Source organism: Labrus mixtus, chromosome 22 (genome assembly GCF_963584025.1).
Source record: "Labrus mixtus chromosome 22, fLabMix1.1, whole genome shotgun sequence".
Taxonomy (NCBI): domain Eukaryota; kingdom Metazoa; phylum Chordata; class Actinopteri; order Labriformes; family Labridae; genus Labrus; species Labrus mixtus.
Window position 1 is genome coordinate 12,048,010 of NC_083633.1, and position 72,089 is coordinate 12,120,098.

The following is a 72,089-nucleotide window of genomic DNA, read 5'->3' on the forward strand; positions in this document are numbered from 1 at the left end:
TTTGATGGAAAGGGAAAGATAGAAGGCCCGAAAAAAATCACACTTAGTATCGTATTTGAAAAGAATACGAAAAGAGATAGAGAGCCGTTTATATCTGTTTCACTGCACCTTTTGTGCACACCCTCTCTCTGGTTTCCAAGAGAGAGAAAAGAGACAGAAGTTTGATGGTGCAGAAAATAATCCATCAGAGGACACATAAATGTATCTGTATTAAAATCTTAAACCTGCACTATAAATGTTTGCACACTTATAACAAAAAAATGCACACATCACTGTCACTTTTGATGGACTACATGTAAAAAATACTCTAATAAATTGCACCAAGGACTTTATGTTACCAACTGAGCTGATAGTCAATGTGTGTCTTTTGGTATCAGAGGGGCTCCAGGTTCAAAACTACACAGGTTATGTGTTATTCAGCATTGCATGCCTTGTATAAAAGCTATTATGTCCAGAGGGCTGGTCTGCACTGTAATAACCTGGCTCTGCTTTTGAAACCTAATACTGTATCCACTACAACGCTAATTACAATGGAAAATGCCCTCTGAGTTATTACAGTCATAAAACACTGTGACGCATTCACCACTTCGGAGCTTGTAGATGTTTAGAAGTGCAGGCAGCCTTGTCGGCCTGGCTGTGTGTGCGTTTGTGTGTGTGTGTGTGTGTGTGTGTGTGTGTGTGTGTGTGTGTGTGTGTGTGTGCGTTTGTGTGTGTGTGTGTGTGTGTGTGTGTGTGATTGTGTCCTACTTATTTTTGCAAACATACTTCTATCAAAGTCTGAAATCTGAATGTGAAAAGTATTAGCAAAAACAGTCCCCATTCTTCATGACTACAATGCATTTAATGGGTTTAATCAATAGTGGAATCATTCGGTGCTCCTTCCTGCTAGGTGCAGCTGGTGCTTTTGTGCGTGTGGTTCAAAGTGCTCTCACATCTAATTTGTCCTCGTTTCAGCATTTACACAAAAAAAAAAAAAAAATCACAGTCATTTCATTTCCTTGCCAATCACATTTTTTTGTTGTATTCGGAACAATTAGCTTTCCTCCCATTAGGAACAAAACCTAATTTTCCCCTCCATTGTCAGACATCTAATAACCTCTTTGTTTCTCTACCCCTGGCAGTAGATTCTGGGCCAGACACTGGCCTGAAGGATGTGGATTATTGTTTGGTGAGGCACAATGGTTCACAGCTTTGCCTCTGGTTAACTCGTCACATCAAAGGAGCAATTACAAAAAAAAAAAAAAAAAAAAAAAACAACAAGGGTTGAATGCAAAAAAACACCCCCAAAAAAAAAGACTTTTAAAATGTACAAATGTAGTTCTTTTTGTTCAGGCGTTTGGTCGTGATTGCACCTGAATACAAGAGAGAAGAAAGACAACCCAGAAAATGGGAGAGTTTGAATAAAATGTAGCAAAAAAGAAGTTTAGATGACTTCTAACATGTTTAAATCTAATGGGCCTTTTAGGCAGATCATTAAAAATGGAACATATTCAGTTTAAAATGACAATTTTGGAAGATATAATGCACCGTTCAAGAGTCTTATGGTGCTTTCACACTTGCACAAAACTCCTGAAAACGACATTGTTTTCAAACACACCTAATACCATCCTAGGGAACAGGGTTTGGTTGGGGTTGCTGAAGTGAACTAGCTCAAATAAAGGGAAGGACCTAGCAGCTAGCTGTACGCAGCACATTTGTTAGCACTAAGGCCAACTTGCCGAAAGAAGGCCTCATAGTCAATGTGCTTTTGCAACCAAAGCTTTTTAAACTACTGGTATGCCTTGTTAGTAACATTTAGTTACTGCTAGGTTGCAAGCTAGTTGGATATGCTAACATTTGCAGTTTACATTAGAGCCAACAAACACACTCAAACTTCAACCTTTCTTGACACGTTTGCTATTGTGTTCTTGATTTTTTTCAAAAGCGTTACTCCCATAATGCAGTTGATGTTACAGTAGCTGTAGTTGTGCTAGCAGTTGATTATTAGCACTAAAACAAAAGATTCGACTGAATGACTTTTGGATTGTCTTGGATTAACCTTTATTCCACAGAGGTAGAAAAAAAAAAAGAAGCCAAAAGCCGAAACGACTGCTGTAATGACAACTCGGGAGTCTTTAATTACAGATTAAAAGCTGACACGAAATGAACTCATTATCCACACCGGAGTCCCAGAGAGACATGCCTGTTCTGAGTATCATCAGTGAGTCGAAGTAGAGAGAGAGAAAGAGAGAGAGAAAGGAAGGTTTCGCTTAATTATTGGGTCAAGAAATGAATTCTACTAATATGTTCCTAATAAAGTAATTATGCATTTGCACTGATACACTGCTTTTCTTTACAAGGTTGCAAAAATATATGAATGATTCAGTATTGATGTAGCCTTAAAGGGATGTAGACACACAGAAAACATCCTGACAATGTACTCTAATTATAATCTACACTGGCATACTAATCTTATATTTATCTACTTCATAAGGAATTGGCTCTGTATTTGTTCGTTATTCAAGGTTATATGAATCTTATTGTAAAATACTAACCACACACACTACACACAAAAACTTCCACAACTCCAGAGTGTCATCTTAAAATAGAATTGTGTGATAAAAGGCCGGAAACGGATACAGTGAGGAATAATTTGATCAAGTGATACTTTTTTAAGCTGCTTATTCTTCAGACTTTTTTTTTTTCTCTCTCACTTCAACACAAAAGCACCAAGCTGCTCTGAATTACGTCTTATCATTTTTCTGTGTGAGAGGGGGGAAAAAGCTTTAGTTAAGGTTTTTTATCTGTGATGTAATGACTTTGGGTAGCTGAGTTGGAAAGAGCACATATGATTACTTTTCCATGTGTCATGTAAAATACTGCTAAAAAAGATGTGAGAATATAAAACTAACTTCTGGCCCTTTTTGTTACAGGCGTTTACTCGTGCTTGTGTTTGTCACATTTAACATCTTGAACCGTTACACTGTAGGGAAGGCTTTTGTTTTTGTCCCTGTATCAGGTGGTCTGTGTGGTACGACATGTAAGATACATTTTTTCGGCTTTTTGCTTTATTGATTGGACAGTGGATTAAGTAGAAAATCAGGAGAGAGAGTGGGGAATGACATGTGGGAAAGCAGCCACAGGTCGGACTTGAACCCGGGCTGCCCGCTTGAGGACTGTAGCCTCTGTACATGGGGCGCGACCTAACCACTAAGCAAACCGCGTCCCGTAATGCACCTGTTTTTAAATCGTTAACTAACTATTTATTGATATGGATCGCTTTATGGATTCATTGGTAAACTGTTACCATGGATACAAATCACAAACAGTGATATCATCATTTAATCTGCTGACAGATATAAAGGTTAGGCTCTAACATTTGCTTCCCTCTCAAATTAAATAAGCGGTATATGAATTGTTGGATCTGCAGAAAGATTGATCGACACAGAAAGTGTGCTATGCAGATATCTCCATGATGTGATCAAATACTAATTAAACTCACACACAAGTGAAACAAAGCACTGACTCTTGTGCAAGCATATGTTAAAAAAAAAAAAAAAAAAAATTGGCTTTAAGAAAAACATGAATAATTGTCGATTTTTCTTCAATTAAATACCTGGGGGAGTAAAGTAATTAAATAGTCATATGTTGTTTTAAATCACAGAATTACTTTAGATTAGATTGATGTATTAAATATGCTTCCAAACATCATCGTTCATCCATTTGGATGACCGTGGCATAAATCCAATCAGACTGTAGTGTGGCAGAGATATCTTATTTCTGTCAAACGCTGTCTATAGTGTATGACGTCAATATTAAATGAGATTTGCGTTCACACTGTGGAAGTAACTTGAGCGTTGAATCGTCCACTACGCCTCAATCTGAGATTATTTAACAGCTATTCGAGGTTCACACCACCTACAAATAAATAAATAAAATAAAGATAAATACATTACCGCAGTCATGTATTTGGTGTCACACTTTCATCTCGCTTTGCACTTCATGAACATTTTTCTAATAACTAGCATTCCCATCAAGAGAGATTTGAAGTACAACCAGAAATGTGATGATTAAATCTACCTCATGAGCCATTTCATGCAGTCCTGCACTTTTAGAAGAGTTAATATTCGTGGACTCAGCATGATTCTCAGTATCCTGGGTGTCTTTGAACATCCACAGCGGATCTAATGGGTGTGTGTGTGTGTGCACATGCAAAACTGCAAATGAGACACTTTTACAAGAGCTCAGATGGTAATCCATGTCCCGTGTAGATGCTGAAAAGGCAGCAAAGACAAGCAACACACTCATGTATACCTTGGGAACCGCAGCAGTCTTGAGTTGAGCCACGGTGTGAGGTTGCATCTTCCTGCTTGTTTGCTGCTTCACGGCTTTTAACACGCAATCACACGCCGGCACACTGCTAGTCACAAACAGCACAGTAGTAGACTAATAGCCTGACACAGATGCTGCTGGTAGAAGTTAGCCTACATCATCCTCTTGCACGTGAATAGCAGCTTGTGATCTGAGTGCTGTGATCCTTTTGGATGAATGCTGTCATCCACGTCTAACAGCACGCGATTTAAACAGATAAAAGGTTTGAGAGTGCAGTGCAAGAGGATGCTGTCCGGGGTGGATGTAGTCTGGGTCACAACAGGTGCAAGGCTTGCTCCTGAGTCGATGCTTTTCATTGCTTTGAGACCTTTTTTTTTGAGTGTTTTATTTCAATAAAAGGAGGCGCAAACTGTTTTGTTTATGAACACCTGCAAACATTTAGGCCTCAAAAGGCTGACCACAAAGGATGTGCATTTAAGTGCCACTGTGATGAAATCTGTGACACAACAAAGAGTCGCTTTGACAAACAGCTGAGGTCAGGTTACTCACTCCGCGTATCCGGTGGCCCACGGTAATCTCCTGGTTTCCTTCAAGATGAGGATGGGCCGGGCTATGTGGTCCGCGGAGCACTCGATCTCATCCGGGGATAGTCCAAGGAACTGCGGTCTCGTATATGGGAATTTTAAGGGCAGCTCGGAACCACTGTTGCCCCCTCCGCCGGAGCTGCCCCCGGTCATGATGCCGCCCATGAACCCGGCCACGGCGGACTTGACCCGGGTGAGCATGTTGTTGGCGCGTCGCGGCGGGTTGTCCGTCGGCCGGTGTGCAGCGCCGCGGCTCCCTTTCCCCGGATTCCCCCCCAGGTCGGCCGCGCTGGTCGAAGACAGGCTCGATGGAGAAAAGAGGCGGAGGAGGAGGAGGAGGAGGAGGAGAGCCTCAGATAGTTACAGCTTCATTCATTGAGGATGGAGACAACAGGCGCAGCCGGAGGGGAGGAAGATGGAAACAGCAGAGATGCTTTCGCTAAACCCTTCCACAGCTCCATGGAGAGTCATTGATAACAGCTCGGCCGTCGTGAACGCGGAAATACACAGAAGATTATCTGGTCATGTGACGCAACCATGGGATGCACACTGCAAAAAATGGCAGCCTAATGGCATGCATGGTACCAATTTTCATTACTTAGGCTATTTCTATATTTAGAGCATAAAGTGACTTACAATTTATGTCAAAGTGAGATATTACTTTCATTCCCTGCTTGAGTATGGCAATACTTTAATCTTTAACCAACTATTCAAGGTTGAAACATGATGATCAATGCGTCATCACTTTAAGATATTTAGACCTTTTTCACCACTCAAATGCAATCAAGTTAAACATGATTTGATGAAATAAATGTATTTTCTTGTATATAATACGGTGTCAAGGCTCTTAAGGCTGTATGACTGTCATGTGAAGTGATATTTTTTGCAGCACAGGATGAGCAAAGATTGATCACTGCTCTCACTGTGCAGCTGCAGCATGAGCAGCTTACAGCGGCTGACAGCAGGTTAACGGTAAGCAGCCTACCACTGCATTATATCAAATTACTAAACACCAATAAAACATCTAAAGCAAGAAGTTTACAGTGATTCATTGTTTTTTTCATGCTAATGTATATGGGATTTTTTTTTTAAGTGCCTCATAATGATTTTACTAACATAACAGGAATATCACATCCATGAGGAAAATGTTAAGGGGTGTTTCCATAAAAAACAACAGAAGTTGAGGACGCTGCAAACACAAGTGTGTAGCTACAAACCTGGAGTAAAAGTAACATATTATGCAAAATACGCTTTACCATGTAATACCACTGATATGTGTCTCGAGTCTGTCTACAAACCCCCCAATTATGAGGAAAGTCCATCCTCTCCACCTTTTGCCTGCTCCACTTTCCAGGAAATGTGTGCTCACACAGGCCGTTTGGCGATGTTCCCTTTGTGACATCACAAAGGGCAGTAACCCCTCCCCTAGGTGGGTGACACTCTCAACAGCTTGAGGATTTTCCTGTCCTCTTGAGTCTGACTTCTCACTGTAAACAATTCGGTATGGTGCTAGCCAAACAAGCCCTTCCAGAGAGGGGGCGTGGTCATACACAGCTCACTTACATTTAAAGCTACAGAAACAAGAAAAGCCTGTTCTGAGCACGGCTAATTTGAGCGGTTTATAAGCATGCATGATACATGATCGGAGTGGATTTTTGGTGAGAAACTTCCTACACGTTTTGGGGAGGTCTGGGACTAATTTAAACTGGTTGAAAAGGAGTATTATATGTGAACTTTAAATACATTTGGAAACTGATCTAGTCAAATCTAGTCAGTCTGTTTCGTTGAAAGAATGGCATCCAGAATTATTAACTTTGGCCTTTGGGTATGCCTTACTATTTTGATGCAAGTTTTTTGCCCTTTTCAAAATGTAGCCTTAAAGGGGTCATATTATGCTTTTTCTGGTTTGATATGCTCTTTAGTGTGTTTTCCAAGTGTCCTGTGCATGTTTAGGCACATCTATGTGCAAAAATTCAAAGTCCGCGGAAACGCAGCTTCTCCTACCTCCTCCTGTTAGCTGCAGCATTAGCCGCATGTAACGCTCGGTTCTAGCCCCCCTCGAAAAAAAATTTGCCAGTCTGATGTCTTGTCAGTGTGATATCACTGATCTAAGTCCATTGGCCCAGCATCTCATGTTGCACGCCGTTAACTTCTGTAGCACGCTCACGATATGCCGTAGCCTGCGGTAGCACAGTAGTGCTAAGGTGCTAATGTTTTTGCTCCCCTCGGAGCCAAAGTGGCTGCATTCCCAATATGGTAAAAGGGGCGTGACATTTCCGAGAACCGTGCTGAGCGACTGACCAATTACGGCAGAGCCGACAGGCCGACCAATCAGATCAGACTTGGCCCACGTGGGACTCTGAACGTGGGCACTTCAGAGCCTTAGAGAGAGAGTCAGAAGCGAGCAGGTGCATGGAGCGGCAGTACATGAAAATAGACACTTTTTTCGAACTTTAGCTATTGTGAACATACTTTAGTAGGTACATAGATTAAATATATATATATATATATATATATATATATATATATATATATATACCCCAAAAAGGGCATAATATGGCCTCTTTAAGATATAGCAAAAAATAATTGCCTACTGGTAGGTATTAACTAACTACTACTAGCTGAATGGGTTATATAACTTGATGGAAATGATTGTGTTGCTTTTTAAAAAGACATTTCTAAAATAACATCCACATTTCTCCTAAGAATAACTTAATTTGACAAGTTTCTTTGTCAGACGACCCTTCTGGTGTTCTATCTGACCTCTGAAATATTAAGGAAAGAGCTGCTATTCATCCAAAATCTAGCCTTTATACAGAAACAACATAACATTGAGAAGTGACAAAGATGTGTCAATGACTTATTGTCACAGGGTTATTGTAGGCTATACAGAGAATCCACTCACCTGAGAAGAGAAATGACTGTGGGGAGTAAAATGGCTGTACTGTAATACACACTGTATCCCAGCAGATAGAGCCCTTACACAAAAGCAGGGGAACATGTGTATCCAATGCGAACAGCAACAAAAGGCTAGCTAGGTACCTGACACTGTTGTATCATTGTGTTATAATCATAAAATAGCTCTCTTGCGACATATAGTAGACTAACAAGTTACATGAAGAAATTCCTGTGTCAATAGCTCCTTCATTCATTCGCAGCAGGTCAAATAAATATTAATTTAACCCTCTTTCAACATTTTCAGATAAGGAAAAATTCACAACTAACTTTCTAAGTGCTATAAATCAGTTCATTGTCGATTGTTTCTTCATTTAAGACACACTTCATGTGCCTGTATTGATTTAAGCCAGATATGTGTGAGAGTGTTTGTCTATGTGTGTTTTCCTTTGATCAGAGTTGGGTAATAACTACTCTTCTATAAATAGGCACACCTAGAACTGGGTCACAATAACTATTCAAATTATTATTATTTTTTTAAAGGAAAAATGCTGAAGATGTAGCTGTTTTTCATGTAAACACATGTGCAAATGTGTACATAAGGATATGACCTTTAAGAATCAGTTTTGTTTTCACTTTATTGAGCCTCCATAATGTCGCAACCCTTTTATGATGTTCCACTTTGATGTAATACCGCACCATTTAAGAGAAGTGCTATACCTGATAGGAATACATAAGTGAATCTGTTTCTCTTGAAATTGTCCTATAGGGTCATTGTACCTCTTACACTTTCAGTATTTCCTTCTCTCTACAGTACCTGTGTTGACTCTGACTTGTTTGACCTGTGATTAACTGTCATCAAGACGATCAGATAACCTGAGATTGTAATGGAAGTGCTTGGAAGTTGCGTCTTTCCTGTCTTATTCCCAGAATGAGGGTTTGCAGGGAGTTGCCTCCAGACATTCTTTTAAATAGCTTTGCTGACGATAACTCCACGCTGTAACAGAACACTCTGCTCCAGGCTATACAAGGCATACTACAAGAACAAGAACTGTTGGTGTAAAACGTTGTAAATTACTACGACTATGTCAGAAATGCTGTGAGAATAAATCATTGCTGACGTTCTTTAGTGCTCTGTGTCACTCAGTTAAAGTGGAAAGTTCCAAGAATTTTAACATAAAGAGCGCTGCCAAGAGCTGTTACGTTATTTTTTTCTTTGTTTTACATAATTTGAATTAGGGCCCGACCGATTAATCAGCCGGATGATATTAGCATATCACTACTTTTATTTTGGATATATGCCGATATAACTAGCTTTATTCAATTTAAGTTTATAATTTATTTTCATATAGTTTTTATGATAATTGTTAATTGCTAAGTAACAATTAGGGCTTCAGTGCACTGTTGTGATCCCGACCAATAAAGCCTTTTGTTAAAAAAAAACCTTGTCTTAATTATAAATCTTTTTGACAAGTGTTTGAAAACAGCGTGTGAGGCTTAACCCAATAAATGTGGGTGTACATCGAAACCAATGCATCCCTTAAGATCCAAGATTGATTTAAGAAAGATATCGGCCGATATATATCGGTATCAGAATCATTTATCTCTCTAATATCGGTATCCGTTAGAAAGATCTCCCTAATTTAAATGAGTACTTTAAAGCAGCTATACACACACACACACACACACACACACACACACACACACACACACACACACACACACACACACACACACACACACACACACACACACACACACACACACACACACACACATATATATAAACAGTCAAACTGGGTGACACGGAAGGTGTTTTGTAATGATGAACCATCAGGGAATATCACAGATGCAGCAATTCTGTTCAGCTCTATTTCAATAGTTTCTTTCAGGATATTGTTTTGGTTTTTGGACCTGAAATTAACACATACATTTAAGTTTATTAAGAAAAAGTAGGCCTATATAACACCTCTTCTTTTTTTTAACCTTGAGATAGCCGTACCAGGTACTCTCAACCTGACAGTAGTTGTCCATGTAAGGGCATGCTGTTGCCGGAGAGGAAGTTTTCTGTGTGCCATCATTTGGGAGTTAAATGTCAAGCCCAATTCAGTCAATCATGACTAACCGATGCCCCTGGTTAAATATTCTTGGTTTGTAGAGATATCAGCCAAATGCTGGGTAACCTGATCTGCTTGTGAACATTTTGGACCCAAAACACACTTCCTGAATTTCTGAGTTCATCAGTTCCACTGTTTGTATTTTTGCAAACAGTGGAACTTCTTTGCCCTGGGCCTGTTGTGAACTCAATATAAGGAACATTATGTGTATATCAAGTTACAGCTCAGTTATATCCCCCTTTGACCTGACAGTTTGATTTCCAATAGGAATTTTGTATTACAAGTAAATGTAAAAAGTAATCTGTTGGGAAATAGATAGGAAGTTTATTATGAAACGGAAACTCACAGTATGAGATGTTGTGAAATTTTGCTGTCATCCAAGAAATTTTGATATGGTCTCACACTGCTTGTAGTGTTTGTGTGTGTATGTTGTTGCAGTGTGTCAAAAGTGGCATTTATAAAAAAAAATAACACAGGGAAAGAAAGAGGATGTGCTATCTGACTTGTGTGAAAAATAATAATGAAACAATTTTTTACATACAGTAACAACCAGTTACAACTATATTCAGAATCCATAAGCCCCGCCTCCACAATATATTTAAATCCAATCTTTCCAGCTGCTTGTGTTTCACTCTGTGTGCTTGTCTCTGCCCCACCACACACCACACATCACACTGAATAACAGGACAGTTAAAACTCAAGAGACGCCTCTTCATCCAGCTGGTAACCCATCCTTTCGCAGAGCCTCATCTGGTCCCAGCAGCAGCAGAAGAAAAAGAAGAAGAAGAAGAAGAAGAAGAAGAATAAGAAGAAGAGAAGAGGAATAGAAAGCGTAAGAGAAGAAACTGAATACAGGATCACTAAAAGAAGCCCAGTGCTGGATGACTAAAATGATCCCATGGGTGGCCTTGGTGATTTCTTACTGCTGTTTGGATCTGAGTGGAGCTGTAGGACTTGAGAGGATAGAAAAATGTCACACCAGATGTTCTCAGGTAAAAACTGCACCCTCAAGAGAAGAAATGAGAAATAAGACATATTTAAAATCGCACTCTTAAATATAGCCCTGTCCTTTTTATAACATCTTACTATTTCCTGCTATAGAAGCTGCTAACATCAAAATACACCATTGGGTATTTTTCTTTTTACAATTAGCACGACTGTTCACTTATTGCATTGTTTCAAACAAAAGAAAAAAATGACATCCATGTCCATCATAATACTTTGCCAGCACTACTACTACGACTGCTTCCACCTGTAAAGCTTCAGCTGCTAATACTACTAATCCTTAACCAGTTTAAGGAGTTTAGGGCTTTAGAGGTAAACCCTGAGCCAGCGTAAGGATTTCCTAGAAGGCTGTCCAAAGCATGAGTCAACTGGTTTAATTAGTTGTAAGGCTAATTCCTGACACTGGGTGTTCCACCTGTTGACTCACTGTATAAACATTTATGTAAAGGCTAATCATGACTTGCATTTACAAGCATATTAGAATTATTTTGTTTTCAACTTTTTTTGGGGTCACTATGTCCTCACACCTAAATAAACCAAAATAAGCTACATGTCATGTTTGATGGAGATGGCTAATAATTGCTCTATAAGTGTTATTTGTCTTTAAGCAGAAGAGTAAACTCTGTATCTTGTCTTCTCCACTCTCCAGTAGTACACAATAAAGACACATTTCTTCCTGTTCCTGTATGCCAGAGCACTTCAGGAATACAGAAATGTTCCTCCAGATTTGTGTGTGTTGATTCTGGAATGTGAGGGGTGTTGACTTTCAAAACATTCTTATTACCGATGAGGTATTAAGAATGATCTCATATGCTGTTGCAGAATGTTTGATACTATTTGTTCTTTTGTCAAAATCATGGATAGCTTGGAACAATGTAGCCTGGAGACAGATAAGTTTAAGCATAGAATGACCGCCAATGTTTGCCATAGTTAGGAAAACCCTGAAGCATTTCATGATGAGTGACATGTTCTAGAGTCTAGACTATACTGTTAATCGTCACTAGATGCAACAAAAGCATTTAACACTGTTCACATATATCCTATATTTCCTTACTGATTCATCAACAAGGATGTGCATGTTAAAAAAGTATTGCATGTGTTCATGTGTTTCCTGTTCAGTATTTACCAATGCAAATTTAGTTTAGAACCTTCCTGTAAGTTTCCCATGAAAGCAGAATAACATGACTCATTTGTGGCTACATTTTTTAATTATTGTCTTTTTGAAATGAAATGAAATGCATTATTGTTTGTAGCTTGTCATTGGACCACAACAAACCGAGACATAATTACTAATAGGCTGGGTTGTCCTGCAGGAGCAATGAGGATGTAAAAAGCTCACTGCTGTCTGGGAAATCCCTTCGACCTTTGTTCTCTGTGTTAAGAATGACTTTATTAATGGAGCTGCTCCAAAAGAGTCACAGAAAAGAGTAACACCCTGTTATGTTTAACCCGACTGCATCTTTTTTTCTTCTCTCTTTGCAGGGCCTCCGCTGCAAAACCAAGCCAGATTGTAAGTACATGTGTGGTTGCTACATCACAACTGCACTGATACTGCAAAGATGTAAAATGTTTGCATACCAGTATTTCACTGTTTTGTTGCCAAAGACAATGCTCAGACTTTCAATTCATGCAGGGTTTGACAAAGAAAACCACATTAAGAGCATCACTTCACAAACAAATAATTCCTTTCATTGAAACACATTAATCAATTTCTCCACCCATCACATGAGAAACCTTTGAAAACATAACTTCCTGACATGCAATGAAAATAAAGGATAAATACGTTGATCCAACAGTGCTTTAAAAAGCATTTCTGACAGGTGCGTTGGCATCGAATCGAACTGTACTCATTTGGTAATCAAACTAGGGAAGCTACCATATTTGATCCTTCCTGATACAGATTCCAATACCTAGGCTTAAGTAGGCCACAGTGCCAAACCAGTGCATTAAAATAAATGTAAATATTATTGCTGTAAATTTATTATCTAGTTTATACTTGAACAGATGTGTTTTGGTTAGACACAACTTTAACACTCCGTGAAAGGAGGCGCTAACCTTGAAACAAGACGAGGAACTGCAAGCTCAGCTAACGTTGGAAGCAGCTCGTCTCACTCAAAAAGTGCAAAAGAAATCTTGATTTTTACAATTAACTATGTTCAAATGCAGATTTAATTGTCTCCACACGGAAATAAAACAGAAAATATAGCTATTAGATGTGTAATTGTAAAATACTGGTTGCTGATATTTTGCACTTTATGTGCTAGTATGCTAGTAGCACCAACAACTTACGGTATGTAAGCTAATGTTTTGGGGAAGAAAAAAACAAGTAATTTCTTTATTTTGGTTCTTTGACTGGTTTACTTTTAAATGGATATGACCGTGAAAGTGATTTGTGCTTCCAAATAAATAACAGAGGAAGAAAAAAAAGAATTGCTCATAGAGTACATAAGAAACACATAGTTACTTCTTCTCTTAAGCTGTTCGCATGTGCCTGAATGTGTTTTGTTTCTGGACCTTTCCTGTTTAGATTTCTTTCGTCCTCCATGTCAGAACCCTCCTGATGGTCTCAACACCTCCTCCATCTTCCACAACGTCAGCCTCTCCACAGTCATGAGATGTGAAGGGAGGCAGAAGTGCTCCCTACACCTTAGAGTCAACACTGCTTTACAACTTTCTGGTAAGTGTATTTGAAAACGATATTCACAGTCAGATTTTATTTGAAAAATGCTGCTTAAGCTCTTTTTCATTCTTCCTGACCGCCAGAGGCAGTGGATAAAATCAGTCTTGTGCACGTGCAGGTCGAGTATTTAATGTGACCTGGGATGAAGCATGACGTAGCTTAAATAGCCCACATGAGACGTCCCTACAGAATCTTCTTGCCAAGATCTCGAGTTCCAGAGAAGTATGGCGGTCATCCAGAATTCATAGAACCGTGTAACTCTCGTTTTTCAGTTTTAAATAAAGAAATCCAGCATTTTAATGTGTAGAGTAAATGAAGCAGGTTATCTTTAATGTGGTGCACAGTTAAGGAAAATGAATAAAACATGAACAATTTCCGTTTAATTATTCTCAAGAGGCAGATTTTTAAGGCATTTTTTTCCAACTCTAAAGTTCCTCTTTGCTCTCTAAAACTTTACTTCTGTCAGGCTATTGTTTTCTTTGTTTTATGGCCACTTTTGTGTGGCCGAACAACTGCTGTTGTGTACAGGGATTCATAGTGAGTTTTTCCACCATGAATGCTCGTCACAGGTACAGCAATGATGTAGTGGCAGTCTCTTATCTAGAAGTAAATTCTCCATAACTGACCTTCACATCCACACATGATGTGAGCTCAATGAGGAAGTTTCAGCTGTGACTGCTGTATTTGGGTGTTGTTAGGCCAACGAGTTCATTACCCTTATGACATATTTAGGAAGGAAGTGTCATTTATGAAACCAGACACTTTCCATGATTCAACTTCTGCTTGTGCATAATAAATATATCACTCTATGTTTTTCTGTTCCCAATCAGCACATAGAACGCATGATGAGTAAAGGTTATGGTCAAAGCACACATGCAGGAAGACATCGACAATAGACATTATTCACTGTCCGAGCTAGAGAGAGGAAATCCTTTGATCCTCAATGAGTCATCTGTCTACTCATCTGTCTGACGCATATTCTTTTTCCTGTATGACATGTAATCGAATGCTTACTCATGCTTTGTCATTTTTGTTTGTTTAATGGTAAAAGAGGTTTGGTGTGTTTGATAACTGCTGTGTACCTTGTGCTTTCTGACCGTCCTTTTAGACTGTCCTCTGATTTTAATATGTTTATCTCCCAAAGAGTCCTTCCTTGGTTTGTCCATCTGCATTGCCACAGAAGGGATAATGAGCAACTGCCAAATCCTCAAGCCATGGTCAAAAGTCAAAAGCCATGGAATATCTGGACTTCAGGTACTGTTAAAAACAAAGGCATCATTGGGATATCTGACACTCTGTTTACATATTTTTTTATCGGTTTTATTTTAGGGCTGTCAGCATTAACTGGTTAATCGCGGTACAATTAATGGCGGAATTAATGCATATTTTTTAAATTGATTTAATCGCATGCTATTTTATCCCATCAGGCTTAGCGTAAAGCGTCTCCGTATTGTCACAGCTATGTGAAATAACAACTCCCGCTGTGCCGTAGAATGTCACATCATTTCACTTAAAAAAACTCAGCTGACGAACTAGTTTTCAACATACATCTTACGATGCACTCAGACACATGATCAGTATCTGTATCCCGGGGTCACATGGTGTTTTGGGTTTTGAAACATCAGACACCCTCACCCACGGGCGTTCCTGTACACCCTGTACTGCAGCTGCTCTCTTGCATGGGTGACCATAAACTCCTCCATCACGTTGCTGAGTGGGAGTGGGAGCTTGTTCCTCTGCCCGTACAAAGCACCTGTGAAGGGTACTGGCTGATCTTCGGCTCAAGGCCCCTCCACTCGTTCAAAGTTCATGTTAACACATTAAGTTACTTTGTCAAGATACTGCTTTGTTATATTTATGAATACCTAAAATCCAAACCTGTCCAACAGTCGCCATAAATTAAACTGCTGAAGCCTAACAGACGTGTACTGTAACAGTTTGTGTGTTTTTATTTGCCCTCCTCAAGGTGGAAGTTGAGAATGATTGCACGGAAATTCTGCCCAGCCAACATGTGAAAGTAACAGTGAAAACCCTGGAGAACTACTGTGGCATGAGCTGGACGGGCACCTACATAGCTCCAGGTAAGGGCACGTGCTCCTTATTATGCAAACACACACTCGTGGAACCACGATGAATGGAGTTTTAATATGTAACATAGTCAATAATTAAAGTCAGTAAGTGGTGGTGTGAAGGCTCCAAGTATTTCTGTGTAAGAGATAAACAAGTAGAAGATACGCACACAGGGGTTATGTAACAGTTATCCTTTTTTATATTGCTTTTACAATTTACACTTAATTACTCCGTTGCTTATATTTCTTACAGATTGTAAAAGTGAGGATTTGAAAAGGCATGTCCCAGAATGCATCAGTAAGTACTTTTTTTTTTTTTAAATCACCAAACTGGGCAATGCATTGACATGTTCAGCGTACACTGTTATAGATTCACAGTTGACCTTTTGACCCTTTTGTTGGTACGGCGTGGTTAATTCAATCAAGCAGTCGGTTTTCCTCTACGAATGTTTGAGTACATTTCTGAGGCCAAAGCAGTCAAAATGATTTGATTAAAAAAATGAAAAAAGTGGAAATTGGGATAATCAAGCAAACCCCTCAGTGGGTCCCAATGCTCACCTCCAGAAGGATGTTTGAGAATTTCACACTCACATTGTCCTCCGTCTCTTTCAGCTGGGAGGCTTTCATACAACATAAAGCCGCAAAGGAAGGAGCTGAGTGTTAGTGTGTCAGACATGCTGGAAGACCACAACTACCACCTCCGTCTGTGCCTTAAGGATTTCATCTGCGTCAGCACGGGGGCATATACACTGGTTAGTCTCCATTCATTCTGCAATCATTCTCAAGGCCCTACAGGGTTATGCATTGAGTTGGAACAGATGAGTGCAAGGAAACTGGAACTTCAAACAGGAAGGGCTTTTGTGTAACTGTTGAGGGAAAAAAAAATCTTGAAACAGTACAAGGGCTGTGGGAACTATTGTGTTGCCTAAAAGCAAGAGGGACCTAGGTTCCCCCGGGAGAGGTTCTCTAGGGGCAACCGAGCTTAGTGTGAGTGCGCCCTTTTAATGAAAATCAGGCATTCTGTTAAACATGTGACTGTGGCCATGTCTCCAAATCATTTGTGGATGTCAGAGCATCTCCTCTTGAGACCATTCCCCTCAACAACGCTCAACAGATTTTTCGCCTTGTGTGTCTGAATCTTCTCACTCATTGGCCTTTTTCAAATGGAAGTTATTCCATTTGAATTTTTAAGAGCACAAAGCAAATGCCACAAAAGAAGTATTCTCCATTCCATTGAAGTACAGTCTGTGTACTGTACTGTGGCTTAGTGGTAGAGTCTGTCGTCTCTCAACTGTGAGGTCAGAGGTCCAATCCCCTGCTCCTGCAGCCACATGTCGATGTGTGCTTTGGGCATGACACTTTGACCCCAAATTGCTTGCCCCGCTGATAAATATGGTAAGTCAATACTGATAGACACTTTACAGAGCAGCCTCTGCCATCAGTGTGTGAATGTATGGGTGTGACCTGTGTGTAATTAGCACTTTGAGTAGTGAGAAGACCAGAAAAGCATGATACAAGCTCAAGCCTGTTCACCATTTACCAATAGGATTGCTCAATTTATAATAATTTAAATTTAAAAGAAATCCTTTTACACCCGTTCAAGTATGATTCATAAACTCATGAAGCGTTGTTTAACTTCCAGATAAAGAAGGAGGAACCTGTAAAGAGCATTACCTTCCCATACTTGCGGCCTTTGCCCTGTCTCTGCATAGAGGTAAAGTACTAACAATAAACCTATTGTGCTTTTTGAAGATCTGTTTACGTAGATCACTTTCATTAAAGGGATTGTACTTGAATGAATTGATTTGTCACAGGGATGGTCAGCAGTGACTGATGCCCCTAGGGTGCAAGTTTGCCCTTTCAAAGACCGTGAGTCACTTTAAGTACACCAGAAAAAATCCATAGTAAACTGATTGTGAAATGTGGTACTTCCAGAGTGAGAACATATCACTGAAAATGTTGTGACCTCTCCTGACTGCAGGTGTCGAGGAGCTGTTGTTTGGAATAAACTTTGACCCACTGGAGGAGACGCTCTCATGGGAGCCCGCCTGTCCAGTCACTGCTTCGGTCGGGTTGTGTCAGAGAAGAGAGGACGGTGTCTGCGTTGATCTGCCTCATGCCTCACAGAATGTGAACAGAGCAAAGGTAAAAGTCTCTCACGCTGAAACTGCAAATGTGTTGGCGTTGCTTATGTAAGTCACAAGTCACTTTAAATGGGTGTGAATGTTTACTTAGAACGCCCGAGATAGCACACATTCTACTGTCGGCACTCCAGAAATGCGACACAGGCAATAGCCTGTCAGGAAAGTGTTCACACAAATCTTTTTATAGAACATTGTTATATGTGGTCAGGCTCTTGTACGGCTTACCAAGCAGAATAGTTACAAGAAAAGAAGACAGAGCCGGCACACCTGGCTATCCTTAGCCTGAACTCTGATCAGATTTAATCAGAGATAGTTGCTGGATTAACCTGAGCTGATGTCCCTGAATGAGGGAATTCCCTCTGATAAGTAAAGCATGTGACGCAGAGAGAATCTCCCATCTTAAAGCTACACCAGCTGACCCAGAAAGAAAAAAGAATCCAGTCTGAAGCAAAACAGAAGAGTGGATATTGTTTGGATCGACTATTTTTTATTAAATACTTCATCAAAAATCTGACTTTTAGTAGTTGCACACCAATCTGTGTATGGATAAAGTTATTTTTCTAATAACTATATCATATTTTCTTTTCCAGATTACATTTACGAAAGTGGATCCACATCCTCAACTGTGCATGAAGGTAATAATCAAGCTCTTTGGTTTTTAGAAAAAGTATTTGGATGAAAAGAATGACCTGCCTCTGTTTGGGGATGATGCTAGAAGGGTTTCCACTGAGCCACTTTATTTCTATAAAAGGATACCTAGCAGTCCATCAGTACGCTTGTCGTAATTACAGTAAAGAAAGGGAAGCTGTGTCCAACGTCTCCTATTCCAGCTAATTTTAAAAGTGAGAGTTCTCTGGTAACGTATCCACAAAGCAGAAGTCCTGTTAGTATCATATACTCTGTGTTCTGTACTGTACATCATTATCTGTACTAGTTTACAGCAGGGTTTAACATTTTGCTGGTCGACATAATTGTAAGACTGACGCAGAGCTGGCTAAACACTGAAGCTTCCGTGTCACGGCAACCCGAGTGCCCAGCGACGCTAGGAAGGAAGGGTTGGGGGTCAGAGCCATTTTGGTGCCCTAGGCAAGATTTCAGCAGTTGCCCCTTATATTGCAGACAGTTTGACCACCAAAGACAATATTCATCCACTTAAGAAAACTGGCTTACAGCTTTATATTTAACAGAATGTCTTTATTAAAAAAAAAAAAAAAATACTTATAGACAAACATTTATAAAATGGTAATAACACTAATATGTCAAAATAAAATAAATACAAATAACTAGTGTAACAGAACAAACAATACCAAACAGTTTAGGGAGCGGAAGTGGTCACAGGCGACCCAGGGACAGCAGGGGATGGATTTAAATGTTTCTGATTGCATCTGGAGAAAGAAGATGAGCATTTGTGAAACAATCTGCATTTTATAATATAGTGTTTTATTTAAATATGATTTTCTCTTCTGAGCAGTACAGAAAACTCAACTCAATAGTTTTCCTTTCAACCAGACCTACAACATGCACTCATATCTATTCACAGATAACTTTAACCAGACCTACAACATGCACTCATATCTATTCACAGATGACTTTAACCAGACCTACAACATGCACTCATATCTATTCACAGATAACTTTAACCAGACCTACAACATGCACTCATATCTATTCACAGATAACTTTAACCAGACCTACAACATGCACTCATATCTATTCACAGATGACTTTAACCAGACCTACAACATGCACACATATCTATTCACAGATGACTTTAACCAGACCTACAACATGCACACATATCTATTCACAGATGACTTTAACCAGACCTACAACATGCACACATATCTATTCACAGATAACTTTAACCAGACCTACAACATGCACACATATCTATTCACAGAGGACTTTAACCAGACCTACAACATGCACACATATCTATTCACAGAGGACTTTAACCAGACCTACAACATGCACACATATCTATTCACAGAGGACTTTAACCAGACCTACAACATGCACTCATATCTATTCACAGATGACTTTAACCAGACCTACAGCATGCACACATATCTATTCACAGATGACTTTAACCAGACCTACAACATGCACACATATGTATTCACAGATGACTTTAACCAGACCTACAACATGCACACATATCTATTCACAGAGGACTTTAACCAGACCTACAACATGCACACATATCTATTCACAGATGACTTTAACCAGACCTACAACATGCACACATATCTATTCACAGATGACTTTAACCAGACCTACAACATGCACACATATCTATTCACAGAGGACTTTAACCAGACCTACAACATGCACTCATATCTATTCACAGATGACTTTAACCAGACCTACAGCATGCACACATATCTATTCACAGATGACTTTAACCAGACCTACAACATGCACACATATCTATTCACAGAGGACTTTAACCAGACCTACAACATGCACACATATCTATTCACAGATGACTTTAACCAGACCTACAACATGCACACATATCTATTCACAGATGACTTTAACCAGACCTACAACATGCACTCATATCTATTCACAGAGGACTTATTTCACAAAATGCATTTATGCTCTTAGACATTAATACTCTAAAGGCAAGAGCTTAAAACTATTAATGACAACAGGAGGAGGGAAATAAACATTTTAATCGACGAGGGTGAAAGCTAAATACAGAGATGTCAATAAATATAAAAGTAGGTTTTGTGTCCCAAACAACATAGCCACTATACAAAAGAAGTGTATTACTTACACTGGTTACTTTCTTAACATGAATAATCTTAACCTAATAAAAGTACAGTGGAAATAACTGATGTTAACTCGAGATAGGAAACACTGACGTTACTATCATCGATCATAACAAGGTAGCTTAACTACAACAGGTAAATAATTGATCCGTGCAGCACGTTACCTCTGTGTCTTTTTCACATTTTTCCTCCTCTTCTTCTTTTTCGTCCCTGGGCTCCCGAGGGCTTTGTTGTCGTTTTTTACATTACGGATGTTTATAAACTTCATGTTAATCGGTGTGGTCAGTGTCACTCACTTCTAATAAGTCGCCTGCCCTCCTCCTCCATAACGAGCAGGTAACGAGCAGCGGTGTTGTGATGCGCCGGGCCAAGCAGGAGGCAAGAAAATAGAGCCTTTTTAAATGTGATAGTTCTGTTTTCATGGCTTCTTTTGGATCATAACTAAATAAAAGCATGAAAATGATATTAGATAAATTATAGTTAGTGATATTTAAACGCATTTTTCCTTCTATTTCTTCTTCTTATCTTCAACTTTTCTGCAGCACTCATTAGCCCCTAGCATTTGCCTATACTGCCTATGCCACGGGCCGTGCAGTACCCTTTTTAAACACTACATGTCAGACTTACATGCTGCTCCTTTAAATGTGGTACAAAATGTGGTTTTTCTAACACTTGCATGAAGAGAATGAAAAATGTCTTATCTCTTTCAGTTCACTACAGCCTCTCAGTCCTGGACAAGGTGTCCATTTGCTGATGCAAGATTCCAAGGTAACACTTTTTTGTAAAAAGTTATCTAATTATAGCACAGCTCTGGTAATCAATGACAATTAATCCACATGATAATTACTTTAGATAACCTTCATTATCTTCTGTGGTGCATGAGTGTCCGTCATTTCACTGATAGCGGTGCAATAATTTCCAGCATTGGAGTTCACTGTGACGAGGCATCGGGGTCATGAAGACGTGAAGATGTCTTCACGGATCACTGCAAACTTTTCCATCGGGCTGTGTGTCAAATGGGAAGGTTCTACTGAGTGCAACATCACCAAAACACACACGGTGCATGTGGTAAGTATCACACAATGGGAAATAAGGGGGAATGGAGGCAATGCAGATCCCACATATTTATTTTTGGGTGTTTCTTGACAGCTCTGTGTAACACCGTATTTCAAAATACACATTAAATCTTCAATACATCATTGCATACATTTTCATTCTAATAAGCCTTTGAATGACCTCTAGTGCATCTTCAGTTACGTAATGAGGGAACTGTCAAAACATTCGTGTCATTTTGCACATCAGCTTCTGTGTCTTCTTTGTCACACAAAGGCAATTGAAGATAATTACACCACTTGAGGTAATGTTGATCGGCAACAACATCTGCCACACTCAGTCTCACTCTGTCAACATGTTTTCGTGCATTGTTGCAGGAAGTAGCTCAGTTAGGTTAGGTTTCTTTCTGCTCAGACGGAAAGCTATTATCCTTCATCAATCAATCATGTCGCCGCTGAATTGCTTCTGAGTAATGGCACGGAAATCACATTAAAGAGACAATACATCCAAAACAGAAACCATGTGCGTTCCAAAACACCAGCATGGTTACACTTGTAAGGGGTTTTGTTTCTTTTGTGTCTTTCACAGGAAAAGCTTAAGGCTGTCGACTTGAACCTGACAGGAGAATTACACAACACTTGCGTACAGGTATGTTTGTGAAGTAAACAGGACTTTTGAGATCCACTGCATGTTCTTTCACGACTTTGAATACATGTTTTGTAATTCGATAGGTCAAGAGGTTGGACACAAAGTTTGCTGCCACAGTCACTCACTGTTTTGAGGACTACAGTAAGTAGGACAACTACACTCCTTTAACAAGAGACGAATTCCTCCTTCTCCTATTTAGTCCCATCCTGTGTGGTCTAATCCAAGCTCATTCCTGTCTTAGTCCCCTTACTCTACACAACCTGAGGTGCCTCATTGTTTTGAAATGGAAAAAAGCTTCCCTTACTTTATTTTTTTAAAACGTTCATAACCTTAACGGCCGTCTCATTTCTAAAAGGGTAACAGCAAGCGTTACCTCTGAAGTTTGCCCTAAGTGGTTTCTTGGCATCATTTTGAAAAGATAAAAGGATCTTCTGCACCAGCATCTGTTTACTGCACTTAAACTTGGTGTGCAATGCTGGATGACGCCTTTTGGATGACGTCTTTTTTTGGGATTCTTTATAAACACACAGGCTCCTGAGAAAGATAATACCTTTGATGCATTGATCTTAACATATCTGTTTGCCCTCCAGTTTATTTAGAGCATTCCTGAGAACTGAGTACTGGGTGTATCATCTCGCTAACTGCAGAGCAAAGTTTCTAAAACCTTCAGACACACTTTTATAAGAATACCACTTCGACAGACCTAAACAAACAGTATACAAGCACCATAAAACCTAATAATTAGCATGATAATTTAGATTTGCAATACTTACAAAAGCTGTTTTTCCCCCTGGTTCCACTCTTCCGCTCCATGCTCAGGTTATTTTCTTCCATGTCTAACAGTATTTGTATGACATAAACATATCACAAAACACTTTTTTTTTGGACTACTCAGGCTACAGGTTTCAGAGTTGTGTTTTTCAAAGTAAGAGTGTGAAAAAGAAAAAGATTTATAGGAGCTGGTGTGGCAAAGATAAGTAGGACTGTCAAACGATGACATTTTTAATTGTGATGAATCACTATATTTCAATTGGTAATCGTAATTAATAGAATTTGTAAAAGGCATGCTTAGAATTGAAAGCAAATGTATTCACTTGGGACAAAATGTGCATAAAAAACAGAAAATGACACATGTACTGTTATCAAGTTTAGTCACACTACATGTTTTTCTTTTGTTACAAAGGTCATTCATTGGTCCTCAGACCTGTCATCTCCAGTCGAGCCTCTGGGGACTTGACCTGGGTAATTGTACCTGTCGGCGTGTGTCTCTCTGGCATCATAATTGTCACTCTGATACTCCACATACTTTTAACCGGTAGGTAGAAACTCACCCTGTCATGCTCTGACTGCAGCTTTGGTTCATTTGTTGACGCACAGTTGAATAAGCACTTGTATTGTAAATCGATGAGGCTCGGTTCCAGTTTCCATCCTTCAGACAAACACAGGCTGACGTTTCTGAGCCCTGTTCACACACTCTTTGTTAAGGCTAAGGAGTCACAGACTTTGCTTTAGGGAACAAAACACGATTAATTGTGTTCACTTGGTAAAATGCTACTATGTATGTTTGGTTTTCTCCCTCCTTGGCATCTCATTGAATGTTATGAAAGTACACAGTATGCAACATATTTGCATTAAGATGTTAGAAAAACTACTTTTTAGTTTGTGTATTTTATTGATGTGTGTGCTTACTTGATTACACATGTTTAAACCCTGACAAATCTGTCCTTTTATTAAATGTAACGTTGCTTTTTATTTGGTCTACCTCCTGAATTATTGGAAACAATGTCAGGAAAGAGAAGGGGAAGTCAGCAACCTGTTTACCATAACTAACTTTACATGCAGCATTTGAATCACGAGAGATAATTTGTGAGGTCAATAAAGAAAAATATGCATCAAGTTTGAATATTTTTCTGTCTGAGTCACTTCAGATTTTAATCAACAATGGTGGTTGTTTTGTCGGGGGAGTGCAAATCCTTATCTAATTGTATTTTATTTTAGTGTATCAGAAGAGGAAACAGGAAAGAAGTGCAGGCTGTACCTCTGAAAAGCAAACAGGTGAGATTATCACAATCTTTGTTTTTGGTTGACGGCATGCATTTTTAAAAACATGAAGCCTGAATATATTCTATTGTTTTGGTCAGATCCTGCTAACGAATGTGTGGTCACTGCATTACAAATACATGGTCCTATCCTTGATTCGCCTCCATGTGGGAACACAGAGAAGGCCAACTTAATCGCTCACTGACCAAAGAAAAGAACCCCAGTCAAAAGCATTATTGGAAGTTTAGAACAGTGAAGATGTTACAAAAAGCAAAATAGTTCTGTGTTTAATATTCGTACAAACAATTTAAATGTTTTATATTTTGATTGTATATGTGCTGGATTGTATGTTTTTTAAATTTTTTATAGGTATGGCTATTTATGTATTTTGTGTTACACTGTGTCTGCCTGTGTGGAAGTCCTGCGATAAAGAGAACATTTTGGTTGTTTTCTTGAGATGTCAACTTATTTATCTCGTTTCACAATAACAACAATGGTTTTCCCATGATAACGAGTCAATTTCTTGAGATCTGCCCCCACCCCCCACCCCCAAGACTATAATTAACTTATTATCACACGAAAACAACCAAAATGTATGTTATCACAGGAAAACAGAGTGAATACAAATGTATAGGATGCATGTCCTCTCAGGGCTTCCATATGCCTAGGTCAAACTTAATGTGTGTTTTCTTATTTAGTTACAACATTCACTTTTAAGCAGCTAAACATTTAACTCCACAAACAACTGAATGATATTTTCAATAAAATCTTCAAAACATGGATTAAAATCTGCTGTTGTTTTCTTTTCAACGTTCTGTTTTTTGTCATTAACACAAATCATTCAATCAAGCAATCACACTGATGTATAAAGCACATTTAAAAACAGCAACGACTGACCAAAGTGCTGTGCATGGAACAAAAGAGCAGTACAGCATAGTTACAGAAAAGGAGAAAAAACAACCACACAGAAATCTCACACATACATGTGTGCCCACACACACATGCACACAGACACACACAAATTACTAACAGTAAAATAATAACAATTGAAAAATAAAGAGGGAATAATATTTAATTTGATATGAAATACAAGCAACCTACTGTTATTAGGTTTTAGGTTTTAGTTTTCAGATGGTTCGTAGCCAAAATAAACTTGTTTTCTCTACTGATTTACCTGATGTTCAAATGTGAAGTTGGAATCAAATACTACTTTGAGGTTCTTAACATGTGGCTTGATGAGTGAGGAAAGATGACCTAAGCTGCTTGAGGTCCATTTTATGGCTTCAGGGGGGCCAAAAAGAACCACTTCAGTTTTACCTTAATTTAGTTGTAAGACCATTTTGGGCCATCTGACATCTTATAGGCACTGTCTAAGATAATTGGAGTCTGATTGATTTGTTATGGGTTTATAGGTGGATAGAGGTGAGCATCATCTGCATAACATAGGTGAGAAATGTGATTTTCCATGAAGTGGGAGCATGCAAATGGAGAAAAGAAAGGGGCCTAGGATGGAGCCTTGAGGGACCCCGCAGGATAGATTAGGAGTGGAATTGCCTATGTTCACTGTGAAAGCTCAGATGTTTGAATTGGAGATGAACCAATTCAAGGCGGTATCTCTAACACCAACAGCGTCTGGAGGCAATCAACTAGAGTGGTATAATCGACAGTGTTGAATGCTGCACTCGGGTCAAATACAATTAGGACAGCACAGTACCTGAATCGACTGTGAGGAGGAGATCATTATGGACTTTTAAAGTTAAGCATACTCAGTACTGTGAGCTACCCTAAAACCTAACTGAAATGCATCTAGTATTTTATTTTGATGACGGCAAGGCAAAGGTTTGTGCAGAACAACCTTTTCTAGTGAGTCAGAATGAAAAGGAAGTTTTGAAATGTGTCTGTAATTACCAAGTGGTAGAGGGTCCAGGTTCTTTTAATGTTTTACAGAGGTTGCACCACTACATGTTTAATTCAGGATGGGACTATGCCAAAAGCCAAGGAGCCCTTAACAATTGAAAGAATACTGGGGCCAATGAAGTCCAAGGCCTCCCTAAGGAGATGAATATGAACTATGTCATGAGGGCAGGTTGTAGATGTCATGTTCAAAGCAATTTCTTTAATTAAGGCTAGGGAGATGGGTTCAAACTAGTTCAACTGGGCAGAGCAGATGAGAGAGACAGAGAGACCTCTGGTTGGTTCTAAAATGTTATTACTAAAGCTTTCAACTTTACATATGACAGACTTCAATGTGTAGCGCAGTAATGATTTACCCTTTCTTAGTTAGCACTGCAAACGATGTTGAAACCTGTTTGTTTTAGAATTGTAATCTTTGAAAACAAATCAGTTGAAACATGGCATAATATGATAACTGGAAACGTAAAAATATGACTGACCAGAACCTCTGACACATTGCCATACTGTGTACTCTACAGTATACCTCTGGCCTTTTCCACTGTAGCACCTTATATTAAGAGAACTGATAAGAAATCATTTTTCTCTGAAGTCCTGCTGCATGCAAAGGACTGACAGGAAAGCAATTTTACATCCTGGTTGCATGCAATGAAAGATAGTTTCAACTCCAGACAAAGGAGCTTATGTCACTCCCTTCCATCTTACAAACTATTCCCATACCATTCTGATGTGATGTGCACATCTTCCTCTGTGTGGGAATGAGTTCCACTTGGTGTACGTAGGCAAATGATGTTGCTCAAACAGGGCACTGAAACTGAAAAGGAAAACAGAGAACTCTCTGTGCAGATACTTACCTAGAGGCCTTCCATGCATGCACAAGTACGCAGTCCTGCCTAGAAGCAGACAGTCACGCATGAGGAACTTGTTACTGTAAAAAATAAAAATAGGGGTCAGTCCTTCGGTGCGGGTGTACTGGAACAAGTTTCCTTGTTAGATTAGTTGTGAATGCACAGTAAACATGACTGTTCTCTGTCTTTCTTACTAATTTCTTTATGCAAAAAATCAAGCAGATGGCTATCCAACCAGCGTCTGGTTACAATTAAGGTTTTTATTGTCAGTTACAATGGAGTTCTTCCTCGTCACTGTTATCAAAATGCTTGCCCATGATGACATGACATTAAAAACATGCTGAATCACATCTAAACCAGAAGAAGAAAATCATTTCCTCTTAAATTACGGACCTATACATTTACACAATTGTAAATTGTTTTTACAGGAAGCAGGAAACTAAAGTGTCTTTTTTTTTATCTTTAAGCACAAGACTGATAATACGTGACAAAGCAATGAATACTGAAGAGTATTTTTCCCCAAATCTGCACACACAGTTTACGCTTCCTCATAAAAGGAATTTAATCTTCTCCCATAAGTCATAAAACGTGCCCTTGTGTGTGTTTTTGAAAAGAGAAAAGTTTGACCTTTACCTGGCTATTGCTGACTCATGATGAAGACACATGGAAGAGGAGGAATTAGTTTAAAATAGCAAACTGTAATTTAAAATCTTCATGACAAAGCAAAAATATAAAGAAACACACAGCAGGCTGCGATCAAAACAAGAATATAATAATATTAGAATTTTGTTTGCAGCTTCTTTACTTTCCTAAAGGGTAAGTTCACCCATTTCCCCCACCTATCATATACAGTATACTGTCACATGCATGTCATTTTTTATTTGCCAACAATTTATGTTTTTTAAAATCTTTTTCTTCTTCTTCTACTTACTTTCTTTTACCTTGATTGTTTGAATATTAATTTTTAATGGATTCTAATCAGAATTTGTATTCCTTTTGATCGCTATACAAATAAAGATTGATTGATTGATTGATCGTGAAGGGTATATCACTTTGGAGAATGTCAACAAAGAAACTTCTGGTCTGCATGCTGTGAATTATGCAACAGGTAACAGGAATTATAGGTTAAAGACATCACCACTCCTAAAAGATATTGTATGATGTGTGATCTGAGACAGGAAAGGTGGGGAAGAGAGCGTTTGGCAGACATCTTTCAAAGGGCCGAGACTTGAAGTTGAACTTGTGCCTGTTGCAACACGGACTGTTTTCATTTTGTACATGGTGTAACTGATCAACCGCCCAAATGAGCTCAACCAGCACCCAAAAACATAGACATGATATCTTTCACCCAACCACCCACCCACACACACACACACACACACACACACACACACACACCAAGTCACGTAAGCATATTGCAGAACACACAAATTCTAAGGGTGCTGGTGTATGGAATGAAATCAAAAGGCGCATGTGTTCTTTCCAGTTCAAGTGAGGGACCTGTGGGTGGTTCTGGCCTGAACTATGAGAAAGCGGTTTCAGATGAAAAGGTTGATTCATGGTGCTGGTAGGATAGTGGTTAGTGCACGCACCCCATGTACAACACATAGTACTCAAAGCAGGCGGCACAGGTTTGAATCCGTCCTGTCCCGCATGTCATTCCAGAATCTCTCTCTTTGTCCCCGATATCAGACTCCACCCACTGTCCTATCTCTAAATAAAGGCATAAAAAGCCCCAAAACAAACCTTTAAAAAAAGACAAGGTTGGGCTGATAAAATCAGAACAACAATGTTTTTTTTATCAGTTATTCTGGAAGAACAACATGATTTCCCCCCCTCATTCAGCTCCACTTTCAGTCTTCTCTAGGAGACCCAGTAAATGAAGCCTGAACTTGAACTAACCGTAAGTTCGTGGCATTACAAAAACCAAACTGATAGGCTGACTGCCATCCCTGATCTCATTCAAAAAGATAGATAACTGCTATTGGCACCTGTTGGCAAAGGTGAAGTCACTGACTTGCTGCATTACACTGTAAAAAGTTAGATTGGAAATACAGATGGATTTTTATTATTAAGGAAATATTTGAATTTTATGCACTTTGTAAAACAAAGCGAACTGTATCGTAAACATTTAAAAATGTCAAGAATGTTTAAAGCCAGGAAGTTATAAAATGAATCCCCATGTTACGATTTTTTTTTCTAAATGTAAGATAAAATGGTATAAATCATTTGACATTTTCTTACAATGATTGATTTACAGTTTTATGGTTTGAAGACACCTCACAGTAATCTGTTGTATACCTGGTGAACAGTGACACCTTCAGGGCAGTTTTATGTTTCAAGAGGGGAAGATTTGTTTAAATTAAGGACTGTATGTTGTAGTTTGAATATTAATTGAGGTTAGGGCCAAGGGGTCATCAGCTATGAAGTACCGACCATTATTATTATTATTATAATAAGAAAATCACACCACCAAGTACAACATTATCATAACATCAACACTTAAGTGGGTGGATTTCACCACCACAGCACTCCTGGGTGGGGTTTCCAAAGCACCTTAGGGGTGTGATGGTTCAAACTGACCAACAGGTGAATCTGTGTCAGGAACAAAAGACTGATGTCAGGGGACTTCAGAGCATTATAACATTGAAAGTCACGTGAGGTTATTTATATATTTTGTATTTTAATGTATTTTTTCCCGCTTAACCCTCCTATTATCTTTGGGGTCAATTTGATCCCATTCAATGTTTAGCATCTCTAAATAAATGATTGACATCATTTTTATCAGGGGGTTGTTTTGTCTAAAGGTAAATTTAGGTAGTCAACAAAAAAGACGTAAAGTACATGATAGATAAACTTGGGTAACAATTGTATTTATAATAATTTTCTGGAGGTTTAAAATTCTGGGGTCAAATTGACCCAAAGTATAAAAGATGTTAGTAAATTTGTAGGTAACAGGCATCTCCTAAACTTGATCTTTCATGCTCTCTTTTTTTTTAGCAGACGCACCTGATTTTCTTCCCTTTTCTTCATTGCTTTCCCTACGTGTTGTTCAATAATGTCCACCAGATGGCGCTGTTCACCATGACTTGAGTTGGAGGGAAACATCAACGTGTAAGAAGACGGATGGATTCAGTTCATCGCTGCGAATCACAACACAGAGACACTTCTGACTACAGAGGAAATGAAGACAGCTAAATGAGAGAATACAAATGACACGATCAGACATGAGGCTGATGGTTATGATAACAGCTATGAGCAAAGCATCAAACCTCAAAGGAAAACTTGAAGGTTCGTAAAGAGGCTCAAAATGAGATTAAGGATTCAAAATCTAATCTGACAGACCATCAATTATATATATTAAAGGGTTCTTTATGTAATGAAGGTTTAACTCATTTGCTGTATCTACTTCCCTAAAATCATAATGGTCTAGTTTAACTTAAATTGTGTACATCCTATATTTCCAAGAATCCCTTTGTAAATCTTAAAGGAACTGAATTCATTTACATGCATAAGTACAGAGAAACTGTAATACTGTCTCCAAAGGTATGTAAGAATTTCAGAATAAAAGAAGTGCTCTATATCTCACAGCTGCGTTGTATCTATGTCTATATTTGGGGTTTTCAAAGTGAAACTCTACAAAGAACTCAGTCTGAGTGAGTGCTACTCTTTGATATTTTCAATTGCTTAAACAATCCCTAAAATAAAACACCATTGCAGCTCTGTTTGAATCATCCAAACATGATGTCATGCTGTCTCGGCATGGCCTCTTTTTCACAGGGATAGAAAAATGCACAAAAGGCCAGGTTGTGTGCCAGCAGCCGTCTTAATTTGACTTTTCCTTCAAAACAGTTAGAAATGAAGTAAGAATGAAAACAAATCCAAGCATTTTTGAGACATTGCACATGATTTGATGGTTAAGGCCTGAAGGTACGACACTAACACCAACCATGCTTCCTTCTTTGTGTCCATCGCTGTCTATCTGTCTGTCCATCTCTGTGTCTAAGTCCACGCAGTGAAAGAATGACAAACGGGGAGGCCAGAGACAACAGACAGGGATGAGCTAATCCTTGTTGTGTATAATTCCAGACATTCCGATGGGGTGTTGTTCCCGGCGGGCTAATCGGTGAGCACCGATGCAGCGCTCGCGCTGGGGCTTTGCGCTGTGCAAACAAACACGGGGCCTTTAGAGCCGCGGAGGGTGGAAAGCTGATGTCAAACAGGCAAGTATTCACACACAGAGGCACTCACAGCCTCAGGTATGCATGGAAAGACACATATCCGCAAACATACATGTACACACATAGAAGAGTTGAGTAACTGGGACAAAGGTGAAAGGTTCAAGGGTGGATAAAAGAGAGAATGGATGGGGGGGGGGGGGGGGGGGGGGGGAAGACAATCTGCTTTTATCAGGAGACTAAAGATCAAGGAAAATTGCTTTCACAGATTTTACTGTAACACTCTATACTTACATTTACTTCTTATAGGGATTTCTAGAAGTGGCTGAAGAAAACGCTGAGATATGGTAAACCTGACATTCCATCTGAAGCCACATTTTTGAGTGACACATGACAAACAAGTTTTGAGGTCTTGCAGGGTTCAGACACACATGATGCATGAACGACTTTGTCTCATGTCCAGGTGAGGAGTTGATGAGGACGGGGAACTTGCAGTGATGCGCGGCGAAAAAACACAAGAGGAAGAAGGTAAAAGAGAACTGTGTGTGGAAATGGTGACAGATGACAACTTAAAGAACCTCCTGTAGATGAAAGATAGGGGGGGGGGATTGCAGAAGCAGACAGGGAGTCCGGAGAGAAAGATGACAAGCTTGTCAAAGGAGGAGAGACATGGAGAGCTTTCGAAGAAAATATCTACCGTGCACGTTGGTAGGTTGTGTTGACTAGAATAGGAAAAGCTCTCCCGCACACAGAGGCCTCTTTGTTCCTTTGTGAGTCATTCTAGAAAGGGCACAGCTGTAAACAGTCGAGATCAGTCCATTAGGCCCCGAGGTGCCAGTGCTCCAGTGTTGACTGTGTATCCGGAAAGAAACGGCAAGCTTGAGTCATCAATAAACAGAACAGTCGGATGAGTGTGTAAGCGTGTGTGTGTGCGATGGGAAGGGGGGGGGGGGGGGTGTGTGTGATAGGATGCAGAGTGAGGAGGAGTGCACGGTTAAGGGGGATAATGGTGCAGAGTAGCACGGGGCAATGAGCTCATGCCTCTCCCAGCTGGCAAACAAGGCCTTTTCCATGGGCTCGTATCTCTCTGTCACCCCTCTGCTGCTGCTCCAAATTCCCCTTTCTCTCTCTCTCTCTCTCTCTCTCTCTCTCTCTCTCTCTCTCTCTTACAGTGGCGATTCTTCTTCCAGCTTCTTTTCTCTTCTTCAAAATCTCTAATCTCATTGTTAACAAGTAGCTACCAAGAGAAATATCTCTTGGCACTGGTGGCCATTCTTCCGTATATCGAGTCCCTGTAAATGTAAATGCTTCTATTTAAACCAAGTCAATGTCCAAGCCTTTCCTGACACACTCAGTACACTTACATGCAAAGTAAGTTGTTAAATAGCCAATGGCTTGATTAGGCCATTTTATTGGTCTGCTGTCCTTGACCCAGTGTACAAGCACCGGGGGAGAATCGATTTATTAACAGCAGTATGTCCAACCACACTACGGTAGGTGGCAATATGCCTCATTTAAGCTAGTTACTGGACCTTCTTCCAGTTGACCTTTTATGTCACATACCAAACAATCGCAAAACAAGTTAGCAGACAACAGACTGTTTTCCTTCCATTCATTGTCCTTCAGTTGACCAAACATAAATTGTGTCTCCTGGTCTGTGTCACTCAAGTCACTCGCCACGTCAGTACCTTAGTCCTGTTTTACTTCTAGGCTTTCTTGGCATGTTGTGCTCTTTGGCTTCTCGGTCAAAGCCAGGCACCACAACTGGGGGGAGCTAGCACAAAACCACCCTTTTGGTGTGACTGAGGCGTGTACCTGCAAGAGTAAATCGACACCCTGGTCACCACATTTGGTCAGATTTCGATCAATTCAACCCAGTGCGATTTCAGTCGTACTAACATGTCATGTGGCCTGCGCTCAGAAATGCAGGACAAATTGCATCCCGTGTTAATCAATACAATTTTTCAATATTGGACAATCCTGTATGGATGAGGGAAACATGCAGGAAGAGGTTCGCACGCAAGGATTGGATCACCAAGGAGACATGTGAATACTAGGTCTAAACAGGACCGAACAAATACAGAGTTCACACAAAACCAAACCGAGCCCTTGTGATTTACAATGTGCCTTTTAATTAGCAGTCACCTTGCTCATTTTCCACACCAGGACTCAGGTCAAATCATCGGGGATCACACCACAAATGCCAGGTCACTGGAAGCACGGCAATAAAAAGCTGTGAATGGCCTAAAGAAGCCCTGGGCGGATGACCTCGCTGGAGTCACTGGCCTTTGTCCGCTTTGTTGACCCCTGACCTGTCATGACCCCGGCACACGCCAGGCCTGCTCCTGACTCTCTCTCCCCTCCCTTTGGTTGCTCGTTGCCTCGTGACAACCATGTGAGTACACACACACACACACACACGCACACACACACACTCCGAAGGTCCATCTGTTGGAAGGCAACCTGTGACCCTTGACATTTCAATAGTAGAGGTCAGGCCACGTGCCGATTGTGCAGCTGTGGAGGTTCCACACTCCTGTGTGCTTGTTTGTGGGGGTGTGTGTGAGACCCGGACAGGTGGACAGGAGTACCAGTACAGTGTTAGACAAAAAACAAAGGCACAGGCAGCAGCAACACACAGTGAGCTCACTCAGCACAAACATTGTTTTTTGAAAGAACGGGCAAAATGCATGGTCAAGTGTGGCTGAACACTGACTAGAAATTGTTTCTGAAGATCAGAGAAATTAAGACATCTTTTGTCAACTGAAATGTCTTAAAGGAATTGATTAATAATTTAAATAAATTCAGACTAATAAAGTGAATTTCAGTTTGGAACCCCAACGTCCCGACTCCAGGACTACAGCCTCTGTACATGGGGCGCAAGATAAAACCGCTTGACCAACCGTCGTCCTGGATACCACTTTATTTGTCTGGTAAATATAAGGCTATACAGCTAACAGTTGATAAGTTTAGTCGAGACAGATCTATGAAAGGAAGAGTTTAATTATTTGGAAAATCCACTGATTAACTTCCCCAGCAAGACTTAGATGAGATGATTCTTTTAAATATAAAGTTGCAGATAGCAGTTGATTAGTTTAGCTTTGCAGTGATCTGAAAGCAGGGGGAGACAGCTGGCATGAGTCGGTCACGTTTTTTACAAAACTTACCAGGCAACCAGAGATGAGTGTATACTGAATCATTCTATTCGTGTGTAAGACATATTTTCCAAAGACGAAAGATTCTAAAATCGGACCATGGGGCAGCATTTAAAAGTATTGAAAATAGGAAAATTGATCATGTCAGCGTTCTAGCTGATGGTCTGCTTTGATTCTGTAGGTCATATTACGTAATGCAACACTGTGACATAAGTCAAAAACTCCTCTTAGTGGGTTTTAAACTCAGTTTTTAATGATTAAATACTTGAACTACAACGGGTTAAAAACTGAACTTTATACAGTAGGTGCAAGAAGGCGATCTTTTTTCTACCCTTGAAGGAGCCGACTAGCTTCTCTCTACTTCCGGACTTTATGGGAAGCTAAGCTAATCATCTGCTTGTTGCAGCTTCACATTGAGAATTTCATAATTTAAAGGGATGTTATGTTCAACAACCACATTTTCCCCCAGCATGTAATAGAGTTAGTTTTCCAGCCACTTTACCCAATTTTCAAAATAAAAAAAAGACAAAAACAGACTGCACATTAGAGGGCTTTATTCCTAACATCTGTCTGCTGAAGAAGTAGTCCCACAGAAAACTGGTGGTAGCTTGTTCTGTGTGCTCTCTTGAGTGCCCTTCATGTATTGGGAAGACAAAAGAAGTCTCAGGAAATAGATTTCAGTAAACCAGAAGTCCCTGCGTTTTTCTGATTAGTTGTACTGTAAGTGAAAAAAAAACCATTTGTGATAATTTTTTTCCAAGTGATTCTGTAATCACCGTCCTCAGTGGCTTCATTACCCCATCGTGTTTTGATCCTGAAAGTAAACAAAGGAGATGCATGTTGCGTGCATTTGTGTGTGTGTCAGCACTTAAACACTTTGAACTGCTTGAGATGTCTTTGTTAGAGTGAAAGCTCCCCTGAAACGCACCACTCCTGCCTTCGCTGCGAGAGCCGGGATTGGCTGAAAAAGGAAGAAAAACACGGAAACACAATACAGAAGCTGTTTTTTCTGCAGGGGGTGGATGGTGTGCGCACTGACCCCCCACTGTGTGCTAAGCAGAGAGGTGGGGGTGGGGGTAAAAGAGGCCCGTGGGTGGATGAGTGCCAGGCCTTTCCTGCAGTTCTATAAGCTCCCCACTTGTCGGGCTTTGCTTGATAATCACTGATGTGTGCGCAAGTGTGTCTCTGTGTGTGTGTGTGTGTGTGTACTCTTGGCACAGGAACTGGCAAGGCTTCAGAGGGACCTGCCACCCCCCCCCCCCCCCCCCCCTGCACAATGGCTTTTGTCTCTACAAGTCCACTGCACCAGACCTCAGTCATATTTCTTTACAACATACCAGAACCCCATCAAAGAAAGATGAGTGTGTGTGTGTGTGACTGAGTGACTGTGTGAGAGAGAGATGAGGGGGCATCATTGGCTAATACAAAGTAATTGAGAAAGCAGGGTAAATGAAAAAGAGAGCCAAAGAAGTTGGTTAATAGAAGAGGGGAGAAAAAAATAGAGCCAAGGGCAGAGAGAGAGAAGTAAGTAAGAGGAGGAAAGAGATAACAGAGAAAAGAAACCAAGGAGAGGATGTGAAATGGGAAAGAAATGTCCTTGCACCTACAGTACACACGCACACACACACACACACACACACACACACAAGCATCATGTCATGCTATCCAATCACTCTCACCACCAACAACTATACATCGCAGCACATGCAGGAATTCAGTGCTCGTATTCACATATGGCTCAAATATTGGCAGGATATGTGAGGATGGCTATTTAACGCAACAGTGCATCACACTGATGTACTGTTGCTCTTCCAATCCAAGGCAATGCCAAAGCTGTGCTGAATCAGTCATATGGAACATTTTTTCATGCACATCATGTGACAGCGACACAATGTAGATTTTTTTTTATCCATGAAGGGAGGTATTTGATCAAAATGTTTCACCACCAATTGCTATCCAGCCTTTTTTTTTTGCCATTCTTGGCTGATTAAGCTCATCATAAATCTAGCAGTCAATTAGTTTAGGTTGGATCAGGTAACGAGGAATAATAGTGATACAGTGTCTACATAACACAGTTCGTATACTGACAGATGAAGTTGAAAGACATCTGTATAATGCTTTAATTAAAATTTGTATCAAGTTAATCTTAAATGAGATTTGTGTCAAAATTCCCCTTTTAGACAAGCATCATGGACTCAGTACTTCTGTCAGTTGTCAATTTGATTCAAGATTAATTTCCAGCCTTTAACATTTACCTTCTTTACCCGGACTCAGTGTTTAGCTATGACTGACCAAATCAATAGTCTTAGTATTAGTATTAACCCTCGCTTTGACCCTCAGATTGGATACATTGAGGCTCTCCTTTTTTGCTTCCTCAATCCCAGAACGCTTTTTGTAATTTCAGACACTGGGACATACATATGGCCGCGCTGATTGGTTCAGTGTAAAATGACTAAGATGGTGAAAAGGCAGATTTTTTTTTTACGCTGCTGTTGCAGAATCTCTGTGTAAAAAAGGGCGTGTTTTAAATTGTCCTTAGTCAACTGAGCTGCCCTTTAAAGGGTAGGCTGTCATTTCTTAATGATTGTCTTAAAGCAATACCACATGACTTCACATGCCGATATTTGACATGTGGGCAATTTGACAATTTGAATGGCTGATACTGCTCTTACTGTTATATAGAAATCCATTCTTAAAACAATATAAATCTAAAGGGTTAATAGATTACATCACATGTCTCCTTAGTCTAGTTACGACTGTTTTGAGGCTTTAATAGTCTGAACTTGATTATAAGTGTATATGTAAATGTTAGAGGCGTCTTTGTACCAAATATCTGCTTTGAAATTGTCTGTATGGACAGAGGCAATGATTTGAGAGACCAATGGCTCTCATGATACACGTTATTTTTGTTCTAATACTGACTTTAAAAAATATTGCATACTTGTCATCCTTCTCCAAACATTTATTTTGCTGCAGGCGATGTCTCTTGTAGGAAAATGAAGCCTGTGACTCAGCTTGGGCTGCAGCCAACATTCCAGCCCAACAGTATACAAGGATATACAATACAGTACTGGCAGGGCGCCCTGGCAGCCACCACATATACTATACAGTTACACTGCAGCAGTGCTGGAATGGCAGAAGAACTCATTGGCCTTTATGTAGTAAGTGATAAAAAGGAGAAGCACCACACTGTTTCGCTTGAGGGATGCACATTGTATACCTCCACAGAAATGTCTTTCATCATCACAGCATATCCATATGGTTGGCCTATATTCCAGCCTGCGTCCCCTCGCATATAGGACCCCTTTGGGAATTCAATTCCGCTGTAATCATGATTGTTGGATCCCCCACTTCTCACATCCCTCTACCCCCATCCAAGCTTTTATTATTATTGTCACCTAAGGGGCCAGATTTGGCCCCGTTGGTTCTCAGACCTTTCCACTGTTCGCATCCCGAGGGAGCACCAGCTACAACTCATACAATTCATTTTGATGTATGTATGTATGATTCATGGGATATTTCTGCATCCGTTTTAATCATTTTCTGTGACTGTTGAACCTTCTGCCTTGTCAGAGGCAACATGTCTTGCTTTAAAAAAAAATCAGATTTTTAGTCATGGAAATCTTTTCAGTGAAATTGTGAGGTTCCTCTTGGGTAAAGCACATGGCATGGACATCTTAGTGGCCCTGAGGGCGAATGCCCTTTAATTATACTACAATGCCCAAGGGGTTACGGGGCTAACCTATTAATGCCAGAACACTGATGGACTGTTGGTAATTGCCATTTTTGAGAGATGGCGGTTTAGGAGGAGGGGTAGCCAAGGTCACACACCACCACCTTTAGTTAGGAGATGCTGAGGTAGCATTTTCAGTGAAGCTTATCATGCTAGAGGCCTACATCAGCTGTTCCACATAGTTTAGTTCCCCCTCTACTTTGTCATTGTAGATAACCACATTAAAAACTAATTTCCCCCCATGACATTGTAATCACATTGTATGTATTGCTCTTTTTCATTCTGTAGGCTTCATGTTTTTTGCCTTGACTATGTTTTAATGATGTTGTACAAATGACCCCTTTTGCAGCCGTGTATATAGCTTCCATGCTCACACTCTGACCAGTTTTTCAATAATGGGGCTGAGCTGACAGGCATCTCCTGTTGGTCATACAGGCTGATAGGTCAGACCTGTATTTGGTCATAAAAGAAATTGGAGGAGACACAGGTCAGATTAGAACCTGGGCCACCCACATAGAGAACTATAACCACATGGGGGCGCGCGTACTAACCACTAGGCTACCGGGGCCCCCCTCTTCCAGATTTCTAATAGGAAATAGGAAATATTGCAATCATTCAGGATGATGCTTATACTGAACCTTCGCTATTAAAAAAATAAAAATAACTTGGGAACCAATGTGCAAGACCTGGATATTTAAAATTTCTTACACAAGGTCAACCAGAGCCACTCAACCCTCTATCATTTTTATCATGTGCTTTCAACTATGATTGTTGATGTCTTTTTTTTAATTGCTCTTTTTGAAAGTAAAAATCCCAAGGGACATTAAAGGTTGTCATTTATTCTTTTGCATTTTCATTCAGAACAAGTCTTGAGCAGATGTAGATTCAGAACATGTTCACTCCTTCCTACTTTTAACTAAAACGAAGAAAATATCACATCAGACATAACAAAAGGGAGCACAACAGACAGAAACCTCTTTCATTTCTATTCCAATTTGTTCTCATATAGAATTCAACATTTTAAAATAAATCAATGTCAATAATGGATGAATGGCTGCTCGGTAATGGAAACATACATGTGCGCACACATGCACTCAGATCAACGCTCGTACACACACACACGCACACGCACGCACACACAGCTTGGGATCCTATATTAAGGCTGATCCACAATTCATCTGGTTGTCAATCAAAAGCCATGACAGGCTGCCTCCTTCTGCCCCTGGAACAATACATCAAGACACAAAGAGCTAGACACTTGTTACCACTCTGTGTCTCTCTGCCTAACCCTCCCTCTAACCTTACTTTTGCCTCCCTCTTTTGCCGTCTTATCTTCTCCCCCCTCTCCCCCTTTTCCCTCCTTTGTATATTTTCTCTCTCCCATTTTCCCTCCATTTCTTCCTTTGCCCCCTTCTTATCATTCTCTCGTCCTCTTTCTCCCTTTCTCATCGCTCTCTTTCCTTATTTCGCCTATTCCTTTCTTTCTTCCTGTTTTCATCTTCTTTTCTTTATGCAACCTTTTCTCTCCCCTCTCGTCTTTCTCACTCACTCTTTCTCCCACTTCTTTTCTCTCTTAATCCCTATTTCTTTTCTTTCCAATTCCCCCCCCCCGCTCTCTCTCTTTCTCCCTTCATCTTTTCTTGCCCTCTTTTTCTATCCCTTCTGTCCCTTTCTGTCTTTTTTACCCTTTTCAGTTCATCTTCCTCCCTTTCCCCCATTCTCTCTTACTGTTTTTCCCCCTTCTCATCTTTATCTAACCCCACTTTCTCTCCTTCCAATTTCTCACCCTCTGTTTTCCCCTATCATCTTCACTTTTCTTCCCTTCCCTTCTCAGCTCTCGTTCCCTCTTCCCCCATTTGCCGTCCTCTCTTTTCCTGTTTCCCCTTCTCATTTTCCCCTTTCTACCTCTTCTTATCTCTCTCTCCCTCTTTCTCCTAAAGCACACCTTTCTCTTTTATTTTTTTTAACTCACTCCCCCCTTCTCCCTTTCTCTACCTGCATTTTCTTCCTCCCCCTTTCTTCCATTCTCATGTTCTTCTCTCCCTCTTATTCCCCCTCCTGTCTTCATGCTGTTTATTTTGTGGTGGCAGAGGTTTTTCCATCCTTTAATTCACTGAATGCCCTGATTGAACAACCAGCATGTGTTTGCACATGTGCTTCTGTGTACATGAGTCACACACACACACACACACACACACACACACACACACACACACACACACACACACACACACACACACACATCACCACAGATGAGACATGTAGAAAAAACACGAGCGTTTTAATATTCTGTGAGTGATTGTCTTTTGTACGCCGGTGAGTGAGCATTGTGCATTGTGTGTGTGTTTTTCTAATAAGCATACAAGACGCACGTGCATCATTTATGGTTGTAAAGTGTGTCAGAGTAATTAGGGGGTGGGTCACTTGTTCACTAAAGGTGGCAGGGATACACACAGTGAAACACACACACACACACACACACACAAGGAATCTATTTTCTCTGTAGAATAAAGTAGACAATCCTCTGAGGAGCCCCCCAAAAAAGGCGGGAGAGGTGGATGCATGGCAAAGAGAGGAGGGTGGAGTGCATGTGGATGGGGGTTCGTGGTGATGTTTGGGTGGGGCGGGGGGGTGGGTGGGTCAGGAGTCAGAGCAGATGGCAGACATTGCTGCCACCCCTCCCCATCTACTCTTTCTCCCCAACAGTCTCCTTCCTCCTCCTCTTCCTCCTCCTCCCCTGTAGCGGCTCAGTGGGTTATGGAGTAGGGGCAATTAACAACCCCCCCCCCCCCCCCCCCCCACACACACACACACACACACACACACACACTCACACACTCTCACACACACACACACACACACGCACACACACACACACACACACACCCACACACGCACACACACGCACACACACACAGCATCCAGCTCCATCCAAGTGTGTGTATGTGTGTGTCACAGAGGACCACTCCATCAATCTGGGCCCCTGGGTAGGTGTGAGGGGGAGGGGGTAAAGTGCGCTTACACACTCTTACTCCTCCTGGTGTGTTCACAGCTCCATTAGCGATGCCAGAAACAGGTGCAAAGCTTGACACCTGTCAATCAAAAATCATTTTTAAACACAGACATATCAAATAAGGCTTTCAATTTCTGAGCATGCATGTGACCATCCATTCATACATCCATACGGACAGAGACCAAACTCACAGTGGGGCTCAATTCAAACCATTGACTCCATGAAAAGCGATCAGTTGATTTCAACTGAGCTTTCTCCTAAAGCAACACCCTAATGAAGATTTTTCTAGGGTTCACAATGGCCAATAATAACCTTACTATCCAAACAATCAGTCACAAACTGCTCTTTTTCCTCCCTCCCCCCTTTTCTTCCTCCTCCCCTCCCAGTGGCACGGCCTGTCATGTACAGCCTATGATTAGAATAATAAGACTAATTAAATCCATATCGCTGTGGCGCTCAAACACGGTAGTGTGTGTGTCTTTGTGTGTGCATGTGTGTGTGCCCACTCCCTCTGCTACTGTTGCCCACCGTTGGAACCAGGCTCCACACACTGACAGTGGGTTACTGTGGAAAGCCCTTTCGAACATAAACAAACCATTATTAATGCTCAGCTGTTGAACGGAGCTCTTTGGCCCTCACAGACAGACAGGCAGCATGTATAGACTTTCCATTTAAGGCTGAGTCCAAGAGCTGGAGACTCTTAAGAGAGCCAAGAGAGGGAACAGTAACTCTGTGTATAAATAGAGAGAGAGAGAGAGAGAGAGAGAGAGAGAGAGAGAGAGAGAGAGAGAGAGAGAGAACAGGGGAGAGTTTTAAAAACAGGGGAAAGAATTGGAATATTATGCATCAACAGAGATGGAGACAAAAAGAGACACAGACTGAAAGCTGTGACAGAATAAAAACACTCTGTATAAACATAAGAGAGGAGATACAGATTCATACATAGAAAATAAAAGAGGGAAAGACAGGAACCAGAGGCGAAAGTAAACTCATGTAAGAAATGTAGGTTGGGACAATTGAAGTAACTTGAAGTAACCTCTACTTTATTTACTCACTACACACTAGCAGTTACATTTTGTACTTATATAATTGTTACATTTCTATTTTTTAGTATACGCAATAGCCCCTTTCACATTGATAGTTCAAGGCTAGTTCTTTCCCAAGGCAGTTTTCCCATTATCACTTATGTTTGAGTCCCAGTGTGAGGCTTTGGGACGATGCTGCCTTTTTGCCTTCATTTGACAGTGAGAGCTGAAGAGAGAGAGAGAGAGAGAGTCAAATGGGGTGTCTGCGCTACCAAATTATCTAAACTAGCATCCCAAAAGATACGTTTCATGAGCTAGTTTATGTTGAGCTCACTACATCCTTACCTGGTTGAAAGTTATTTCCAGAACCTTGCAAAAAAAAAGAAGAAGATGGTTCCAGAGTAAAGCATGTACACAAAGGGTGATGGAGCCTGGAATGGAAGTGGAAGGATTTCACTTAGAGCAGTGGTTCTCAACTCGTCTAGCCTCAGGACCCACCAACGACTGATGACATTTTACAACCAATCAGATTTGTTTAATGAACAATTGTGCAGTAGACGTTACAAAACATGTAATGCAGGCAAGAAACTGAACAATTCAAATACGTTTAAAAAGCGCTTTGAAGAATTTTTGACACAATTTTCATCCCAGGCACACATTCATGACCCACTGAAAACAGCTTCGCGACCCACCAGTTGACAACCGCTCCATCCAGCTCAAATTCATTACTGTACAGCTCGCACGCTGAATTTGAAGAATTCACAGACTAGAAAGTATCAGGTCTCTCTATGAAGCAGTTTCCTAAGGAACCCGAGGATCTTACAGGTCAGTTATTTCTGTAACAGTACCAGAACAGATAATATGAACTGTGGTTTATTTTGGATTGAGCAGTAAGTGTTTGAGGGCGCTCGCTCTTTCGGCTCAGTGAGAGTAGTCAGGTGTAGTCAGGTGTGTGTGGCACTGATTGGCTTTGATTAAGCTCAGGTGTGGGGAGCTTTTATAAACTCTGAGTCTCCAGTGTTCTGTGCTCATTATCTCACCTTCAGAGGTAGTCATGCATTTTAGGTGTCTGTGTGTATCTATAAACTCCAACTAAGAACATTGTATTAGATTTCAATTGCCTGTGGGTGCTGGATAGTTTTGTTGCAACTCCAGCCTTTTGTGTTATCAAAGGTCTCCCTGGCAGCCTTTGCTTTTTGTTTCATGTTTTATGGGTCTCCTGGACAATTTTGGTTTGAGCCAGCTGCTTGGCAGCAGTGGTTGAGTGAATAATTTTTGGTGCATTATTTCGTTTTGGAAGCTTATTGTGGCTCTATACAGTTTTGTTGTTTTTTCCCCCCTCTCCAATCTATCGCCATTGCGATTTTGTGGTTATCCTTCTGGGATAACTTTGAGACACCACTGGGTCCGCACCTGCGTCCCAATCCCCCCCTTCCTGACAAAGTGTGTACTGTGCAGCAGGTTGAAGTAGAAGTAGATATTAAGACAAGGTCTGATGAAGTAGTAACTACTTGAACTATTGGTCAGTCTCTGAGCTATAGTTCTAGGTTATTTAAGGACACATATTTGCAGCATTCATGTCTGACTGCGAAGCAATGTCTTTTATTGAAAAAAATGTCATATTCCAGCAGAGGTGTTGAACAATTGGATGTTGAAAGCCACACATAAAACTATTTGATCACTCTTTATTCTCTACATTCTCTCTAAAGCTGTGAAGGGGGCCTGCAATTGGTCAATATACACAAAGGTCACAGAGCTGAATGTTCTCCATGATAGATTAAGTTCAGTGATTTTAAAAAAAGAAAATACACATCATGTGAAAGTGAACTGTTGGAAAAGCTGGTATTGTGAATCCTTGCATACGGGACAGACGTCTAAATGAGACCTTTAAACCCTAAACATTATTTTTTTTACATTTGTTCTATACACTTACCTTCTTAAACTCCAGAGCTTGTGGTAGAGCATTTTACATTGTAAATCATCTGAATAGGTCTTTCATCATCAACAGAGACTCAGAGAGAGACAGACAGGGGTACAGACGTGGAGGCAGTCGGGGAGACAGACTTTTAGTCCAGGTTACAGAGGACTCTTTCTGTGGAAAAGAAAAGCTCGCCTTTCCGTCTTTCTGCTCCTTGTTCCCTGTTCATGAGAGTTTACATTTTCTATTAAACATGTGGTACTGACAGGGGCAGCTCAGGGGATCCCCAACCTGATATAAGACACATACACTTACACATGCACACACACACACACGTGCACACACAGTGGAGTTCTGTCAGTGTTGCAGACTGTCTGTCTCCTTGTCGATCCAGCGGTGACTGTAACTAGGTGTAATGGCCAGCCTGTGGTTAGCATCTCTATGGGCCTATTCACAAGCCCCCGACCTCCTTCTTCACACACATATACACACTCCAAACACACACACTCTTTGACACACACAGTGTTTACAGTGGTGTATTTGGACTGAGCTGCTAATTGAAACATATTTCTTTTTCCGTCCAAAAGAGTAAAGGGCATCCCTATATTCCCACTGTGAAAGCTAAGTGTGTGTGTGCCTCTTTGTGTGTGTGGGTGTGTGTTCTTGTAGACTAACTCAACTGCAGCGTCCAACTTTGGCTTGGGGCCAAAAGTATTACCATACAAATCCAAGTGGCGCTGCCCTGACATTCTCAGCCAAGTTATTTGGGGTGTATGGCACCCTGAGACACACTGTCACATACAGGTACACATACACACCCAGGTACAAATTCACATTGCAATTCTATACATGGCAATAACCTTTTTTCCCCCCAAGCAAGTAAACATGTATATACTGGCTCATAGTTATTCCCAGAGCTGTGTGTGTAACAGGCTCAGAGCTGAGAGGCCTTCTGTATGTATTTGGCTGAGGTTTAGGAATCATTACATAACAAGCGGGAGGAGATGCATACATAGCATACAACATAAATATATATATATGATTATAATCATTGATGGGATTCATACAGAAAGAGTAGGGTCTTTGAAGGGAAATGTCACTCTTTCCTTTTCAAAAGTGCAACAATTCTGTGTTTTGGAGAAAGTTCAAAGTGACCTTTTGCATATCTTAAGCTTTCCCACTCTTTCTCTGTTATTACATTTCCACATACATATATATATATATATATATATATATAGTGCATTTCATAATTTTCCAAATGAAAGAAGACTGGGAAAAAGACTTGACTTGAATTTAACAAACCAAAACACAAATGATGCTTCCAAAAAATATGAATAAGGTTTGTGACCCTGTGTAAACCAGCTCTCTCAGAACGCTCTGTTTTGGTGTGTGTCTCTTTAAATGCAATGAGCCCCCCCCTTAGATTTCCCGGTCATCACTCCTTCGCTAGCAAGAATAAAAATGCGCAAACGTTTTGTGGGTGGAGTCTATGGGTGGAGATACCAGGGGAGGGGAGGTTATTTTATTTTTTTTACCAGAACCCCACTGTGACATCACAAGGAGAACAAATTTGAAACAGAGCAATTTTCCCTGTGTTGTAAGACTTATGCAGACCACAAAAAAAGGACTGAATGGGTTTATTTCAAATTTTGTGGGTCAATAGACACTCAGGTTACCCAAATATACGTTCAAAAACACTGTAAAAGTAGATTTTTCATAATATGTCACCTTTTAAAATAAAAACTGCCGCTGACAAATGACAAGTGATCAAACAGCACGATGGCTTAAGCTGCAGAGAACAAGAAACATATCTTCAACCATGACAACTTGTTTCAATGTTTTTTTTATGGGCTGAACTGGCATACTTTTCTTTTGAACATAGTCTGAAAATAGACACGAAAAACTGAGAACAAGATAAAATAAAACTACAGGAGAGCTTTCTTTGGATAATTTGATCTTGTACCATTTTCTCCACCATGAAATGTGTTACCATTGGATTCAGAAGTAAGGAAATTGGATTTAAGCTAGCAATAGCAGCTGGTCCCCATGAAAGGCTAAACTAACTTTAAACAGCTCCTTTCATGTAGAGTGTCATGATACCTGACAATGGGAAGTTTACAGCTGTTGGCTCCTTTTTTTAAAACTGTAAGGCAGCTTTACAACCTTAAATGACTGCTGCAACAGTCGGTAGAGCGGCATTTGCTCATGGTATGTGCTGCCATTGTTTTAGTCTTAAAATGTTAAACATATCCAGTTGAGTGCCTCTTTACGATCTAAAGGGTTTGTAATCTTGGTACTGTCCTGTAACCCTAGAACATTGGAGGAATTAGCACATTACAAAATGTGTTTTCAGCTCAGACTGTCAGTAATAATACAAAAAATACAGTAATAAGTTAGAAATGATGATGGTAAGGACCAAACATGCATTGTGAATTTACCTCTTTCTGTCTGTGTTTTAGTTTAATTTACAGTCATTTTGAGCTTCTAATATGAATGAATGCTGTAAAGATGGAAACAAACCTTGATGTTTTAGACAGCAGTACCAGAGAAAAGCGGCTGGGGCTCGGTAACCTGCGATGTAAAAAAGTTGAGTAGTCAGAAGACTTGGATGTTTTTGTTTGATTAAAATAGGAAGAAAAGGCAACGTGACATATTTAATGATGTGTTTCTTACAAAATCACATTGAACCAAAGATGTAATGAGAACAACAGTCCAATTCCTCATGACACAAAGGAGGAAAATGACATTGTCACAAGGAAGTGAATACTGTACAACTGATGTAATATTAACCAAAAGAGAGCTGCATGTACTCCAGTCTTGAGTGCAAAAAAACACATTGTTCAGTAAACACTTTAACAGGTATGCAAAATATAAAAGAAATGGATTGGATCTTTATTGATGTTTTTTTTTCTGTTGAAGGTACCATACCCTAAGTGTCCATGCGCTTTGTTAAAACACAGACGCTACTGTCCTTCTTTGTGTCTCATTCCTTCATCCTTTCCTGGCTTTGTTCACCTACTTGTTACCCAAGGGTTCACTTGAGGAGAAATGCTAATGACTCCTTCCTCTCCTCCGCTAACCTCCCCGACAACCCCAATCACACTCCTCCGACTCCGAAAGCTGCTCTCGGCCTAACTCATGCAGAGAGAGACACAGTCATTGACAACGGCCCTGAGTTCCATTCGAAGTGGATTTGGATGGATAAAGGGAAAGTCAAGCAAAGAAAAGCTATTAAAAGGTTTCTGTAGGTCACTCCAGCTACATCTGTTTTTGCAGCTCACCTCACATCATGTCAACTGGATTTCAGGAGATTTGCCCAAGAAGGTGTGTGTGTGTGTGAAACTGTTCTCCGCAGTGCCCGGGGAAGAGATAAGAGGAATATGGACTGTGATTTTTTTTTTTCTTTTGCTAAGTAGGGTGAAATTAAACCTTTTTTTCCCCCCTCCTATGAGGCCAAAGGGAGACTAGATTTGTATGGAAATCACATGCGGCGAAGTTGTCCTCGGATGGGAAGGTCATCTTGAGTGAATATTTGAAATGAGTGTTACACTGCAGAGGTATATGCTCCAGCTCCGCAGAGCAAGACAAAGGGCTAATTTGGATGCGCCTCACAATGGAAGCCAGAAAAGAAGAAGTTACTGATGCAAGTCTTGCTCCTTTACCTTACGAATTCTCAAGTTAGTTTTAATGAAGTAGAGCTTGTGCTGTCAGATGGCGTCTGAGCTCTGCTGAATGAAAAGCAGCCGCAGAAGAGGAGTTCATCAACGGTAGAGAAATACAGAACACAGTGTCCTCTACAGCCAGTAAGATAAAGACTAAAAGTGTGTGTTTACCAAAATGGTTAAGGGGTTATCTTCCCAAGGAAAGTAGTACTATAATGTTGTAGAGAGTTCTAAAGTTCAGATGAGGTAAAAGCTTCGGGTCGCATATAGGCCAACAAAAGTATTTCAAATTGTAGACCACAGCATTCTTCACATTTCCTAACCAGTTTGTTTCCTATTACCATTTTACCCTAAACCAAAGTTCACATGCATAAGGATCTTAATCAGAGGAGGAGCAGTTCCCTCCAGCAGTCTACATGCACAGATGCAATGAGGAAGACAGTGAATGATATATTCCTCTCTCAAGCATACTGTATTAGTTGGCACATGGATGTGTGTGAATGTGACGAGGTTAGTACTATTGGGCAGCTTGTTGCTTTGCGTATAGCAGAGTCTACCTGAAGAAGACCAGAAAAGCACTATATTAATGCACAATTTACTCTGTTGTGTGTACGACAGATGGCCATGTTTGTTTTCTTTTTTTTCTGGTAAAACTTCTGGTTAACATTCAATCATTAATCAAGTTGGGCAAAAAAATGTGTTAATGTTGAAGGTCACCTCTTTGTAGTGGATAAAAAAAGTGAAATCTGAAGGAGCAGATCCTTAAGTGTTCTGGTTCTTTAATGTAATTTTAAGCTTTAGACTTTACTTAACAGGCGCTCTTCCGGGATATTATGGACAAAGAAATGACTACATTTACCTTGCAGTTGTAAATGTCGCATGGGAAAGGAACTCTTGTTTGGACTTCGATTAACCAAGATGGCTAGCTTCACCGAAATTATGGAGAAATTTGCTTCTGTTACCAGAGGCATATATATATATATATATATATATATATCGTCTACCAGATGATGATTGAGGGACTGTGCTGGCTGTCTACTGAACATAGTTTTCTTACTATTGATAAGTACGTCATACAACCCTACTTCAAAAAAACCAAACTATCCCTTTAAAAATAATTAGTTGTTTTGTAAAGAGAGAGCAAATATGAGGTAAGTATATTGTTCTGGGTTATTTTCAGTAGCAGGAAGTCACACAGTTTTTGTTGCTATGGACCTGTACTAATGACACTAATGAGGAATTCAATCAATTTTATAATATTATGTCTCCTATATCATCTCAGAAACATGTGTCGCCCCATTGCCTGGTAATTGATAAGATGAAGTTGATACTTCATTAGAATCAACTTGCATTGTGTCTGCTTTCATGAATGGCCGGGTTTGCCCACACACAAGCTCTCAAAGAAAAGATGATGAACATAGTGTGAGTGTGAAATACTGAATACATGTTCAGTGTTTCCCTCTCTACCTTTCTATAATGCAACAAAAGGAGCCATCTGTAGCCTTTGTCTTAGTTCGAGGATAAGCCGAAGCCAATCCAACCCTCTCAGGACTGATCTGCGGTTGGGCCGGCGTCCTCCTAATCCTATTAGGAGTGGGTGATTTCTTCAGATCTAACCAGGGGTTTGGAAGGCAGATAAACTGACGCTTTGGGACAAAGAGCCACATGAGAGATTCACTCTAGTAGGAGGTATCCACATTTTGTGAAAATCTGACAGATCGCGCAAGGAACCAAGAACTTATAGTTGAATATTGTGAATACTATATTGGTGTTGAGTTTCAGACTTCTTACAATATAGAATGATTTAGAGTAATTCAAGTATTTCCAAAAAGGATATGTCTTTAAAATATCTAAGGTGGGCACTCATATTTCAAGAATTATCATGTGACTCTGCAGTTCCCCTCAGCTTTCTCTAATTGTTTTGGAGTCTTTCAGCCAATTGTTTTGGTTTTGTGGTTGCAACCATGCTGTTTTTGCACAATTTGACCCCTCATTGAGCATGAGTTTGGATCAGAGTATGGCTTTGGACTTTAATTTGTCAGATGTGTAGAAACTTTATTTTAAAATAAATACTCAAGCGAAACTGTTTCTGCTTGATGTGAAGCTAGGAAATAGTTAGATAACTCCTTTTACAATGTGAACAGTAAATGGAGGACATGGAGCTCAGTACAGTATCTTGTCCAAGGACGCTTTAACTGCAACGGGCAGCAAGCTGGAGCTGAGGCGAGCCTTAAGTCTCCTGACAAACAGCTATAACCAAACCACTCATCAGTCAGATCATCCAGGCCCCTTCATTTGACTGACTTCTATTAAACTTAATTTGCCGTATATTAATATGGCTATTCAAATTGTGACACTTTGTAAAATAAACTTTCATATAACAAATAATGGGGTCATGAAAACTCTCTCAAACTGTTGAATAATTGTGGACATATTCAACATTTATAGCTGAGTAATTTCTGGAAAGTGGGTTTAAAGTGTTTTGGCACATGATCAGGGTGACAGAGGTTGTTCTGAGAAAACAAAGGCAGCGAACCCTGCAAGAGGCCGACTTTTGACAGCTGCATGTGAAGGAGTGCGTTTCTGAGAAAGAGCAGTAAGAAGGTGTGTGTGTGTGTGTGGGTGAGTGCACTGCACGTGCACTCTATCTGTTATTGTTTTGATCTGATCTTGGCGTCACCTGATTCTTCTCGTGTTTGCATGGAGTTTCCGTCACATGCTCCTCGGCATAGGCTACACACTCTCACTTGCTGCTCTTATTCTCTCACACACACACACACACACACCCTGGGGCTGGAGCTGCTGACTGTAAGCAGGGAGGCAAATGGATGGAGATGAGAGGATCATAATAGTTGAGTTAATAACAAATAGTTCTGGCTGTTCTGGGAACAGACAGGTAAGATCCTCCTGAAGAAATATTTACCACACAGTAGGACGAGAGCCAGAACACACTTACCCACATAAACACACATTCTTCGAAGCTTTGCATGATCATCACAGCATATTTTCCCTTCTGAGTGGAAAATAACATGAGGGGCTGCTTGAGTGTGTGTAGTCTTACACTCTGCACGTGTGTTCCCTTTTTCTTTTCTCCCGCTGTTCTTTGTACTGAACAACTCACAGTTACAACATTCAGTACAGCTTGGACCACCTGGGTCGTCTGAACATTTACAACTCAGCGGTACTTGAAGTGTCTCTAAATCTTTAAAGAAGCAGTTTGACATTTTTGGGAAAGGCTGTTTTAGTACATGAGAAGATTGATATTGCCCACAAATTCAGCTTCAGAGGGCGTCTCGCTTATTGTTGCTAGGTTACGAAAGTTGACTTCTGCCTCCTTTGGTAGTGGCCCTTAGGTCTATTTAAAATAGCTCAGTGTGCTTAAAATGTTCCTTTATTCAAGGAAATATCACCAAAAGCATAAAAATTGTTTTCATGGTGTTGTGTCCTGATGACCTAGATTAAAAAAAAAAACTGGTACCCTCAAAAGAACCTCTCACCCTGTTTACAGTCTTAATGCTAGCAAACCAGCCGCTAGCTCAAGCTACATATTTGGTGTAAAAGTGTGGATTGAGTTTGTATCCCATGAAAGGTACATCATTGTAATTAAGGAGCCTCCTTTTAGATGGCGTAACTGTTAGCCAGATGTTTTTTTTTAAGAATTGTTGTTGTAGAAATGAAAGTGATTCACTATGAAATAGATTAATATGTGTTTTTGTCTCAAATGCCTAATTCCTTTTGTCAACACAGGGAATACTAATGAATCTCTCTTGCTCCTGTCACATGTATGTGGTCATTCTGGTGGTTGTGTCTCCTGGAACTCTTTCACATGTTGGGAGGGTTTTGGGGTTTCCCCAATCTTTCCACTTGCATTTTGCTGTTTACACTATCTGCCTCTTCAAGTAAAGCTTGTTGTGGTGGAAAAAAACAGACTTGTGCTGTAAGTCTCCAGTTCACGTGTTATACTGTATATGGCTGATGTTCCTTTTGGAAAGATAAGGAGATATGTGCTGTTTCTTGGCTGAGAGCTTTAGCTGCTCTCACTCTTGATGTTGCAGGAGAACAAAACCAATTTGGCAGACTCTAGGTGAACTTTTATAACAGCAAATAAGAAGATAATGTATTTATTTACTTAACTGAGACAGGCTATCAGACCCCTTTTTTTCAGTCATCATGCTAAGCTGGCAAACAGTTTCATTGCTCAAGCTTCTTACTGATTGGACAGCCCTGAGTGGCTTGATTTAAAAAAAACAAACAAACAAACAAACAAACAAAAAAAAACGTACTAGTCTATTAAAATGTCCAAGAGTTCATTCATTATAGGAGTGAGTTATTTTTGTTGAAATGCTTGCTTGGATTGATCAACTGTGAGGCCGGAAACAACAGTGACAATGTACTGCAGCAATAGATCCTGTTTCAGTGCCATAAAAAAACAAAATCAGGATATAACAGGAAAGATTCAATCCTTGAACATACAAAAAAAATGAACAATTTATGGTATACCATCCAGTTTTGCTGGACAGTACATTTGAGCTGCTTATAGGGGCTAGATGGATCTCACTCAGCATACAAAGTGCAAAGAACAATTTAGGAAAAATCTCTTAAAATAACCAAAACTGGAGGTGGGAGATGTACTGCGAGCCATGTGAGGTGAGTGTGGTGGAGTGTGAAACTTGGCACCGATACACACTCCGGCAAAGGGAGCCGCTAGGCAGCCAGAGGGGGGGACAAACCTCCACGTGAGGTAGCACATGCACTGTAAATACACGCTCACACTGATGTTTAAATGGACACGCATTGTGTTATCACAATCTGCATGCAGTTTTTCTGTTGTCACAAGTACAGTACCTACCACACAAAAAAAATGAACGGTTGAAAAAACATGCAGGGATACACAAACAGAGAAGTAAGTTAGTGGACAAACAAATGGGGCATGATTCCAAGTGTATACATTATGTGATTATGCAAATGCACTTGTAATATGCATGCACAAATACATAATGCAAACACACAGATATCTACACACAATGAACTGTTCTTGCAGTGTTGAATAAAACATGCAAAGCAATGAAAAGATGCATTCTTTTACAAAAAGTGTCAGGCGAGAGCAAAATCATTCCGGAGCTTTTTTGAACATGTTTTCCACTATTCCCAAGAACAGCACATAAAAAGTGAGTTCCATATGGTGAGGTGATTGTATAATGGTTAGTGCTTTTGGCCATTTCTGACTGTGCTCATTCTTCTTCAGCCTATTTGCTCTTACACTTGTTTACCGTTTTTTGTGATCTGGGCCACATTTACGCAATGCTTTACTCAGCTAAGTGCAGGTGTTTACAGGGGGAATGATGTCAGAGCCTTGTTTGATGTATGCAGGACAATTGGAGAATAATGTGGTGGTGAATGGAGCCATATGTGCATGACTAAAGTGAGTCCAACAAACAGTGTGGTTTACAATAAACAAAAAGCGACCCTATACGACCTCAACAGGAAGACAACGTTAATGTGTCGCATGAAATTCAACTTGGTGCTACATACTGTACTGTCTGTAAACCGTTCATCCTCTGTGTTTTTCCATTTTCTCTCTTGTTGCGTTGCTAAAATTGACCACTTTAAAGCACACACATAAAAAGTGAAAAATCTGGAAATGATCAGTATTAAGATGACGCTCTTATGACAGACTGTTTTTATTTGAATAACATGTTATTGCATGTTTCCTTTACATACACAACAAAAAGAGAATCAAGAGCATACATTTATCATGACCTTTATGTCTGTTTGACAAATCTGTGTCCAATATTCACGCTCACTTTAGCTCTGTTTAGGTGAACCCTGAAAAAAATCTAAAATCTGACTTGATAATCCTTTTGGAGTCTTCCTAGTGAAACCTTTTTTTTAAAGAATTTCTGTAAGGTGAGCAAACCAAAGTAGTAAGGTTTCGGCAGACTCTAAACCAAAACAACATGCTAAAAGATGCTACAGAGCTAAGATACAGACAGTTTACACCATGTGGCATGAATTTTTGAGTGAATTCTCAATGTGCTCATCGGCACGAGTGCGCTCTGTTACATTCAGTCACTAAGACAGTTACTTTACCCACTGTTTATGAGAAAAAGGTTATTATGGTATGTGTCATATGAATACTAGCCACGGCTTTAATGCAGTCCTTGTCCCTTTTTAGGCTTTTAGGAGATAACACTCATGATACAACATTGTAAAGATAGACATACAAACTGACAGTTACAGCAGACATGCAGTAGATAGGCAGCGACATAGATGCAAACAAACTAACAGTAAAGCAGACATAGACACACAGATTGATGATAATGAGAATTCAGAACAATAACTGAAATTACAACAAAGAAGAAACAAAAAGAGAAGAGGAGTAAAACATGTAACTTAGTGAAGCAGCTCAGAAGTATAGCATCTTTAAAATCACATCGGGCGACGAACACAATGCAGAGAAGATCCCTGTTGAATGTATATTATCTGTGATGATTAGCATGTCAGAAATCCAGCTGGTTGGATAATGAGTCATTCAGCTGCAAAATAAGATCTCAAAATATCCATCATTTAGACAACCATTGTCTTACCAGAGTAACTAAATGAACCAATGTTGTGGGTATCATGAGTGAAAGGAGCTATAGACTCACTTTGTTTGCATTACAATGAGCCTCATCGCATAATGTCATCGTGTGTAATGACTGTTCATATGATGATGCGTGGCCAATGTATGGACGGGCGGACAGCTGGGTGGGCCATCAGTAAAGCTGATTGACAGAGTCACAAATAAAACTAACACACACACGTTCCCCCTGAGTGTGTTTGATTGACAGATGGATGTCTTTGTATTCAGTGCTCCCAGCTGCCACTTCTGAGCTACTTAGTACTCTGAGACACACATCGACGTATATACAGTAAATACAAACATATATGTGTAAGGGCATATTCATTCATGCGCACATGTTTTTTTGTTCTGGCACATTTACACTTATGCATGTATTTAAGCATACATCAATATCCACTTGATGCATGCATAATGCTGTACTACCTCCTTGTTTACACTTGCCAATCAATACATTTATAAAAAGCTTCCACCATACAGCTCTCTCTCGCTCTCTTTCACTCACACACACACTCAAGTATGTCGCTGCAGATATACCATATGGGATAGACCTCATCTGCGTGCCCAGAATTACCAATATACCTTCACAGATGATTGAACAAATCCATGACCATCAGGTGAGGTCACAAATGCGAGTGCTTGTGTGTTGTTTCCCCCCCCCCCCTCCCCCACCATACACACACACACATGCAAGCAAAAACACACAAACTGACCTATGACCCACGGTGTAATAAGGTCTTTGGAAGCAGAGCAAGAATGGGCTGTAAATGCCACTGAACGCTGACATTCTCATCCTCAGTGAGGTTACCAAGAGGCCAGAGAGAGAGAGAGAGAGAGGGAGAGAGGGTGGAAGACAGGAAGTGATGATGGAAGGATGGTTTGATTGACCTTTAGCCTGGCATAAGATTGACTGCATGCAGCCATCCCCATCTATAAACTCAGAGTATCCCATCAGCTTCTGGTCTGGTAAAATCAGCCTGCCATCAAGCAAATAATTACTCTTGCAAAATATAGTCAGGGGACCATTGGTGTGTATCAATTTCCATTGTGAAAACAAGCTTGCACTTCAATGTCATGGGTATAATAAAACAGCCTCAAAGAACCATTGGGCCATTGACTAACTTGACTAGGTTCTCCACATGTACAGGTTCTTTTTTGTCATTTTTACAACTGTAGACTGGTGCAACAGTTTTAATTTTCCAGGTTATAAATGAACTCTCAGATTCTTTGGATTGCCAAATGTTACTTCCGTGTGTATGTGCTAGTGTGTGTGTGTGTGTGTGTGTGTGTGTGTGTGTGTGTGTGTGTGTGTGTGTGTGTGGGGGGGGGGGGGGGGGGGGGGGGGGGGGGTAGGGTTAGGTGGGTGCATGTGTGCCTATTGTATGGCACATGATCAAGCTCGGTAGCCATAGAAACCATTCAACATCAAGTTGACCCTTGATTGTCTTTGCAGTTGTTGTCATTTCATGGTTACTGACTCTGTGTGTGTACACGTGTGTCTGTGTGTGCGAGTGTGCTAGGGGGGTCACCAGTGGGCAATACAATTGTCAATCGGAGTTAATATCATTGACACATTGGCTAACATCAGAGGAGACGCCCGAATTCCCTATGTATAATTGTTTAAAATGACAGGCTTTGTAATGACACAGATGTTTTAGCATGAAAGGCGTCTTGCTGAATGCACAGCCTACACATACCTACCTTAAAGACTACTAACAGAATGGCATTTTGGGAAATAAGCTTATACGTTTCCTAAAATGAGACACTTGATCCCATTCCATAGAAATGTCTGTTCAGTAAATGTGATGTCAAAATAAACATTGGAAACGGTTAGCCTGACTCTGTCAATAAATAATACACATGCTTTTATATGTTCACTTTCTTTTACTAAAACAAATAATCAGAATCAGAAATACTTTATTAATCCCCTGTGTAACTGCCGGTCAGTAAAAAGTCCACGATTCAGACTGATGTCCACAACAAGCTTTAATCTTCACAGAAGATACATCATGGAGACACCGTGAAAACTAGAACAGACAAGACAGTTTTTGGCCTTCAGCTAAAATCACTTCATATGCCAAAAGGTAAATTAAACGTTACAATGTAAAACAATATTTACCGTGTTCGCCTGCTGACCAACGGTTAGAAATGAAGAAGGACGGGATAATAAAGTTCTCTGCAGAACCCGCGATTTCTCTCTCTCTCTCAAAGTCCGTGCTGCTGCACGTAGCCTAGCTTTCCGGTCAACAACGTCATGTGACGTTCAAAGAAACTTTATCGACACGACAACATAACAAACAGAAATAAAACATCTTGACGCATAAATGATTGAATTAACAGTATAACCTGCTTTTTAAGATTGCATTTAAAGGAAAACAAATAAGCAATCATATTAAATAAAAGTCAAGCTTTTTAACTTCATGTGTTGCTATGGCAACCTATTAAACTCAAGCAGCACCAGCTACACCCTGTCCTAAATACCTGTGAACTTTAGAGCTGCTGGTACTCATACTTTGCTAGATTTGCCAGAGCCAAGCTAAGCTATCCACTATGACCTGTTTTTTTGCTAAGTTAACTGCACCCCAGTGTTGAAGTCAAGACCACACTAACAGAGATCAAGGTATAACTGAGAACGGCTTACTCCAAGACCAAGACATTTAGGGATTGAGGTCGAGTCAAGACCAAGACCAAGACCGAGACCGAGACAAGACCAAGACCGTAAATATTAATGAAAAATCATCATCTTTTGTGCTTTGGGCGTGTCACTCACTTAGACCTTTACATCTGAAAGGTTGCGGACGTAACCAGTGGAAAAAAGAAAAAAAAAAGGAAAGAAAAGAAAGGGGCATTTTCCTTCTAATCACATTAAGGACATGGAAAAATAGCTTGTCAGTGGTGGTCCTTACCGGTCTTGATTTAAAAACTGGAGTATGCCCAGTTTGAGACAAAGACAATAGTTAAAATGATTTTGATTCTGAGACGAGACTGAGACCTCCAAAAAGTGGCCTCGAAATCAATCTTGAGACCAAGACGAGTCATGAATGACTCAAATGTAATGCATAACTTTAATGTATGAATGACATACAGTATGTGTGGAGGCTGATGTACAGATCACTACTCTGAGTGGCAGACCAGTGGTTGAGATTTATCGGCTGCCACTTAGTGACAGACCGCGACTGGTCTGCTTGGCGGTAGGATGAGCAGAGATGGACACTCACATCTCACCGCCTGCCAGCTGCACCGCAGGAGTCGTCTGCTGTAATAGGCTTGAGACACACACATGTTGGAATGAAGCCTGTCCACGTGCAGTCACTCCACAAAGATAAACATGCGGTGGGCGCACGCAAACATGCAACATTTACACGCAGACAATGCACATGCAACAGAATAGTTTGCGATTTATAATTACACATAGAGAGCACACACTGCACATGCAAATCTAACTAATGCCTAACATGTTTGTCACACACACACACAGATACATGTAGAAATAAACCCGCACTACAGGGGCTGTCTAGTGAAATACTACTTATGCAGTCATTAGTCACGCTATACTGTGGCTACCGCAGTGTTCGGATTAGTCCTAGCTCATATGGATGGATCATGGTCTTAACTGAAATGACTTAGATTTGGACATGGAATATTAAGATGGCCTTATATGGACATGATGCCACTGAGCTAATGGACCCAACCAGAGTTAAAGCCATCAACAGTGTCAGTGGGGCTTCACGCTTCTGCAGCTGTTTGATCTTTGCAGATAAAGCAGCCAACTGGTCACCCAAATAAAAAAGTGCATTTTCATTCTGAATGCATATCAAGACATACCTTCCGTTTGAAGAGGGCTGCACAGCCTGAAATATGTTTGCATTAAAGAGATACATTGTTGCTTACTGTCAGGAATGGCTGTCACCATTTTTCAAACACCACAGCTGATCTTTGCCTTCAAAAAAAGTAGTTGCAATGTTTTTTAATGGGCTGAATTAGTTCTAGAAAACATGCTATAGAATGTCCTCAGGGCTCTATCCTTGGGCCCTTATACTTTATATTAAAGGCAGATCCACTGGTTGGTGCTACTGCATGTGTCTCTTAACTTTATTTCATATTGAAGACTTGTAGTCTTTTCATGGGCACATAATATTATTGCGGTGAGCATCAAGACATACAAACAGACACATTCACTCAAGCAAAAGGGTGCCATGCCTTTCTTTCCACAACTTGTTGGAGTGTTGTTAATTTTTTTACACAACTCTCGCCTAACAAGCCAGCCCCCTTCAAGTACAAATTCTTATTAGAAACGACAGCCTGGGAAGAAAAACAATTAGGCATTGGGGAAGGAATTTGGCTAAAGGGGATGAAAGAAATAGAGAGAGGGAGATAGATAGATAGAAAAAGGGAGAGAGGAGAGGCATCGTGACCACAACACCAGTGAAATGTCACCCATGTGCTTAGCTGTGTCAGAGGAGTCACAGGGCACTGCTGTGACTCAGGAGGAGGCAATTTGCGGTGTTAGAGGCAACATGTGAATATCAATTGACTTTTAAAGCCTGGAAATAAAAGCATTCCTATCCATTGTACATCATTCATGTATTTTTTTTACTACTTGGATAAGAGTTTGTTTATGTGTGGCTCTATTTGGATAATTCTACTAATCCCTTGGATTAACATGAACTCAAATAAAAGCAGGAAGAGGACTGGCTTATTATTGGTTGATATGCAAACAAGGCTTTTTACTTGTATCACACACATTTTATTTATCTACTGATCATTATTTATCCATTACGATATGAAAGCTGGAATGGAAAAATACAAACAAACAATACATTCACAATCAAATGTATCACTACCACTTGGCACTGGGAAATAAAAAAAAGGCCATTCTTCAGCATGCTGTAAATCCTCTTGTTCCAGACCTACCTGTGAGCCTGTTTACCTCGTTGAAATAATATAAGAAAAGTGCTACGCAAGCTCAAGTCCATTAAGTTCCAAGGCTCAGCAATGGCCAAAAAAACTAAGATTAAGAAAACATGCAGCATATTCTGAAATTATGCAAATTTAAAAGCACATCCAAATGTCTGAAAAAAGTACAACCATTTAAGTGCTGGAAAATGAAACCAAGGTGCTGCAAAAAGATACAAAAAAGGCTGCATTTATATCAAACAACGCTGCAAATGCATAAAATGATAAACTGAACAAAAACACACATTCAGAAAACAACTGCAAATAGACTGCAAATCCAGTCTTAAATGAAAGTGCTCCAAGCCTGCACATTGTAATTTAGACGGGAGAGAGTGATGGAGACAAGGAAGGGAATTGAATGTTTGGAATTGGAAAAAGTCAGAGTAGGGAGAGTAGCTTTAGCTTTTCATTTCTAAATATATACAGCAATTTTTTTCTGAATGTAAGTCGGTTTGGCCATTGCCAAGCCCTTGCTCCTTTCGGCTGGACTGCACCTATTTACAGCTTTCCAGTCATCCGACCACTCAAAGCACTTTACCTGTCACATTCGTCCTTCCTACACACATTCACACATTGATACCAGAGGCTGCTATGCAAAGTACCAGGCTGCTCATTGGGAACTAATCTTATCACATTCACATGAATACATATGCTGGTTGCTATGGTTTTGGAGACAATTTAAGGTTCATTGCCTACCAGAGGACACTTTGATATGTGGACTGCAGAAACCTGGAATCAAATCTCCAATTAACAGTGGATGAGAGGACGACATGTTACACATCTGAGCCCAAGCAGTGTAACCTTCCCCAACACACCTGCCTCTGGTTGGATCTGCCTTCTTATGTACTGGTATTCAAAACACAATTAAAAAGTTGTAAATGACCTGATTCATTTAATTCATAAACTTAAAATCAGATATGAGAGATGACTATGTTCTCAGTGGTGGGCGGGGCTTAGCTTGAGGCAAAACATTCCTCCAAACACGTTAGCCAAAGCTAGCCAGCAAGTTGTTTTCATGTTGTTAATGGGCAGTGGCGGCTGCATACGGCAGAATTACAGTTTTTGAGACATTATCGTTATTACTCCTTCTGTTCTGATTGTATCTGCCTGCCTCCACATCTGAGAAACAGTTACCATTTGCTACCATTTAATGACGTTAAGGCCTCAGTATACTTCAAACTCAAGGGCTTTTAAGATAGTCAAGCAGTGTCTGACTCACTCCATATTCATAGAGCTATTGGACAGGTTTGCAGAGGTTTTCACCTCTCTCTAAAACTGTCTTTTTTGGAACCTTTTGTGCAGAACACCATGAACTGCTTCAATGGGAGGCTGTGCAAGAATATCTTTCCTTTGGAGGAATGCATGAGGTAAAATGTATTAGCTGAAAGAGAACCATCATGAGGGATTGTTGCAGTTTTGCATGTAATTGAACTGTTCTGTTTTACGCTAACTGAACACTTAAAGATCGCTGCTGCAACAAAACCAGCAGATACTTATCTGCTTTACTCTATACTTTCACTTCCATGCAAATTACTTCCCCCTGGTAAGCATCCTCTTTCTTAAACAATCTTTACTTTTTTAAAGGCGTTGTTTATCGATTCTTTTGGAAAAATGTGTCAGCTGAGTGTCTGAAAGGGTCTATTTTGTTTCAAGAAAGATTAGTTAAAGACTGTCTGACACCAAGTGCAAAAGTGTAGTTTATTTAATGTGTATTTTTCAGAGCTCAGTTGTAGGAAAATCAATACGTTCCACATTTAGGTGTATTATAGTTTTTTTTCTCAGGAATATTTTTTTTAGGTTTTTGGCTGGAAAAAGGTAAAAAAAAAGATTTTTTATTAAAAAATGAGTCCGAGAGTTACACAATATTCCTTTCATGGACTAGAGGATCTTTAAAATCTTCCCTCCGCCTCCTGAACATGCTGCTGATTATAAGTGAAAATAAGCACCCTCTTGTTCAACACGAACTGAACGGAAAGTACAGAACATAAAGAGAACAGCATGTTTCCTTCTCTGCTCGCCTCCATCCTCAACTAACCCCTCACAAACTGATCTCAATCCTAAAGCTGCATACGTCTGCGTGTGTGCACACGTCCATGTATCTGATGCAGTATGACGAAATTGATGTGCTTCCTCATATGCACTTTTAGAGAATTTCAGAACAGCCTGCCCCTGAAATCTCTCTGAGTTGCTTGTTCATACATAACCATTACAGCTGGAAGTTTTCCCTGATTGGATGGGGGTTGGAGGAGGCGAGACATGGCATACAATGGACGCGACAAAATGTTGGACGAGGAGGGATGTGCAGAGGATTTTAAAAGGGACACAGACTGAAACTCACAAAAGGCATTTAAAAAAAAAAAAAAATCATACTTATACGCCCCGGAATGACAACTTTGGTGACACTGTTAAAGGAACATTCAAATGTATATTATATAAAACAAACTCAAGACCAAAGGTAGTTCAAAAGTCACACATAACATTTCATTTATTATACATGTAAAGAACTTACAAGAGCTGTTTCTGGAGTTCAGAGTGTGAAGGATTTGTCTTCTAGGTGTCCCTTTACTGGATCACTGCCAATACAGGTAGGAACTCTCTGCAAGTGGCTGTTCACCTCGAAAGTGGCCGTACATTTCTGTGCACTGATTTAAAATTGAATTATAAGGATTACACAAATGTCATTTTCCACATTTTGAATGATAGCTATGATTGCTTTACAGCACATAAGCAGCGACATGCTAGGCAAATTGGGAACATATATCTTCAGGTAAGTTTGCTCTCTGCGGAGGACACAAAGAAACAAAAGAAATATGGCGGTGCCACATGTGCTGTACAAGATTATACGAGTGTAACTGTTAAACTTTGACCTGTGTACGATGTGTGAGCTCTTTATGTCTGCAGTATATATGTCTGGAGTTTGCTGTCTGGCCCTGAGCTTGGCATTGATATGACATTCCCTCTGCATGCAATATCTATTCTGGTGTGTCTGTCCGTGTGTGTGTGTGTGTGTGTGTGTGTGTGTGTGTGTGTGTGTGTATGTGTGTTTTTGAGATGCGTCAGGGACAAAGAGTTCACACTGCAGCATTGCTGTCTGTCTCCTACATCCCTCCCTCCCTCATTTCGCATCCATCTCCATCTCTCTCTCGTCTCTTTCTCTTTTTTTTCCCTGGGAGTCTGTTTCCTTCTCCTCAAATGATCTCTCGCCGTTTCTGTCTGTCTCGATGCACGGCGCATGTCTCTCTCGCTCTCACACATACACACGCACGCACACTTTTTGGGTTGTCTGTACATTTTGTGCCGCATGTGCCAGCCTCCTTTCAAAACGCTTCCTGTTGCTATGTGGAATAAGAAGTATGTTGCCTAACAAATGTCCTTTTGTTTTTTGGATTTTAGGGATGTATTGATAACTTAATACGACTCAATATGAAGCTTCATTTTCAAAGCTTTAAAATGACCCTTCACAATAAAAGCAGGTGTCTTTGTGCTGCTTTCTTTCTGCCCTTTGACTTTTCACAGTCTGTGCTTGTGTCCTAGTTCACCCCTTTTATTCCAGCTGTTCTCCCTCCATTGCTTCATGTGACCTCTCTGTCCCTCGCCCCTGTTGTCTCTCTCTCTCTCTCTCTCTCTCTCTTTCCCTCTCCATCTCTTAACACTATATCTCAGATCCTCCCACAGTGTGTGTGGTGTGTGTGTGTGTTTTTGTAGTCCACCCTCTGTCTGCCGGTGCCTGTCTGTGTGAGTGTGTGAGTGTGTGAGTGAGTGAGTGAGTGAGTCCGTTTGATGCATCCTTTCTTTTTTTTTTGAAGCTGTCGGGTCTGCCTCCTCCGGAGACGCTTGATATGTGTGAAGTTGCTTGGTACTGATGTCTGCCTGTGATGTACAGAGTACACTTTGCACAGTGTCTGTGTGTCTTTTACCTTAAGGACAGTGAAATCATCCAAAGTGTGCTTCTCTTTTGAATGTTGTGTTCTTATCTGTACTCTTGTTATTTTTTACAATGTACTTGTGTGTCAACAGTGTGTATTAGGTGTGCGAGTATGTAACAGTGTATATATGTGTATGTCTATTTCTAATGTCTAAATATACTTATGTACATTGTAATTTAGAACATTTGGTGTGTATCACCAGTCTGTATATTTGTGTGTGTGTGTTTAGAGGGAGGGAGGCAGACTGTGCGAATGTGACTTGCGTGTTGGGAACACAGAGTTCAGACTACTGCGCCATCCCTCCCTCTCTCCCCTTGTCTCTCCTCTCCCTCCCTTCTTGCATCCTTCCTTCCCCTCTTCCTTCAATTTCTTTCTTCCTTTCCTCTTCCCTACCCTCTCCCTTATCCATCCTTACTCTCATCTCCCCCGCCCTCCCTAAATTTCCTTCTGCCCCCTTCCTACTTCCTCTCCCCCTCTCTCTCCTCTCTTCCTCCCCTGCTCATCCACGCTTCCTCCTTTTTCCCCGACTCTCTCCTCCTCCGTCTTTTTCCCTTCTCCTCCTCTTTCCGTCTGAGGCGACCCACTCAGACGTCGATGAATAATTCAGACTGTGTTGCACTGCAGGTTTCCCCCCTCTCCTCCCCCGCTCCTCCCCTCTTTTCCTCTCTCTCTTCTGCCTTTCCTCCTCTGCATCATCCCCCCCTTTTTTTTTAAATTTATCCATCCCTGTAAAAAATACACAAATTCCTTGAAATTTTCCCCAATTTAGTTTTTAATCCCTCCTGACTGATATTTGGATTCATATTTTGGATAATTGATTTGAAGATTTAAAGTATTTGAGTGTGCTGGTGTAAAGAAAGGAATAATAGATGGAGAGATCCCCCTTTAGTGTTTAGTATTCTGCAGCACTTTCTGCAGGGGGGTTCTGGGTGTCTTCTCTCTCTCTTTCCCAAACACACACTTTCAGAGGAGGTACCATGCGCAACAGCAGGGCTCTCCCTCTACCCCTCCCACCCTCACACACACATACAAACACACACACACACACACCTCATCAGCACTACGGCTATCTGCTTTCTGTCGTATTTGTGACGAGGCTAACCACCTAAAAGCTTGAGAGATATTAGGAGGAGGAAGGATGGAGGGAGGGAGGGAGGGAGGTAGAGCGAGTGTCGGAAGGAGTGAGTCACAGAGTGGACGGTCAGTCGGGAGCAACGTGATGACCACTTGGCAACCAGGAAACTGGTACACTGCAGGATGAGCCTTCCAAGAATCTGCCTGGGACATTTCACTGATAATCCACAATAACACACACACACACACACACACACACACACACACACACACACACACACACACACTTCTTCACCTTATTTTTACAGGAAAAATGACTGCTTGCGAGTGTGTGACGTGTTTCTGTGAAAGATGTCAGCAAAAAAAATACTGATGCTTATTCCCAGAGTGATGTTATAATTTCTCACCCTCAGGAGATTTAGCCTATCAGTACTGTTTTATAGTTACAAACACTGTCCCTTATATGTATGATAGTCATCATACTGTATACATATAAGTTTATAAATGAGACATTTGAAATTCCAATGTGGGAGGTCCTCTTTATCTTTTCCAAATGAGGAGTCTGACTACAATAAATCCCAGAAAGAGTGGGTGGTCCTGATGTTTTAAACATATCCTGTGTATTTTTGATGAGTTATAGCAGCTCCTGAAATGGGCAGTAGAAAGTGATAGATTTGGAAAAAAAAAAAAAAAGGCTTTAGGCAATTACTTTGGCAGTTGTTTTTTTGCAGAGGTGTGCAGGCCATAAATGAGGCTCATGTTGAAACGACACGGTAAAAAAGCACAGCCAGAATTTTTATGCCTTAAACCCCTCATAAATTATCAGGTTGTTGCTTCTTTCTTTTGACCTACCACAAGACGTGTTTCAGCCCAAAAAAGGAAGAGGCAAAGCTGAAAATAGAGTGAGGCTGGAGGAGAAAAAAACAAAACCAAAGAAGAGTGGGAAAAAGGAAAGCAAGGAGGAGAGACAAAAACACTCGATATAGCAGAAGAGGGGTTAAAATGAAAAATGGAATATTTACATGAGGCTAGACTCCTGAAGTAGCAGTTGCCATGGTGACCACGCCCCAGCGTCTGAGCACTCAATGTTTGGAAGCAAAATGTGGGAGGGGCTGAGTGGCGGGGGAGTGTGGTGTGTGAGCCAATCAGAGCTCTCCGGTGGGCTCTGACACATTTCCCACATGCAGAGCCCCGGAGCTAACGAGGTTACACAATGGTCTCCCAAAAATCACAGCATCACATCACTTAAAAACAAAAACAGCTTCTCTGGCTGCAAGTGGATGACTCAGGTTGTGAGTGTAAACGTGTGTCGAGAACAGTGTAAACCAAGAGTAATACACTGAAACAGACTCAAATTGAAAAATAGGAGAAATTGTGGAGTCATTGATGAGCATGTGGACAAAGTAAAGACACACAAAGTGACAAGACAAAACAGTTCCCTTGTGTTATGTAATTGAAGGGCTGACAGACCTGAAGATATTGGGTACACAGAGTGCTGGACTGTTCTGTGTCCTATCCAGACACACCACATGGCCAGAAAGAAGAAAAAAAAACCCCTCCATCTATTAACCAGAGGGAAGAAAATAAGGATGACAGAGCATGTTTAGAGGCATAATAGAGCCTTTGTTTTTGAAGTACTGTTCATTTAAAATAGTATTAATGTGTTCATACTGGAAAAAGTTAAATGTGTGAATGTAAAAAAAAAAAATTCTGCATTGTAGGTAAACATGTTTTACGGCCCAAATTGGACTCTGCTCATGAGCTGCCTTCCCTTTTAATCTTGTTTTAGACCTTATTTGTTTTGTGGCACAGAGTTTGAGGAGAAAATCTACAGTAAGGTAACTTAGCTTAGCTTAGCCGATCACAAAGACAGAATCAGAGGGGAGTTAGCTGCTAAGCTTTGTCAAAAGGTAAAACAAAAAAATACCATCTACTTAATAGCGTACTAGCTAGCATGTTATGGCTTGTGTTTATTGTGCTCAAAAAGTGAGTATTAAAACAAAATTCATTCAGTAGTAAGACTTTATAAAAAGATGGAAGATGTGTCAGCTCCCTTAAAGTAAAGCCAAAGATTTAATGCTCCCCCTATTGACTGGTTGAAGTATAGGTCAAAAGCCCCGCCTCCTCCATCTCAAAAGATTGGACAATTAGTCAAACCAGAGAGTCAATATATCAAATACATTTTTCTGTCTTTACAGTTTGTTGTTACCATAGTGATTGTAGTCAGAGCAGGTCAGTTTTAATTCGTGGTGTAACGGATCACAAATCCCCAAATTCGGATCTGAACACAGATTTTTATCACGGATTGCATTTTCAGATTTCAAAACAACAAAACCTTTATATAACTTTTTCCACTCCTCAGCTAGACATGACTCAAACTGTGGATTTTAACATCATTGGAAATCAAAATGCTACTCAATGAATCTAAATAATGAATCACACCCTCTTTTTTTGTCAAACACATTGCTGCGATTCTACTAATAATAACAGAAGCAGTTATAATGATGATATCATTACAGTAATATCATTCAGTTGTAGATGCAGCGTCCATCTTTATATGCAGTCAGTGGGAGTTATTTGTCAAACAATACAATTTGGAAAGAGTTAGCCAAGTTGTTTCCACCTTTTTCACGTCTTTGTGTGCGGTTGATCTAAACAAGATGCCAACCATAGCTTTGGATTTTACGGACAACATGCGAATGGTGTCAATCTTTTAATGAATCTTTCTTTAAGAAAGTGGTTAAGGACATTTACCAAAATGTCAAACTATTCTCCTTTTTTTTTTTAAACTTCTAATTAAAAATTATAACTGAAGGAATTTTTCAGATCAGACTTAAACCACTGAAAGACAACAAGAGGCGAAGTGTTTTGATTTGGTCACCATTCAACCTGAGGACATGTAGACTAACCTGAAACATGTCGAAAACAAACAGCTTAAATAAAAGTGACGTCTGCATTCCATACTTGTTGCGCGTGTTCATATTTTCAACATTTCATATCAAAGTTCATATTTTCACCAGATATGGATTTCATGCCATCATAGATGCGAACAGTCAAGCAGAAAATTAGATATGAGCAGCAATGTGGAACTGATCATGAAGGCCTGCAGCCTATATATATGAAGACACTGCTGTCTCTGTTGTGTGTGTGTGTGTGTGTGTGTGTGAGTGTGTGTGTGTCAGCTGGATGTGCTGGTGCCCACAGAGAGGTCTTCACATGACTGGCAAAGTTCAGGTTTGTTCCTGCGGCAGCCATGTGCCCATTCCAGTTAAAGTGTGCATAAAAAAAATCATCTGAACCGTCGTTCTCGTTTTCAGCCAATCAGCTGTTAGTGACTCACATAGGGAGACTTTTGCATTAGATTTAGTTTCATGAATAATTTTTCTTGACTACAACGTATCCAAACACTCAAGACATGAAACAAGGAAGACCTTTGTAATGATGAATCCTTCCAATGGGAACTTTAAACAAATATCAAAACATTTAAACTACAAAGGCACAAAATCAGAAAAGCAAATATGCAGATGACATCCTCTTACATGCAAATCTTCTGAATTACATGTGCAAACACAAAGACAAACAAAGGCTCAAAAGACATGTTTGTGCACACAGACTAACACTCATATAATGTGCACGTAAGTGTGTGTGTTTGACAGCTTGTAAACGGAGCCCCTGCTGGCACTTCACGACCACAAACAAAACGTGTTTGTTGGTTGGGTGTGTACAGTCCTCACTGCTAATCATTCTTTTCACATGTCTTTGCAGTTTTAAAATACATTTAAGGGAAAAGAAGACAACTTGTGCATACTCTACGCTTTACTTTTTATATGAACGCGATGCATGCTTTTCCTCTAGTCTAGATATGTGAAGGCAGACAACAAGGACACTTCTGCTTTGCTATATATTTATGCTGTTCGACTTCCAGGTCAAAGCACGCCGTGGGAACTGGGGACCATGCACAGAATGCTTAGTCCAGTTTGCGTCTTGATTGCTGCGTTTGCATACAAAAGTGAATAAATCGTCCGCTGCATCATCAAGATGTCTTTGTCCAACTTGAGAGTGGAAAAGAACACCAGGTTCTAAATCTCTTGAAAATATTCCAAATTTTTAAGAGGACCTGTTCATCATTTCAATGAATGTTACAGTCAAATATAAATCTACTGATTTCATTATGTTGACCTTGAGCTCTGAATGTGAACTAAAAGAGAAATACTTTGATTCAAGCCAGCTTTTAAGAACACAAATGGCTCACACAAAAGTTGCTGACGGCAATATAATAACAATGTGCTTCTTCATTCATCCTAGAAATTCTAAATGTAAAATAATTCAATAAACTGAGAATCAGCTTTTTCTTGTAAATTGTCTTTTATCCCTGTGAAAGTCCAGCACAATGGCAAAAGGTTAAAGAGGCAGCTTTGTGCGAGGTGATGAAAGGGAATAATGCTTTCACCTTCCAAAGCTAAAGTCAAGGTGCCCTTGACCCCGGCGGTTGCCCGTGGCTGATCTAGAGCAAATGCTCCATGGCCAATGATTACACCAGAATGTGAGCTCTGAAGTGTGGCTGTGCTTCTGAAAATGGTTCCAAATGGATTTTTGGCAAAATGTGCAACAGCTCAAAAAACATATTAGAAGGAAATTAATGACACTGAAAGACTGTTAAGGCTATTGTTGTTGGCTTTACAAAATCTACCGTCTTTCATACAGATCATAGTATCATACACATCCATATGTCTTTTTTATGTCATAATGCCTATTTAGATATTATGTTATCTTCTTCTTGCATTAACTCAACTACTGTAGTTTATAAAAATTCAAATTTTAACATTACTTCCCAAAAAGTCCTAAATATGAAGCTCATTTTTCAGACAAATAAAATAAAAATTTAAAAGTCCCTTTGATAAACAACAAAAATGTCTAAAAGTTCACAAAAAGAGCTGTTTGTGCATTTTTAAACTTGGATTGTCCTCCAGCTTTATTTAGTGTTCATTTCAAATCATGTTTTTTTCTTTTTGCAATCTTTCCATATTTTCTGTTGATACATACACTTTTCCTTGAGTTTGTCTGCGTAATCTTTTCTTAAAAACGGTTTAGTTGGATCAGTCTTGTTGAACGTATTCTAAAATCAATTTTTGTTAACCCCAAATCGAGCACATGCCTAAAACACGTATGCATGAGGTGATTGTGCACCAAAATAGAAAGGAAAAAAAAAGGCCAGGAAGGGATCATGTTGCTTCAGAAGTAAAAAAAAAAAAAAAGGAACTTCAAAGATGTTCTGTGTCTGTGTAAAGAATATGATAAGGAGGCTTTCTGCTACCAGCTGACAGAATCTGCATCGCTCATTTGTGGCGTGACGACAAATGTCAGACAGAAATAAACATCTCAGCTGTCATTTGAAAGACTGTTTCCTTCTGTTTTACTCTTTGTATCTAGATACTTTTGATACGGTTCATATGATCTCATGATTTTTCTTAGTTCAGAAGCTGCAACCTTCTAGAAGTGCATCTTGACCTTTGACCTATAGGAGTCAGAGTGGAGGGACAGAGCAGACAGTTACATATTAACACACTCAATCTAGTCTGCTGTTCTTCATGCAATATGGCAAGAAACAAAAACATGTTATTGTCCTTATCCTTATTGTCTGTTCACCATCGCCAGTGAAAGTCTAATCCACTAAAGGCTGCAGCTCATCCAACAGAGGACAGATTAACGCACTGCATCCTGGGACTCACACACTCTGCAACCTGGAATTCAATCAATCAATCTTGTTATCCAGTGATTTTACATTGTGGTATAGGTACTTTTCATCAGTTAAAGGTCTCAGTAACAAGTTTGTCACTCATCAGATACTGTGGCTCTGAGACTCTGGGGTGCAGTTCTGTCTTTTAGCCACTAGAGGCTCCATAGAGTCTCTGCAGCAGCCCTGAGGAGGGGCGCGGCTCTGCACCCATCCTGGTCAATGAGTTCCTTGTGGTGATGAGAAGAGTCAGGCTCTGTGCCAGGGATGCGCACATGCAGACATGCACCCATACAGCACACACACACATACACACACATACACACTCACACAGACACACACATACACACTCACACAGACACAGAAACACAAAGTTAGGAAATCAGTATGACACCACATCCAATAGTGCTATTATTAGCTCCTGTAATATTTTCAGAACCCTGTGCTTGTGCCTGATATAGTAGTAACAGCACACTACTACTACTACACACACACACACACACTGAGCATGGCATGTACTGTATCCCAATATAACCTACTGTATGTTCAAATGTGTGTTTGATTTGTCGACTGTTGCAGATGCCAAATGTAACTGAAGCTGCTTTACCTCGAAAGACCCCAAACCTACACAAGCATTGTGTATGTGGACTGAAAATAATCCACTAATCCAGCTGTATTGTCTGTGCACGCATGTAGCTATGCATGTGTCGGTGTGTATTTGGGAGGTATATTTTTACTGGCTTTAGTGTAGTGGATTGCAGCAGTTGGAATTGAATTACATGTATAAAGTGCAGCGCAGATATCCGGGAGCTGCAAGCTGAGCCAAACTGGCTTGCACTGCTACAGTACTGCTGCGACTGCAACACACACATTCACATACACACACAGAGCAGGGGAAATGAGGTCGGCTTGGCACTCTGTCAAATTTTCTCTCTCCTGCCTGCTCCTGCCAGGCGCTGCATAGGATACTACACTACACACACAGAGGGGTTCTGCTCTACTGCACCATTTTAGAAGGCTGGGGGCGTACAGTGCACGCTCACACACACACACACATTTACACTTACACACAGCGAAATGTTAAAAAAAAGAATACATGCACTGAAAGAAAGAAGACATTTAAATCATGATAAGTGATTCATCTCATAAAAAGTACACTCTTTGATTTTTTATTGGCCAATTTAAGAGCAAAGGAGCGTTTGGTGTAGGTTTTGTCCTGAAATTATGCTTTTCTCAAAGCTAAAGGATTCATTTATATATTATTTACTCATAACTCACATGTCTGTGAATTTGTAGACAAGTTGTAAGCTGAAACATTCAATTGTAAAACATGCTCTGAAGAGATGGAAAACGTTTGCTTTCATCGTAGCGCCGGAGCCTCGGATTCCCAAAGGAGCGCAATTACCCCTCTGATGTGGTTTTCATTTTTCATGGCAACGCCTCCATCATGACAGCCCTGGTGCCAGAAAAAAAGGAACGAATAAGCTGTATTGTGGCTTTTGCAGTGAAAAAAAAATCAATTGTTTATTCAAAGGAACAATGGGGACACTCTGAATTCTCTGATATTAACCTCAAGTCATTTTTTTTTTTTCCATCAGGGAACGCTACCTGCCTGCAGCAAGAGTTATATAAAACCAAAAATATGATGTGTGTGACATTTAGGTGTACTCAGTGTGCACGTGTGTGTGTGTGTATGTGTGTGTGTGTATTTGTCTTGATATCCACCTGCCCTCCCGGACTCCAACTCCCACGTTCACCTTAAAATCAACTCCACAATCTCCTCTTCCTTTCCATCCCACTCCTGTCTCCATGCACAAGGAAAAATAGTCAAATGCAGTTTGGCCGATATAATCCCATCAGAGTCCTCGTTGGTATATTTAAAGGGACATTGGTCCTTGCACAAGATAAGCAGCTTAATATTAATGCAGTTTCCTGTGTTTTCAGAGGACGCGTGTGTCGGGGCTATATATAGGCTGAATGGGCTAATAAATACAGATTAGGCAACTGTGTGGCT

The 72,089-nt window shown here is 40.3% G+C and overlaps 2 protein-coding genes across 5 annotated transcripts in view; one reads left to right on the forward strand and one right to left on the reverse strand.

Annotated features, from left to right (window-relative positions):
• The window catches only part of LOC132956185 (protein phosphatase 1H-like), a 28,833-nt gene extending 23,453 nt beyond the window's left edge, over positions 1–5,380 (reverse strand). The window contains exon 1 of the mRNA XM_061029465.1: positions 4,861–5,380. Coding sequence (XP_060885448.1) covers positions 4,861–5,096 — 236 coding nt within the window. The 5' untranslated portion in view covers positions 5,097–5,380. The remainder of the gene's footprint in view (positions 1–4,860) is intronic.
• A 5,167-nt stretch (positions 5,381–10,547) lies between these two features.
• Positions 10,548–25,103, forward strand: il17rel (interleukin 17 receptor E-like). 4 transcript variants are annotated; one of them, XM_061029613.1, is made up of 18 exons: positions 10,549–10,899; positions 12,395–12,422; positions 13,440–13,589; positions 14,737–14,846; positions 15,559–15,673; positions 15,915–15,959; positions 16,274–16,413; positions 17,304–17,375; positions 17,476–17,530; positions 17,643–17,806; positions 18,396–18,440; positions 21,293–21,350; positions 21,505–21,650; positions 22,224–22,283; positions 22,367–22,424; positions 23,467–23,598; positions 24,282–24,338; positions 24,425–25,103. In XM_061029613.1, the coding sequence occupies exons 1-18, from the start codon at positions 10,789–10,791 to the stop codon at positions 24,526–24,528; spliced, it is 1,650 nt and encodes a 549-aa protein (XP_060885596.1). In that variant the 5' UTR covers positions 10,549–10,788; the 3' UTR covers positions 24,529–25,103. The 4 variants fall into 4 exon arrangements, 3 of the variants coding, with proteins under 3 accessions (XP_060885596.1, XP_060885597.1, XP_060885598.1); XM_061029614.1 differs by having other exon boundaries at positions 23,506–23,598; XR_009665994.1 differs by lacking the exons at positions 24,282–24,338; positions 24,425–25,103 and adding an exon at positions 23,179–23,466 and having other exon boundaries at positions 10,548–10,899; positions 23,506–24,274.
• The last annotated feature ends 46,986 nt before the right edge of the window (positions 25,104–72,089 follow it).

Bases quoted from the DNA above. Each gene is read 5' to 3' on its own strand.
- il17rel (XM_061029613.1), top strand. From the start codon at position 10,789: ATGACTAAAATGATCCCATGGGTGGCCTTGGTGATTTCTTACTGCTGT. The intron at 15,674-15,914 runs GTAAGGGCACGT...TATTTCTTACAG, and splicing joins GGGCACCTACATAGCTCCAG to ATTGTAAAAGTGAGGATTTG. The intron at 17,531-17,642 runs GTGAGTCACTTT...TCCTGACTGCAG, and splicing joins AGTTTGCCCTTTCAAAGACC to GTGTCGAGGAGCTGTTGTTT.